A 71,609-nucleotide genomic window follows, 5' to 3' on the forward strand; every position below is an offset into this window, starting at 1 on the left:
TTTCCCAGTCTCTGGGCAAATGCCCAGGGGATTTTACCAATAGACGTCTGCTTCTGGGATCAAGGAACAGGAGGGAAGTGTCTCTTTCTCTCCCAGGATGGCAGCACACTCAGAACCCATCAACTCCTGCCTCTGCCCCTCCATTGTGCAGAGGCCCAGAGAGGGACAGAGCCCTGCCCAGGGGCACACAGGCAGCAAGTAGAGGATGGAGAGTCAAACCCACATTCCCTGTCTCCTGGATCAGGACTCATTCCAAGAGGAGATTCTAGAAGATGAGCCCCATCAGATGGATGTCACCTGCACCAACACCCGCCAAGGGTCTCCATCCCCATGACTCAAACATGCAAGCCAGAAGGCCCAGGCCGGTGCCACCCGGGGAACTTTCTTCCCTCCCAGGCTGTGCCCCAATCTCAGGCCCCTGGGCAGGCAGTCCCGGTGAGGACAAAAGGGGACAGCTATGTAGAAGGTACTTGGAGAGAAGACATCCTCTTGAAATTTGCTTCTCTGATGCATGCTGTCCCCGCTCCTGAAACTCAAGGAGATGGTTAAAAAGGAAAGTTCTTTGCTCCTGACCCACCTACAACACTTAGAGACGAGGGTCGGAGCAGGTATAAGGTGTCACGTTGGATGACATTAAAAAGCTCCATTTATTGAGCACTTACTATGCACCAGGCAGTGTTACCAAACCCAGTTCCTCTGCCTGACACTCCTTCATCCACTCCATAGAATAATTGCCCTGTGCCAGTTGCAGAGAACACTTGTGTGACCCAAACAGACAGGTCCGTCACTCATAGCCTCTTTGTAAATCTTCACAACTTCTTACCAGATAAGCGTTGTCATCCACGATGGAGGAAATGGGCTCAAAGAGTGAAGTGACTTTCCCAAAGTCACACAGCAAAGACATGGCAGGCAGTCAAAAAAAATCACAGAACAAGCAGGTCTTCCAAGGCAGGGAGAAACTGGAAGGGAGAGCGACCTGCCAAAGTCACGGCAGTTTCTTGGACGGCTGGCCTGTGCCCCTGCTGCCAAGGTGATGAGGCACAGAGCCTGGCAGGAGGATGCTCAGTTCACACCTGTCAGCCGGACACAAGGGTCTCCCTAGTGCCACCAGTGTAATCACAGAGTGTCCTCTTGGGAGCCAGGAGGAGGAAAGCTGAGGAAGTGCACTCGACAGACCCAAAACAGCATTCTAGCTGGCCCAGCCATGGACAAGCCGTGTAGCCTTGGGCAAGTCATTCCCTTCTCTGAGCCTCAGTTTCCTCATCTGTAAAATAGGGGTAATAATGCCTACTTCAAAGTAATGCTGTGAAGATGAAATGTTACCCCATGTAAAGTGCCTAGAACAATGAAGGGCCCTGCATGCTGTACTACCTGTTATGCTTACACTGGCCTCGCACTGAGATCTGTGCCTGGGAAGGGCTGCGCACAGCTGGAGCCATGAAGGTGGTGCTCACGGAGCCAGGACCGGAGCGACCCCCAAGCCTAGTGCTCCGCTCCATCAGGAGGCCCATCAGGAAGGCACCTCACCAGCCCCTCTCTGGCCCCCATTTTGAATTTCCAAGCTGCCCGCCACCAGAACCACACAGCCTGCTATTCTTGCCCCTGCTAGAGAGTCCTGACCCTCTCCTGTCACTCCCCCCAACACCCAGCACTATGTGCTCAGTGCCCAGAAATGACATAAAGACATGATAATGAGAATATAAATGATAAGAGAAAGGAGTGTGTGTGTGTGTGTGTGTGTGTGTGTGTGTGTGTGTGTGTGTGTGTGTGAATGCTGGTGCCAGGATCCAGGGGGATCACTTCCTAGGTGTTTTGGAGCCTCCAAGCTGGCTCCCAGCCTGGATCTGCAGTAGCTGCCGGGCGGGAAGGCACGCCGAGGCCAGGCTAAGGATCTGCTGCTGATGACAGAGGGGCTGGTCTGTGGGTGGAGGCCCGGCAGGGACCCAGCCTGGACTGTTGTTCCTTGAAGTCCTCTCAGGACATAGTGACCCCTCTCCATCTTGGGAAATATTTCAAGTTCCAAGCCAAACAAACCTCCTCAGACAGCAGCTTCTGGCACCCCCATTATTATTACAGGATAACCCTGTATTGGGGGCCTACTATGTGCCAGGCAACCTCTCTGTCCTTCAGAGAGAGCGCTCGGAAGTGAAGTGACTCGCCTAAGATCACACTGCTAGCAAGTGGCCAATGATCCGGCAAAATCAGGACACTTACTAGAAACTGAGCATCATATTAGAGACTGACTCATTCCCTCGTCTTAAATCTAGGAGGAAACAGAAGCTCAGAGAAGGCAAATCCCTTGCTGAGGTCACACTGCCAGCCGGTTAGCATCACAGCTGAGGTTTGAATCCATTGTTGGGGCTTCCCAGGCCATGCAGAAGACTGAACTTGAGGGCTCTGGTTTACTCTCATCACCCTCCTGCCCTCCCCACCCAATCTCTCTTACGTGACACTTGACATTATCCATCACTCTCTCCCCCTGGGAACGCCCTCCTCCGGTTTCCATGGCAGCACATTCTCCCCATCCTCCTCCTGCTTCTCTGGCAGCTTCTCACTCTCCATGGTGGCTCCTGAGCCGAAGATGCAGGGGGATCCCCAGTCTGGGTCCCCCATCTCTTCTCTTCATCACTACCCCTGAAAGCTCATCTCCTTTTCCGTCTAGGTCTCTAGCTCTGACCTTACACTGCAGCTCCACTTTTAAGTAATAGCGGCTACTTACCATGTGCTAAGAACTTATGTGCTGGGCCCTATACATACATTAATTCATTAAATCCTCACAACAATCCCATGAAGGAAGTCCATTCTATGGATGAGGAAACTGAAGCACAGAGAGGGAAAGCCAAGATCTGACTCCAGCCTTAATTAACCACTGCTTCTGTTACAAGAAGAGATATGAAATTGTAGGACATTTTGAAACCAGAGGCAAAAACTTTCCTCCCACCTCTTGAAAAGAGAGGAGTGGAAATTTTGGAGGAAATCAGACCTACTCCTCCGCTTTGAGAGCCCTGTGATGATCTAGAACTACACTGTCAACTTGGAGCTTTAAAATGCATCATGCACAATACACTTTGAAACGTGAAGATTTGGAGAGCTTCAGGAGGAACAAAAGTTCATGGAAAATTGCCCCTTTCCCTCAGATTTTTTCTTTTTTTAGATGTTGGGGGTAGGAGTTTTATTAATTAATTTTTTATTTTTATTTTTATTTTTTTGTGTGGTACGCGGGCCTCTCACTGCTGTGGCCTCTCCCGTTGCGGAGCACAGGCTCCGGATGCGCAGGCTCAGCAGTTGTGGCTCACGGGCCTAGTTGCTCCGCAGCATGTGGGATCCTCCCAGACCAGGGCTCGAACCCGTATCCCCTGCATTGGCAGGCAGATTCGCAACCACTGTGCCACCAGGGAAGCCCAGATTTTTCCATTTAAGTTTTAAGTCTTCAAAAACCTCATCCCAGGGCTTCCCTGGTGGCGCAGTGGTTGAGAGTCCGCCTGCCGATGCAGGGGACACGGGTTCGTGCCCCGGTCCGGGAAGATCCCACATGCCGCGGAGCGGCTAGGCCCGTGAGCCATGGCCGCTGAGCCTGCGCGTCAGGAGCCTGCGCTCCGCAATGGGAGAGGCCACAGCAGTGAGAGGCCCTGGTACCACAAAAAAAAAAAAAAAAAACACCTCATCCCAGGATGCCAGCTACTAAGGCTCTTCTACCTCAACAATGCCTAGAATTCACTGGAAACTTGGACCCTGGAGTTCCACTGACTTGAGTTCTGCCACCACCAATGAAAGGGCTCTGTGACTTAGGGGTAAGTGGCTTGACCTCTCTGAGCCTGACTTCTGTCTAAAATAAGGGCAATGCTGGGGCTTCCCTGGTGGCACAGTGGTTAAGAATCTGCCTGCCAATGCAGGGGACACGGGTTCAAGCCCTGGTCCGGAAGATCCCACATGCCGTGGAGCAACTAAGCCCGTGCGCCACAACTACCGAGCCTGCGCTGTAGAGCCCCTGAGCCACAACTACTGAGCCCAAGCACCGCATCCACTGAAGCCTGCACGGTCTAGAGCCCATGCTCCACAACAAGAGAAACCACTGCAATGAGAAGCCCGCACACTGAAACAAAGAGTAGCCCCCGCTTGCCACAACTAGAGAAAGCCCGCCCGCAGCAACGAAGACCCAACACAGCCAAAAATAATAAATAAAAATAAAATAAGGGCAATACACTTGCCCCACTGGGCGTCATGAGGATCAGAGGGATAATGTACATCAAGCTTGTGGCATGGGGCCTGGCACAAAGAAGCATTCGGCTAAGCCTCACACTCTGGCTACACACAAGTTCTTGGGTTTGCCAAGCACTTGAACACTGCCATGCTTTTGCACACACTGTTCTCTCTTCTCGGTGGTCAACTCCTAGTCATCCTTGAAGGCCCTCTGACCCTTTCCACCTCTTCCAGAATTGCTACAAATATAGGTTTCAGTAAAAAGCTAGAAAAGGCACTTTCCTGTGACACTCCCGCCCTCCCTGTCACAGAATGCATCACACTGAGATGCAAAGATCTGTTTATGCTTTTGTCTGAGCATGGGCTTGAACTTTCTGAGGGCAGGGCCGCATCTGACTCATTTCCGAGTCCCAGCACCGAGTGTACACATGAAGTAGTCAGTCCCTGATGACTCCAAGACAAATTTATATATGAGAAATGGTAAAACAAACAAACAAACAACAACAACAAAAAAAAAAAAAACAGGCAGATCTGTTACAGCCACAGGAAATGGCAGTGAGTGGATCCACAGAAGCCTCGAGACAGGCCTGTCCTAGGAGGGGTTGAAGGGGACACAGTCTTTACATGGAGAAGAAACAGCCCTGGCTCCGATATCACCTCCTTCAGGAGTCTTCCCCGGTTCCTAAATTGTCCCCTTTCTATGACATCTCCACAAGGCACTAGCAGGAGGGGTCCCAAGTGATAACAAGTGTCCAGGAGTGTGTCCCCTGCCTTGCTGACACCCCTCCATTCACACACAGAGATCTCTATAGTCCAAGGATCCATTTGGATGGTGAAGGTGGTCTAGGTGGGCCGGGACCCCAGGCCTTGGTAGTTTAGCAGCCTGGATCTGAGTGCTCGGCATGGTCCCACATCTTCCAGGGTCCTAGTAGAGCCATTTCCTGAGGGAAGGAAATTCCCAGGTCTGGGGCTTCCTGAGAAGGGGACTATGCTTTGCCCACTAAGGGCATCCCAACCCCTAATGTGTCCAAAGCCCACCTTGGTGCCTAAGTGCCAAAGCCCCTGAATGCTAGCTCAGCCCCTGCTGGAGTGACAGCCTCCCAGACAGCGGAAAGGCTTTTGTTCCAAGGAAATGACTGTCAAAGGGAGAAGAGGTATATCGTTTCTTTCTTTTTTTTTTTCTGTTGAGACAAAGACGTCAATTTCTTTCCATCTGTCCCAAAAAGGGAAGAAAATTAAATTTGTTTTTACAAAGATGTCAGCACACTGCTTCAGTAGGGATTCAGGGGTGTGTGACAGAGACAGTGCCGGGGAGAGAGGGGAGAGAGGTGGGGAGGTGGGGAGGTGGGGAGATGAAGCATGGGGGAGGCACAGGAAACAGGCCAGACCCTGATACTGGGGGGAAGCAAAGACCTGGAAGTGGCTGAATAAAATGCCAAACAAACAAAGACAAAAACTTCTATGCCTAGCTCTGGTGGACCTCACCCTTCGCAGCTTGAAGGGGGCAGCTCGAGCAGGTGGGGGAGCTGGGGACGCACACTGATGCTGGCACTGCAGTTATAAAAGTCTTCTCCCCAGTTCCTTCAAAGTCAGGTCCCGGGGAGGGGATGTGGTTCCAGTTCACTGGACGTGTTGGGTGCAGCCAGATGTTGGGAGGAGGGAGAGAGGATTTCCTGGAGGTTCTTATCAAGGCGCCAGAGACTGAGTGAAGGAAAATTCCACCCTGGTGCTTCAGATGCCCCCACCCAGTCCCAGGTGCCATCTACATTCACGGAGCTCTAACTAGTGTGGACCTCTATCCTCCAGCACTTGGGCCAGAGAAGCCAGGGCCGTGGGGATCCCCAAAGCATCTGCCCTCCAGCTCAAGGACCTAACCTCAAAGCAGAAGCCCCCTCACTCTGCCACCCCCACCAGCCCCTGGCACACAGGCTGACTGGCAACTCTGGTTTTGGATCCACAGGCTCTCCCTACTCCTTCCTGTTGGGACCCTACCCCATCTGAGGCGCTGTCCTGCTACCCTATCCTGGAGCCTCTGTCCTTGCTCCACTGTCACATCCCAAGCCTCACAGGGACACAGTGCTGGAGACACTACTTCGATGCGGGGCATCCCTGCCCATTCCAGGGAAAAGACTGTCAAGGAGAGAAAAGGTAGAGTGTTTCTCTCTATTTTATTTTCTCTTTGTTTATAAAGATGCCAAGCTGGACCTGGACCTCAGCAAGCCCCGCCTCTTTCTGGAACTCGGGGTTGGTACTCTACCGCAAACTGAGGCCCCATGCCCTGCACACAGGCCCTATCTCATGGCCCAATCTGGAGCTGTAGACGTAGCCTCGCTGTCCTGTCCTTCGACTCACCCCCAGAAGGGGCCCCTCACCACCACACAGAGGCCCAATCTTGAAGCTCAATTCCACCGTCCTCACCACTTCCTCTCCTTGGTCCTGGGCCCAGTCTCAGGCCAGACCCCAATTCCTGCAAGCCCAGCTGCAATTAGAACCCGCGGCTTTCTGGAGGTTAAGGCCCCGCCCCCCGCCCGGGGGCCCCCGTTTAGCCGCCCAATCCTAGAGCAACAGGTCCCACTCCCCCTAGGCAAGCTAGCTTCCCCAGCCCAACCCAAAGCCTTTGACCTTGAGCTCAGCCTAGAGGCACCGTCCCACCATCCTCCCCCTCCGCCCCCCCCCCCGCCTTCCCCAGACCAGAGGTCCACCCCACTGCAGGGACCCCATCTCCAGACCAGCGCCCCACTCCACATCGTGGCCCCCGCCCCCATTAGAACTCCGCCGCCGGGCCACTCCGGAGGGGCGTGCGGCGGGCCGGCCTGGCGGGGTCAGGCGGCGGCGCCACCGCCGGCACCGTCGGACAGGGTGCAGGCGGTGACCTGATCGCGGGCCGTGGCTTCGCGGGCGCGGCCGAAGCTGCCGGGTTCCGGGCGGCCGCAGGGCGTGCGGCAGAGCTGACGGAAGCAGCGCTTGAAGTTCTCGTCGAGGAAGGCGTAGAGCACGGGGTTGAGGCTGCTGTTGGCGTAACCGAGCGCGATGCACAGGTGCAGCGCGGCCACCACGAGCGGGTCGCGGCGGTCGATGTCCACCAGCGTCCAGACGATGACGAAGATGTGGATGGGGGCCCAGCACACCACGAAGGCGCCCACCACCACCAGCACCATGCGCGTGATGCGCCGCAGACTGCGGTCCTTCTCCTTGGAGCCAGAGAGCAGGCGCACGCTGCGCAGGCGCAGCAGCATGAGGCCGTAGCAGACGGTGATGACGAGGATGGGCACAACGAAGGCGAAGAGGAACACGCAGATCTTGGTCACCGTGTCCCAGTACCAGCTGGGGCTGGGGAACTGGAGCATGCACACCACTGCCCCGTCTGGGCCGGGGAAACAAGGAAAGACTGGGTGAGGGGCTCGTGGGCCTAAGGACCTTGTCTCCCTGCTCGCCCACCCTTCTCGGCTTAGTCAAGCCCCACTCCCTCCTCCTGGCCTTTACTCAAGGTGATTCTTCTACCCGGAATGTCCTCCATCACTTCTGCACCTGGTGAACTCCTACTCATCCTTCAAGACCTCAGCAGGATTGGCCCGAACCTAGGAGGTCTGCTTTCTGTATTCTCTCCCAGTCCCTTTATCAGCCTCTATGTACATGCGCAGCAGTGATATGATAATGATATAATTTAGCCCAAGCCCACTAAATGACGGTCATTATGATAACCGAAAATACCCCACACATTTCCAAAGTAGCTCCAATGGGGAAAATATTGCTAGGATTGACTTAGAGAGCATGAGTTAAGAGCAGGACTCAGGCCCTGCTGTGTGATGTGGCCTTGGGCAAGTTATTGAACCTCTACCAGAGCTCCCATAAAGTAGGACTAACAACAGTACCTAAACTCATAGGGTTGTTGTGAGGATTAAATGGGCCATGGCATGGAAAGCATTTAGCACAGTGGGGTTCAAGCACTTGGTGCACTCACAGGGCCGAGGAGCAGAAATGTGTGGGAGTCCGGGGGTCAGAGCTAGGGCCAAGGAGGCAGATGTCAGCTTGATGTCAAGAACTTTCTGACTGCCACACTCGTCCAAAGATAAGAGGGGCACCTAGGATGGAATGTGCTCCGTGTTCCGGGAGTGTGGGCTTGGGCTGGATGAGCACCTCAGGGGATGTTATGGGATTCAGATACAGGGCTGAGGCTGGCCCAGGGGACTTCCAGGACCTCTTGGGAACCCACCCAGTGGACTTGGAGCCTGAGAGTTGTAAGAAAAGGGCTGGGATCCACAGACAGAGTGGGTCCACAGGACATCAGGCTGGCAGGACCCCCACCAATGACTGAACCCAAGGACTTCATTGTACAGATGGCAGAAGCAGGCCCAGAGAGGAACAGCACTTGTCCAAGGTCACACAGCAAGTGGCTTACAGAACTGAGTGCCAATGACACACACTGGGGCAGTGTATGTGTATGTGTAGGAGAGTGTGTGTGTTGGGGGGTTGGGGATGAGGGGGCCCATCTGGCCTGGCCCCAGGAGGGCTGCAGTTAATGGCCTGTAAACTGAAGGCTGACAGTGAGGAATGGGGCCCAGCTGGTGAGTCAAGTCTAATCACACAGAGACTATATAAGTCACCAGGAGCTCTACCCTTGTGAGAGTGGAGGGTGGCCGAGAAACCTCCCACCAAGCCTGTTCCCTCTCCTACCACAACACAGACCTTCACCCCAGCAGCCAAAAGGAGCAACAGATATGGCAGGAACCTTGGGTTCTAGGCCAGATTCTACCAAATGTGTGGCTATGTGACCCTAAGTAAACCACCTGACCTCTCTGATTCTGTTTTCTTTCGGTCCTATGGAAGTAGGAGTCCCTGCCTTGTCTATCTCACAGGCTTAATCATTCTGAAAGCTGCTACTTATTGGGCCTTGACAATGAGCCAGGCCTTGTCCTAAGTCTTTTACACATATAACCTCCTTTAATCTTTTCAACACTCCATGATAGAGTATGGCTCAGATAGGTCAGTGATCAGTGTCTCTGGCGCCCTGCTAAACTACTTTTCCCACTTAAATCAAGTAGGGGTCATGTGACCAGCCATCACTAGGAAGTGATGCGCCCTGACATTTAAAAGTGGTTGTGCTTTCTCACCACTCCCATATTCATCTGCTGGCCAGATGCCAGCACACTGCATCCAAAACCATCATTTGGAGCCTGGATCCCTGAATGACTGTGTGGAATAGAGCCCCTCCTCCGCTTACTCACATTGGATTGTGATGTGAGTGAGAAACTTCTACTGTGTTAAGCCTTGGAGCTTTGGAGATGGTTACAGAAGCCATCCTGACTGATACAGGTGGTTACTGTACTAATTACCATTTTACTCTGAGAAAACGCACCTGTCATTCTGTGCAGGCCATTCTCTAGGCCTTGCTTTGGTCATCTGGGTCAACGGGGTGGAAGGGAATTTGGGATGGGATTGCAGATCTTGTGGTCCGCACTGCTCACTGGTCAGGGACACCCTCACCCCACCGGCTACCCATCCATCTCCCTAAAGGTCAGTCATCCACACATCTAGCCATCTGTAATCCCATTTATAAACTTCCTTTGGCCAGCTCCCCGTATGACCACCGACCAGTCATTCATCCTCACAACGCTCCACCATTCACATCCCCATTGGCTGACTATTCACAGTCCCACTGGCCAGCCATCCACACTTTCATTGATCAGCAATCCATACTTCCATTGGTGAGCCACTTACACCCACCCTGGTAAGTGGCCTGCAAACCCACGGAGGCCCGTGAGCTGCCTCCTGTGGTCAGTGACCTGTACCCAGGTTCCCTCACTCACTCACCCTGGGGGCGGGTCACGGCCATGACCATGATGGGTACACCAACACCCGAGGCCAGGACCCAGATGCAGATGTTGATCAGCTTGGCCTTGGCAGGTGTGCGTAAGTCCAGGGCCTTGACAGGGTGGCAGACGGCAATGTAGCGGTCGACACTCATCATGGTGAGAGTGAAGATGCTGGTGAACATATTGTAGTAGTCAATGGAGAGCACAACCTTGCAGAGCAGTTCCCCAAAGGGCCACGTCTCCATCAGGTACTTGGCACTCTGGAAGGGCAGTGTGCTGGTGGCCAGTGCATCTGCCAAGGCCAGGTTGAAGATGTAGATGTTGGTGGCCGTCTTCATCTTAGTGTACCTTAAAAGGAAGTGCATTTGTAATTTTTCCATTTCACAGATTTCAGTTTCACATGAAACTCAGGGAGGGGAAATGACTTGCCAAAGATCACACAAAAGGTCAGGGGCAGACGTGGGATTAGAACCCTGAACTATCTGATTCAGCATCACTCCTTTCCACTATAACAGATGCAAAAGGAGTTCTCTGGCAGGGGGTAACTTTGGCAGGAGGTATTGGAGGAAAAACCCTTATCTTCCCAGGGGTTCTAAGCAATATGGTTAAAGATAAAGCTGGGCTCCAGAGGAAAACGGGTCTAGGTCCTAATTCTGCCTCTACTATTTATTAGCTGAGTGACTCTAGACTAGTAACTGGAATTCTCTAAGCCTCAGTGTCCATAACTGTAAAATAAAGGGTGATACTTTTACCAACCTCATAGGGTTGTTATAAAGTTTAATGAGATGATATAGCATTTAGCACTGAGCTCAAAGCATGGTAAGTGCTCAGTATGTGATAGCTGTTATTATTCTTCATATATAAGAATGAAGCTGGGGGCTAGACCAGAGTGACCTGACCCTCTGGCCTCTGCCACTGACCTGGCCTTTTGGGAATATGACTAGCCAGCTCCGAGGAAGCCAGGGCAAACTGGCTGGGGCCTTAGACTGCCTGGGTATTCTCCATGGTAGACCAGGGCTCCCAGTCTATGGTCCCCTCCAGACCATCTTATCCCCAGGTAGCTGGACTCACCCAGCTGTGGGGCAGGGGAGCAGGTGACAGAGTCACACATCTGACCCAGGGCACGAGCCCAGGTGTCCAAGCCAGATGTCTGCAACAAGCTGGGCACCCAGAGTTCTGCAACGTCCCTCCATGCTCTATGCTGCCGCCCAGCTGCCTGCACTACAGCTGACCCCTTGTTGGGCCAACATTTATAGTCACAACGCCTCTGTACCAGAGCCTGGGCTGGGCACCGGATAGCCTGGAGGAGGCTAAATACACTGCAATAGACCATCCCCATGCAGTGTGATTGTCACAGAAACACACGCACACTGAGGCAGGGGTAAGGATGCCTTTCATGCCCCTGGAATGATCTGAGAAACCCAGGGAAGGGTTGCATGAGCAACTCCTCAAATTTCAGAGCAGCAAGAGCCCTGAGAGATTGAGGGGAAGTGATTTTACTACCGTGTGGTCCAAGGACTCCCAAAGGAATTACCAAAAGAGCCTGTGAGATGTGCAAATTCTTGGACCCCACCCCGGACCTTCTCAATATTTTTCTTTGGAGAGGGGGACCATGCACGGCATGTGGGATCTTTGCTCCCTGACCAGGGATCGAACCCATGCCCCCTGCATTGGAAGCACAGAGTCTTAACCACTGGATCACCAGGGAAGTCCCCTTCTCAATCTTAATCTCTGGAATTCAGGCCCGGGAATCTTCTCTTTAACAAGACACCACACACACACACACACACACACACACACACACACACACACCCCACACACACACACGATTCTCATGGAGTTTAGTTTGAGAAACAGTATGTAGCCTAAAGCCCACACGGGGGAGAGACAGGAAACTGACCCAAGGTCACAGAGCGACAGCGGCAGAACCAAGGTGAGAACTTGGACCTCCCGGCTCCCAGACAGTGCTCTCTCCACCCTCCACCAAGGGTGGAAACATGCTGTGTGCCTCTGCTCCTCCGGGCCAGAATCCCCCTGACACCATGCCGAGCCTGGGGCACCCAGGATGAGCACACCCAGTGTGTTTTGAATGACTGAACGAACTGATATCGGCTAAGGCTGTTCCTTCATGAAGTGACTGATTTTTTTGGTTAAAAAAAAAATTGACTCCTTCATGTCCTCCAGGGCCAGCATCTGTCCCACTCCCTCCCAAAATAATCATCTGCCCTGGGCTGGAGAAGCAAAAAGTTTTGCTCGGAGACAGCAGAATTGCAAGTCTCGGGAAGTCTGCCTTCAGCGGGTGCAGGAACAGCTGTGTGGGAGGCCGCCTCAATCCCGCAGCTGACTTGTCTAATTTCACTTCTTTTACGCAGAACAATCAGAGGCTGTTCTTTGCCTGCTATTTTGATTTGGGAAGGATCCTTCAACTCTCAGAGGGGGCTGGGACGCTGGGAAGTGGGTGATGAAGCTGCTGTAGCTGGTCCAGGCAGGGCTGAGGCACAGCCGACTCTGGCAGGCGGGGCCCCAGCAGAGGGAGAGGGAGGCCTCTCCTAACAGGCCTCCCCACCACTCCCACGTCTCACCGGCTGTCAAGCCCCATCCTCCTCACCTCCTCAGACAAATCCTGCCACTCTCTGGCTCTCAGCCCCGCAGGGGCTCCCCGAAGTTCCTCCACATTCCACACACTGGCCCTGACCACCTCTTGGGTCTCAGCTCCCAGAACCTTCCCCCTCCCCGCCTCTCTGCTGTTCCTTGCACCCATCAAGCCCCTCCCACCGCAGGGCCTCCAGACTGCTGCTCGCTCAGCCTGGAACCCTCATCCTCCAAATTATGCCTGGCTTGTTCCTTCACTTAATTCAGGACTTTATTCAAATATCTCCTCCTCAGAGAGGAGAGTCCTCTCAGAATCCCTGCCCTCTCTATCTTTATTTTATTTTATTTTTTAATTTTTTGCGGTACGCGGGCCTCTCACTGCCGTGGCCTCTCCCGCTGCGGAGCACAGGCTCCGGACGCGCAGGCTCAGCGGCCATGGCTCACGGGCCCAGCCGCTCGGCGGCACGTGGGATCCTCCCGGACCGGGGCACGAACCCGTGTCCCCTGCGTCGGCAGGCGGACTCTCAACCACTGCGCCACCAGGGAAGCCCCCTGCCCTCTCTTCCCTCTCTTTATGCTGCTTCATTCTTCTTCACAGCACGAACCACCACCTGACTTTATCTTCTTTTCTCTCCCTTTGCCTCTCTCGCCCACGTAAGCTCCCTGAAGGCAGGGCACTTTGCCCATCTCGTTCCCTGCTGTATCATCAGGCCTACTAATGGTACCTGGCAAATAGCAGGCTCTCAATAGCCATTTGTGGTGCAGATGTCTTAGTCCAAGCCTCCTCAGTTCTCGCGGGAACCATCACAGCAGGCTCCCTGCCCCACACTTCATCCTCCACATGAAAAGGTAGATTTTCGCAGGCAGATTTGACTCTACCGCTTACAGTCCTTCCATGGCTCCCCACTGCCATCTGGATAAAAACCAGACTCCTCACACTGGCAGTCCATCTGGGTAGCCTCCTTTCCCACTGTGCCTGCCCATCACATCCAGCCACATCTGTGGTTCCCTCAGATGCTCGTTCATTCTAGCAAGCCCTCCCTCCTAGGAGACGGCCACTGTGATGGTTTGGCAGGAATCCTTCCAAACCGCATATATGTGGTTTCTGCCAATGTAATACAATTACCCAGTGTTATAGTGCTATAATGAAAACGCTTGCCCCTCCGCCCTACCCCATCCTCACTTCTCTGTCCTGCTCACCAGAGGCAACCACTTTTAATGTTTTTAATTATTTTTCTAGTAGTTGTCTCCATAATTCTAAATAATATGCTTAAATGTCTATTTCTTGATGTATCTATTTTAGACAGTATCTGTTGAAGTTTGTATTCGGTTAAGCCAGGCTATGCAGCAGTAACAGACAATCCCAAAATCTCAGTGGCTTAACACACAAAAAAGCTTTATTTCTTACCATTGCAGAATCCATTCAGTGTCTCCAGCACAACCATATTCCATGAGGCAATTCCAGCCTGCTTCAATCTTGTGCCTCTGCTATCTTAACCCAAGGCCTCCTTGGTCACCACAGAGGGAGAAGCGACAGCCACAGGGTCATCTAAGCTTCATTCTAGCTGCAAGACAGTACTTTCACCTGAAGCTGACTGACCAGAGCTAGTTATATGGCCCCACCCAATTGCAAGGGGCTGAGAAGTAAGTAGTCTTTCATGTGCCCAGAAGGAGGGAGAAACAAATATTAGTGAACACTACTAAGATCCTCCACAACTCTCTAATATGGTAGATGAGGATTAACTCTCCTACACTACACAACTTCCTCTCTCCATCCTCCCAATATAGTTCTACCACAATTTAAAAATTTTTAGGGCTTCCCTGGTGGCGCAGTGGTTGAGAGTCCGCCTGCCGATGCAGGGGACACGGGTTCGTGCTGTGGTCTGGGAAAATACCACATGCTGTGGAGCAGCTGAGCCATGGCCGCTGAGGCTGCACGTCCGGAGCCTATGCTCCGCAACGGGAGAGGCCACAACAGTGAGAGGCCCGCGTACCGCCAAAAAAAAAAAAATTTTTAGCTAAATTGATATTCAAGGTTTACTTTTTTTCAGGGTTTATATATATTTTTTCTTTTAAGCTTTTTTAAAAAAATTTTTATTTTAGGCTGTGTTGGGTCTTCGTTGCTATGCGCAGGCTTTCTCTAGTTGCGGTGAGGGGGGGGCTGCTCTTCATTGCGGTGCACGGGCTTCTCATTGTGGTGGTTTCTCTTGTTGTGGAGCACGGGCTCTATGCGTGTGGGCTTCAGCAGTTGTGGCTCGCGGGCTCTAGAGCGCAGGCTCAGTAGTTGTGGCGCACATGCTTAGTTGCTCTGCGGCATGTGGGATCTTCCCCGACCAGGGCTGAACCCATGTCCCCTGCATTGACAGGCGGATTCTTAACCACTGAGCCACCAGGAAAGCCCCACAGGATTTACATTCTTATGACTTTGTAGATATTGTCCAGTGAGCCAAATGGTATACTATAGTTACATTTATTTTCTAGTACTGATTTTTGTTTTTCCTGGAGTTAATAATTGCCTCTGTTTTTCATTTGCTTAGTTCTGGGTACATATTGATAAATCTCTTCAAACACTCCAGCAGATCCATAAAATGCCTTGTCCATGCAGTCACATAATCTATCAGTTCCTTTTGTTTTTCTAGTGAATCCACTTCCTGGAGTTCCCTCCTCCCCTTTCAATCTGGGACTGGTTGCTTTCTAGACAAGCTGCACACCTGTTTCCTGGGTTACAAGTCTTTTTATCTTGGTTTATGCCCTTATTTTAGTGGAGCATATCCTCTAGTCACTTCCTAAGAAAGGGCACATAGGAAGTAAAAATTTTACACCCTTGCATGTCTGAAAATGTCTTTCTTCTATCCTCACTTCTGATTTCATTCATTCTACCTAAAAGAGTAGATTGGAAATCATTTTCCCTCAGAAAATTGAAGGCATGGCTCCCCCATCTTCTAGTTTCTAGTGTTGTCACTGAGGTATCTGAAACGATTCTGATTCCTGATGTTTTGTATGTAATCTGTCCTCCCCACCCCTGAAACTTTTAGGACCTTCTTTTTATTCCCAGTATTCTGACATTTGTGATGATGTGCCTTAGGATGGCTCTTTTTCATTTTTATGAGGTCCTCTCAGTCTGAGGTTTATGCCCTTCATACAATGTCCCCTCATCATTTCTTTGATCACTTCCTCCCTTCTGCTTTCTCTGGAATCCCTGGACAATCTGGTAGTCAGATATCGGGTCCCCTGGATTGATCATCTAATTTTCTTATCTTTTTTATTTTCCATCTTTTTGGTACATCTTCTGGGAAATTTCCTTTTCATTACCTCTCAAGCTTTCTACTGACTTTTTTTTTTTTTTTTAACATCTTTATTGGAGTATAATTGTTTTACAATAGTGTGTTAGTTTTTCCTTTACAACAAACTGAATCAGTTATACATATACATATGTTCCCATATCTCTTCCCTCTTGCATCACCCTCTCCCCCACCCTCCCTATCCCACCCCCCTAGGTGGTCACAAAGCACAGAGGTGATCTCCCTGTGCTATTCAGCAGCTTCCCACTAGCTATCTAATTTACATTTGATAGTGTGTATATGTCCCTGCCACTCTCTCACTTCGTCTCAGCCCACCCTTCCCCCTCCCCATATTCTACTGACTTTTTTAAACTTTGTTTTGTCTCTCATGTTTTATTTTCCCAGTGCACTTTCTTCTCTTATTGTTCCTTTTTACATAGCATCTTATTTCATGGATATAATATCTTCTCTACTCTCTCTGAGGATACTAATAATTTTTGGTTTGTATTTTCTTCTGCTCTCTGCATTGTCTATCTGCTTCAAATATTTTTCTTTATTTGTCTGCTTTGGCTTCCCTCTTTTATCCTGGAGACGTCCTTCAGATATCCGGTGATATGTGACTAAAGGTTGGTCTTTGAGTGAAGCACTAATTAACTAATTGATAGCTCTTGGGGTGGGGGGGCTGTCAACTGGTGTGCTTCATTCTACGGGGATTGAATGAAGATCTGGCTTTTATACTAGGAACATTTAAATATCAGTTTCTGTAGGTCTCTTCTTTGGGGCCTTCAGAGAGAATCCTCCCATTTCCTGCCTGGGGAGCACACTTCTGGCTGTCAGGATTCTGGTAGCAGAGCTGGAGAAGGGGTCTGGGAAACCTCCATTTTTTCCTTTGGTATCTCACTCTGACCCTTTCTGTGTCTACTGGTCCCAAGTTCAGTTCCTCCAGGTTAACTTCTCCAAGGAAAAAAACCTGACCTCCTGCAGAGCAGAGGGGTGGCCACCTGGCTGTGCAGGGTACAAGGGATGGGGGACTAAGGGTCTCACTGCTCTCTCTATAGGTAATCAATTCCCTGCCCCTGTTTTCAGCCCCACATCTCACCCCTTCTTAGCCTGTTCCTCCTCTTTGAATTGCTTTTCATCATCCAAATATGTGTTGCCATACCTTAAAGAACATAAACTGAGACACAAGAGGTGAAGTGATTTTTTCCCAAGGTCACATGGTCATTAAGTGGCAGAGCTGGTATTTAACTCAGGAAGTCTAGTGCCAACACCTGGTAATGACTTTGCTCTTCTGCCCTTCCATGCTTGTTACCTTCCTTCCTCCTCCACTTCCTTCCTCCCCCACATTCCAAAAAGTCAAGGAACGTGAGCTTATTATAAGCTGAGGTTTGTTCACTCATCCAACAGGTATTAATCGAGCAGCTGGTATGTGCCAGGCACTGAGTAATGGATATAGGAGTAAAGATGACAGTCTGACTTCTTGAAATTTATGGTCTCAGGGAGGGAGCAGACACTGAACAAATTGCTGCACTTTTTAGGCAGGGGAGTGATGTGGTTTGATTTATGTATGTTTCTCAAAAGATCATTCTGACTGCTGTGTGGAGGCTAGTTGTAGGGCAGAGCAAGAATGGGTGAGAGAATGAAGTTCCTAGGAAGATAAATTATTTGTTGCCCCACATCTCAAAATCCTACTGTTGGTCTCTAATTCCTTTTTTTTTTTTTTTCCTATTTCAAAAAGTTGTAGGGCTTCCCTGGTGGCGCAGTGGTTGAGAGCCCGCCTACCGATGCAGGGGACACGGGTTCGTGCCCCAGTCCGGGAAGATCGCACATGCCGCAGAGCGGCTGGGCCTGTGAGGCATGGCCACTGAGCCTGAGCGTCCGGAGCCTGTGCTCTGCAACGGGAGAGGCCACAACAGTGAGAGGCCCGCGTACCGCAAAAAAAAAAAAAAAAAAAAAAAAAGTTGTAGATATGACATTGGACCCTTATATTATACCATATTTTAAAATTAACTCAAAATGGATATGACCTAAATGTAAGAGCTAAAACAATAAAACTCTTAAAGAAAGCATAGAGGGAAAGTTTCATGACACTGGATTTGGCAGTGACTTCTGGGATATGATACCAAAAGCACAGGCAACAAAAGAAAAAATAGATAAACTGGACTACATCAAAAGTCAAAGCTCTTGGGGCTTCCCTGTGGTGCAGTGGTTAAGAATCCACCTGCCAAGGCAGGGGACATGGGTTCGACCCTTGGTCCAGGAAGATCCCACATGCCACGGAGCAACTAAGCCCGTGTGCCACAACTACTGAGCCTGCATGCCACAACTACTGAAGCCCTTGAGCCTAGAGCCCATGCTCTGCAACAAGAAAAGCCACCGAAATGAGAAGCCTGTGCACCTCAACGAAGAGTAGCTCCCACTCGCTGCAACCAGAGAAAAGCCACGCGCAGCAACAAAGACCCAACGCAGCCAAAAAATAAAATATAATAAAATAATAAAATAAATAAATTTATTAAAATAAAAAAGTCAAAGCTCTTACGCATCAAAGGACACTATCAACAGAGTGAAAAGGCCATCCACAGAATGGGAGAAAATATTTGCAAATCACATATCTGATAAGGGGTTAATATCTAGAATATATAAAGAACTCAACAACAAAAAAGAAAACAACTGGATTTGAAATATGGGTAAAGCACTTGAACAGACATTTCTCTAAAGATATTCAAATGACCAATAAGCACATAAAAAGATACTCAACATCAGGCTTCCCTGGCGGTGCAGTGGTTAAGAATCCACCTGCCAATGCAGGGGACACAGGTTCAAGCCCTGGTCCGGGCAGTTCCCACATGCCACGGAGCAACAAAGCCCGTGCGGCACAACTACTGAGCCTGCGCTCTAGAGCCCGCGAGCCACAACTACGGAAGCCCGTGTGCCTAGAGCCCATGCTCCGCAACAAGAGAAGCCACTAAAATGAGAAGCCCGCACACTGCAACGAAGAGTAGCTCCCGCTCGCCACAACTAGAGAAAGCCTGAGAGCAGCAACGAAGACCCACCGCAGCCAAAAATAAATAAAATAATTAATTTTTAAAAATCATATTAAAAAGCTATAAAAAAGATACTCAACATCATTAATCATTAGAGAAATGCAAATCAAAACCACATTGAGATACCACTTAGGATGGCTACTATTTTTAAAAAAACAGAAAATAACAATTGTTGACGAGGATGTGAAGAAATTAGAACCCTTGTGCACTGTTGGGGGAATGTAAAATGGTGCAGCCACTGTGAAAAATAGCATGGCAGTTCCTCAAAAAATTGAAAATACAATTGCTATATGATCGAGCAATTCCACTTCCAGGTATATATCCAAAAGAATTAAAAGTAGGGTCTTGAAGAGATATCTGTACACCCATGTTCAAAGTAGCATCATTCACAGTAACCAAAAGGTACCCATTGATGAATGAATGGATAAACAAAATATGGTCTCTACAGGCAGTGGAACATTATTCAGCCTTAAAAAGGAAGGAAATTCTGACACACGCTACAACATAGATGAGCCTTAAGGACATTACTGGGCCAAGTGAAATAAGCCACCCACAAAAAGACAAAAACCTCTATGATTCCACTCATATGAGGTACTTAGTCATAGCAGCAGAAAGTAGAATGGTGGTTGCCAGGGGCTGGGGGAAGAGGGAAATGGCGAGTTATTATTTAATGGGTCCAGAGCCTCAGTTTGAGAAGATGAGAAACAAGTTCTGGAGATGGATGGTTGTGATGGCTGCACAGCTATGTGAATGTACTTAATGTCAGCGAACCGTACACTTAAAAACGGTTAAAATGGTAAAGTTTATGTTATGTGTATTGTACCGCTATAAAAAAAAGAAGCTGTGGCTGTAATCAAGTGTTCTCACTGTGTGTGTTTCCTAAGCTAGAGAGTTTGGTGAGGGAGTCCTTTAGAGCCATTCGGATCTTAGCTCCTCAACATGCCTAGCTGTGTGATCTTGAATATATCACTTCACCTCTCTGAAGCTGTTTCCCTCATTGGTAATTTCAGTGTAATCATGCTTTTTAGGAGCCAACACGTGTGAAAGCGTCTAGCTTACTAGCCAGCACACAAACAAGAATTGGCAGCCCTTTGGGGTTTATTTCCCCTGGTATTTTTTGCAATTTTTCTCATAGAATTCAATCCTCTATGGATTGGACCTAACCCTGGGGGTGAACTCGACTGCCTCTGCAATGCCTTGGGAAGCTCTTTGGGTTTTTTTCTAGGTCAAACTCCCCTTTAAGCTCATCTTGAATTCCATAGTCGCTGGGGAATTTGCTCCCAACCATCCTTCTCAGACCCCAGAGGCTACCCTTATACGAAGCACCAAGTGGCCAATCATATTGGTTTCAGAGCCCTAAATCCAGTCCATCATCTGTCAGACAGGCCCCCCTGGCAGGGAAGAAAACAATCTCCTCTATCCATTCTCCTTCAGTTTGATGGCAGCTGGGCATGTTCTCTGACGGACGTACAACCCGGGCCACATTAAATCCACACACGCTCCGGGGTCTCTGGAGAACTGGGCTTCTCAACCGACAAGGAAGCTCCTAGTAAGAATTTCCTCCCCCAGGCAAAGCCAGGGCAGTGTGCTAACATCTTAATGCCTGGTGCCCAGAAGAAGGCTGAAACGGTCTCTCCTTTGTACAGGGCCTTGATGGGACTGGTCTACCAGCTTTGGGCGGGTCGTTTGTTCTCTTTAAGCAATATTCTCTGTCTTTCCTTTCATGTACCAGGCACTATGCCAAAAGCAGTGAATGCATGATTTCATTTCATCCTCACTGCAACCCTGAGTGTTAAGACCATGCATGGAATGTCCCCATTCTACAGAGGAGCTAAGTGAGATGGCTCACACAAAGACACGCGGCTAGGAAGTGACAGCATTCAAACTCAGACTTGGCGTCCAGAGCCCACGCTTATAACCACTCGCGTCTGTACGTCACCGTTCACTGTCTCCCCACCACCTGCCACCTGCGCTAGCTTATCACACGTTGGCCATGGGGAGGGGGCCAGTCTGGAGGCCGGGACCCAAGGGAGGGAACTGGTCCAGAGGTGGGCTGCCTCCAGAGCCTTCGCCTGTTTTCACACACTCCTCAACCCTGCGAGGGTTTGGAGAAAATCTGCTCACAGCCCAGGCAGGGTCGGGGAGAGACAGACTTATAAACAACAGAACAATGTCACAGGCACCGTGACAGGGCTCAGCGGGGCAAGGAGGAGAGGTCAATTCGGAACAAAACGTACACCTCTGGTCGCAAGGGGGTGGCCACCAGTACTGTGGTACAACAACTACGTGCCAGGTCTTTCTCAGGCATGATTTTATGTACTTCTTGCACCTGTGTTTTGTTTTTTTAATGGATAATAAACATTTGTTGGACATTGACTCTTTGCCAGGCACTGGGAAAGCATTTTACATCATTTAATCTTCCTAGCACCCCTACAGGGTAGACAGTATTGATCATTCCCAATTTATAGAGAGCAGTAAAGGAACTTGTCCACGGTTGCGGTCAGAGGCTGAGCGGAGATTCAAACCCCTTGCTCTTCCCCGAGACCCCGGTGCCTTCCGCTGGACTTCAGTTTCAGCTTCTCCCCTGAGGACCCAAATTGTGCGCCCCTCACGTATTCTCTTTGACAAGGAAAACATAAGGTCCTGAAGGCGTGGCATTGTCTTGGTCACCGCTATGTGCCTGGGACTTCCCGCAGCACCCAGCTCAGAGCAGGTGCTCAAAACACATCTGTTAGGGAATTCCCTGGTGGTCCAGTGGTTAGGACTCGGCACTTTCACTGCTGGGGCCCAGGTTCAATCCCTGGCCAGGGAACTAAGATCCTACAGGCGCAACCAAAAAACCACAAATAACAGAAAACAAACAAAAAAACCACATCTGTTGAATGAATGAACATCGACACTAGATTGGGACGTCCTGCCGGCAGGAGCCGTGTCCCCTTCATGCTGTGCAGAGGGGACATAGTGTCCACTGGAGGACTCCCTGTGGGACAGAGAGTCAGGAGCCATGATTCTTGGAAGTGACCAGCCACAGACCCAAGAGCTTTGGGACAAATTAGGACAGCTCTTCCTCCCGCCTCCCTCCTCTCTCCCTTCCTCCCCTCCTCCCTTCTATCCTTAACCTGGACCAACCCAGGTCCCCTAAAGGACACCTGGGCCTGACCCTGTCTGCCCTGAATGTGCGGTGACTCAGCTCTGCCAGTGCAAAGGGAAATGTTGTCAGATCATTTACCCAAAGCAGCTAATTTGTTTTTAACTAAACTGAGGGGTATTTTTTTTTCCTCTTAAGCACAAGAGCTCATGGGGGTCAAAGCCAGGGCAAGAGACCTAAAAACAATAACAGCAACAGCAACAAGCTAAGAGCACCAACCCTCTGTCTGACTGACCTTATGGCACCTTAGGAACCAAATCAAACAAAATGCTTGAGCCTAGATCAAAACTCATTTGGTCCCAAACAGCATGAACTGCTGGAGCATTCAGAGTTAATTTTTATTCCCCAGTGCTTTGTGAGATCTCAGAAATAACAGCTGCTCACTATAAAAAGTCCAAACAATACAGAGTCGCTTCATAAAGAAAACTTTAAAACCAACATCAATAGTACAGACTATCATTAACAGACAACAGGCAAACACACAGGCCCTGCTTTATATAAATGGGATCTGGTTCTAACATTATTAAATAACCTGTTTCTTTCTTCTCAAAAATATGCTGTGACCATCTTTTTATATCCACAGATACAAATTAATATAATTTTTGGTGACCGATTGTTATTCTAGTCTAGAGGTCAACAGGTTTTTTCTGTAAAGAGCCAGAGAGTAAATATTTTAGGCTTGGTAGGCCTAAATATTTGGTAGGCTTAGATGCATATTCTTCTGTTTCTTGCTTTTGTTCCTTTTTTTTTTTTTTTTTTTTACAAGCCTTTGAAAGTGTAAAAACCATCTTTATCCCAAGGACCATAAAAAAACAGGCTACAGGGCTTCCCTGGTGGTGCAGTGGTTGAGAGTCCGCCTGCCGATGCGGGGGACACGGGTTCGTGCCCCGGTCCGGGAAGATCCCACATGCCGCGGAGCGGCTGGGCCTGTGAGCCATGGCCTTTGAGCCTGCGCATCTGGAGCCTGTGCTCTGCAACAGGAGAGGCCGCAACGGTGAGAGGCCCACGTACTGCAAAAACAAAAACAGACTACAGGCTAGAGCTAGTCTCACTTATAGACACTAAAGCCCCTGAATACAGTTACTTAATAAATCCCCCTTTAAAAGACATGTAGGTTGTCTCTGCTTTTTTGTTATTATAAATAATAGTGTGATAAACATCTTTGTGCACACGGATATCTGATGGTTTCCTTGGGGAAAATTCCTAGAATCTCAGAAATAGAAGGAAACTTCACAGTGAGGGCATTCCCTCTGCGGCACTCCAGACAAATGGCTACGCAGCTTCTGCTTGAGTATATCCAGAGACGGGGAACTCATCATCTGTAGGCACAGTCCATCCTATTGTTGGGACCACTCACAGGATAACAAGTTCTTTGTTTTATTTGAGCTCAAAACTGCCTCCTTCTCACCTGGCACCATTTTTCCTGGTTCTACTCACAGAATCACAGAATCTAAACCTAACCCTTCTCCCTTCCACATCTTGGAAAATAAAGATATTAACAGTACACAGGGGCTTCCCTAGTGGCACAGTGGTTGAGAATCCGCCTGCCATTGCAGGGGACACGAGTTCAATCCCTGGTCCGGGAAGATCCCACATGCCACGATGCAGCTAAGCCCATGCGCCACAACTACCTAGCCTGTGCTCTAGAGCCCGTGAGCCACAACTACTGAGCCTACGTGCCGCAACTACTGACGCCCACGCTCCTAGAGCCCGCGTTCCACAACGAGAGAAGCCACTACAATGAGAAGCCTGTGCACCGCAAAAAGACCCAATGCAGCCATAAATAAATAAATAAAATAAAATTATTTTTAAAAAAAACAGTACACACTTCACCCAGCTATGATGAGACCTGAGTTAGTACAAGTGCTCAGTATGTGTTAGGGGTTCTGGCCGGTTGGTGAGCTGCCTTCTCATGCCATGTAGCCATTCCTTGGATCCCTCATCTCGGTTGGGCCTCATGCATTCAAGAGTGTGATTATCTGAGTAAAGATGATACCACGGGACTTCCCTGGTGGCGAAGTGGTTAAGAATCTGCCTGCCCATGCAGGGGACATGGGTTCGAGCTCTGGTCCAGGAAGATCCCACGTGCCGCAGAGCAACTAAGCCCAGGCACCACAACTATTGAGTCCACGTGCCACAAGTACTGAAGCCCGTGTACCACAACTGCTGAAGCCCACACACCTAGAGCCCATGCTCCGCAACGAGAGAAGTCACTGCAGCGAGAATCCACGCACCACAATGAAGAGCAGCCCCCGCCTGCCACAACTAGAGAAAGCCTGTGCACAGCAACAAAAACCCAACGCAGCCAAAAATTAAATAAATAAATTTATTTTTTTTTTTAAAAAGATGATACCACCCTCTAGGTTAAGGGAGAACCCAAGACGATGCAGGTAAATCACATCACAGGCATTCAGGCCAGGCCTTGTCCCATCTCTCCAGGCAAGTAAGGAAGGCCAAATCCATTTTCTGTGGGATCTATAACCTCAAAGTCATTAATGTAGACACATGTCACAACAGGAAGGGTGGCCTCTGTGGACAAGTTTTCAGGTTTCTGCCCCGTGGCTGGCTGTATTCACCATGCCCAGATGTGGCATGGCGGCGGGGGAGGGGTCTTTTTGTTTTTCTTTTTTTACTTGTTTTTCTTTTCTTTTTCTTTTTTCAGATGTGGTTTTTGTGTATTTATTACCTCCCTGACATCACTGCTGGTGGAACACCAGCTTAAGCCACAACCCCTGTCACTCATGGTCCCCAGACTGGCCTCCCTAGCTCACAGCTCTGTTCCTCTCCTACTTTTTTTTTATTTGCACCACACAGCAAGCAGGATCTTAGTTCTCTGACCAGGGATCAACCTGGCACCCCCTGCAGTGGAAGCACAGAGTCTTAACCACTGGACCACCAGGGAAGTCCCCCTCTCTTTCTACTTCTAAGCCATTCCAGAAATTCCCCGCTCCTTGCACCTCCAGCAGATACTGTCACCACCAAGGCTTTAATAACTGTAGTGGGTTGAATGGTGGCCCCTAAAAGACAAGTCCACGTCCCAACCCCCAGAACCTGTGAATGTGGTCTTATTTGGAAAAAGGATCTTTACATATGTAATTAAGTAAAGGATCTTGAGACCACCCTGGATCATATGGGTGGGCCCTAACTCTAATGACAAGTGTCTTTGTAAGAGACACACAGCACACAGGGAGAAGAGAAGGCCATGTGAAGATGGAAGCAGAGATTAGAGATAAGAGCAATGCAGTCACAAGCCAAGGACTGCTGGCGCCACCAGAAGCTGAAGAGGAAAGGAAGGATTCTCCCCAAGAGCCTTAAGAGGGAGTGCAGCCTTGAATACACTATTTGGACTTCTGGCCTCCAGAACTGTAAGAGGGTAAACTTCTGTTGTCTTAAACCATTAAGTTCGCGCTAATGTGTTGCAGCAGCTCTAGGAAACTGATACAGTAAAAGTGCAGCCAAGAAGAAGCATGGACTTTGGCACCAGACACACCTAGATTTAAGCCCCAGCTCTACCTCTCACTGTATGACCTTGGGTGAGTTCTAACTTCTCTGAGCCTCAGTATGCTCCTCTGTGAAGTGGGTATAAGCATCCTATTTCTTGAGGGTGTGGTGAGTGTAGAATGAGTTCATGCCTACGATGTCCCTAGCACACTGCCTGGCACACTCATATCATAGTGGCTTCTCTTCTTGTCCAGATGAGGATAATGGGCCCAGAATGACCCCTGATGAGCTGTCCTGCGGTCCCAGGCTCCTGATTCCTTTCCTGGCCCTTGGTAACCTACTACCATTGGGGTGGGACACAGAGTCCTGTGCTGGAACTTCAACACTAGAAGAGGCTCTGGTCTAACACTGAGTTCAAACCTCCTCTCCCACTTTACAGATAGGGAAACTGAGGCCTGGAGAGGGAAAGACAATTGTGCAATGTTACACAGGTTATCGGTTTCCCAGACTTCTGAGAGCCCAAGGTCTTTCTACTTCTCCAAGCTGCCCTCCCAGGAGCTGAGTCTCAGATGAGGGTTCAAGGTGGCTGAGGCCAAAAAGAAACAGGGGCTCCTATCCAAGGCTTCAGAATTCCTGACAAGGCCCTGGCCTACATTCTATGTCCCTGTGTCCAGTGATTAACCAATGCAGGGTGGGTCCATGGATGGAACTGTTCCCATTACTGTCATCATCTTTGCCACCATCTCCATCACAGCAGCTACACTGACTCAGTGCTTACACAGGCCTGATGTATTCTATTGTGTCCTACCGTGACATTTACATAGATTATCTCATTTAATCACTCCAACAACCTTATGAAATTGCTACTATTATCATCTTCATAGAGAGGAGGAAAGTGAGCCTTGGAGAGCATACTGGGTTGAACAGTTGCCCTCAAAATTCATGTCTACTTAGAACCTCAGAATGTGACTTTATTTGGAATTAGGGTCTTTGCGGATGTAATTCATTAAGATGTGGTCATACTAGATTAGGGTGGGCCCCAAACCCAATATGATGCAGAGACACACACAGAGGGACATGGCCATGTGAAAACAGAGGCAAAAATTGGAGTGATACAGCTGCAAGCTCAAGGGGTACCAAGGATTGCCAGCAACCACCAGAAGCTTGGCGAGGAAGGAGTCTTCCCCAGAGCCTTCAGAGGGAGCACGGCCCTGTTGATTTCAGACTTCTAGCCTCCTGAACTATAAAGAAGACATTTCTGTTGTTTTAAACCACCTAGTTTATGGTAATTTGTTATGACAGCCCTAGGAAACCGATACAGAGGGGTTAATCATCTTGCCAGCCATGGCCTAAAACACAGAAGCAACGTCTGTTAAAACTGCTCCGCTCCACAGCTCTCCCAACATAACAACTTTTTTCATCGGGAATACAGAATGTTGGCACTGAAAGGAAAGATGGCTGATGAGAGTATTTACTGAGCACTTACTATGCGCCAGCTGCCCTGCTAAGGGCCATATGGGTGTTCACTATCCCACTGAATCTACACAACCATCACAGGAGGTGAGCATTATTCTCCCCATTTTACAGGTGAGCAATGTTGAGGCTCAGAGGGATGACGTAACTTACCCAAAGTCCCGCAGCTGGGAGTGGCGGGGCCTAGGTTAGGCCAGAACCCAGAGTCCTGACTTCTACCCCATCTTCTCCCTGTGTGTCAAGTTCAACCCCTTTGTTTTACAAATGAGGAAACCAAGGCAGAGCTACAGCAGTGATCCCAAAGGCTCTGCCCACGCTGGGGGATAAACAGCTTAAATAAAACAACTGCCAGCCAACCAGGGTCCAGCTGGGGCTCCCTCTATTTGTAGACAAAGGGTGGTTGCTCTTCTGGCTGGCAAAATAAGCAGGGCAGCAAGCGCTGGGAGCTACAACCATTCCACGGGAGTGGCGAGAGGCCAGAAATGAATTAGCTATCTCAGTTTTGGCAAAGCCTGAGGAAGGAAAGTGGTTAATTATAACGAGGCCCAGCGAGTGTGTCGCAAGAGAAGATGAAGGACTGGAACATGGCTATACAGAGCTCCTGAGCCGCACATGAGTGGGGAGGCCGACCAGGGCGCGTTCAGCAATAAACAGGGCAGACACCTTGTTCGGTTCAGTTCAAGAACCACAACATGCTCGTGGGATGCAGGGAAGAGAAGCTCTTCTCCATCATCCTGGCTCTGCTTCCGGCATAAGGATGGCTGGACCAGGGCATGGGGCAGCCAGACACAACGGAAGCCCTGGGAAAGCAGATTTCCTTAAGTGTGGCATGTCGGCCCCTGGGTCTCTGGAAATAGGACACGTCCCTCCTACAAACATGTACTGACATGCTTCATGAGTGTCAGACCTTAGGCTGGGGCTCCAGCTACAAACAAAGGATGCTCGCTCCACCCCACACCCCCTCATTTGGGGAGAGAGAGAAATGAGCGATTAGCGGTTTGAGAAGTGTATGGTCTCTGATGGGGGACACATAGGACACTGTGGGAACACAGAGGAGGCATCAAAGAAGGCTCTCTGGAGGAAAGACTTACTAAGCCGAAAAGTAAGGGGTTTCTCTAGAGGAAACAGAGGCCTGAGGTTCCTACATGTCTTCTTTCCCTCTTGTAGTTGGGGGATTTCTATTATAGATCTCAAGAACCCCACAGAGGGAATTTCATTAACAAAGTGCCAACTAGATATTTAAGAAACACTCAGTGATGCCTCCTCAGAGTCAGGGATTGGGCTAGCAAACAGGATAGAAGATGAAAAGTATGCAGTTCCTGCCCTCCAGGAGCCACCAGTGTAAAATGGAAGTCAAACACAGGAACAAGCAATTACACTACAACCAGAAAACACCCATTTCAAGGCCATCAATGTTTGTGTGCGTCTCCCCTCTTCCTATATGACAGGCACTGGATGAAGGTACTTGATTTACATCATTGCACTTAAACCTCACAACAAATGACTGTAGTACGCACTATCACTGCATTTGGCAGACAAGGGGACTCTGAGGCTCAGAGAGGCAGATAAACTTGCCCAAGGTCACACAGCCTATAGGTTGTAGGACCAGGACTCAAGCCCAGGTCTGTCTGACCCTGTGATGGTAATTAATTTTATGTGTCAAAGTGGCTGGACTATAGTACCCAGTTATTTAATCAAACACTAATCGAGGTGTTGCTGTGAAGGGATGTTGTAGATGTCATTAACATCTGCAATCAGTTGATTTTAAGGAGATTATCCATGATAATGAGGGTCTGCCTTAAGAGCAAAACTGAGGTTTCCCAGAGGAAGAAGAAATTCCTCCTGTCGACCGCAGCATCAGCTCTTGCCTGAGAGTTGCCAGCCTGCCAGACCGCCCTACAAATTTCAGACTTGCCTAGCCAGACCCCACAATCGCATCAGCCAATTCCTCAAAATATATCTTACTGGTCTTTTTTCTTTTCTGGTAGGACCTTGACTGATACAGACCCGAAAGCCATGCTCTAGGCTAAGGATGGTGCCAGGAAGCCACACCATCTCCTCACCCGGAAAAGGACAATGACAACCGCCACCACGCTGGGTTGTTTCAGGGGTCCAGTGTGATGACAGGCAGCGTGATCAAATGGAGAGGGCAGGCCCTGCAGTCACTTACTAACCTTGGTGTCCTTGGGCAAAAGTCTTATATCCCTGAGCCTCAGCTTCTTCATCTGTAAAACAGGCAGATGGTTCCTACCTCACAGAAGTGTCATGAAGATTAAGTGAGATTTTGCATGGACGGTCTCCTGTATGGAGCATTGTAATAGGGCCAAAATGGATGCTTGGGATTTCCCTGGTGGTGCAGTGGTTAAGAATCTGCCTGCCAGCACAGGGGACACAGGTTCGAGCCCTGGTCCAGGAAGATCCCACATGTCACGGAGCAGCTAAGCCCGTGCGCCACAACTACTGAGCCTGTGCTCTAAAGCCCGCGAGCCACAACTACTGAGCCCACGTGCCACAACTACTGAAGCCCAACATATTGTATGACTTCATTTATATTAAATGTCCAGATTTGGCAAATCTATAGAGACAGAAAGTAGATTGGTGGTTACCCAGGCCTGGGGTAGGGCGTGGTAAGGGAGTGACTATTCGTGGTTATGGGGTTTCTTTCTTTCTTTCTTTTTTTTTTTTTTTTTTTTTGTGGTATGCGGGCCTCTCACTGTTGTGGCCTCTCCCATTGCGGAGCACAGGCTCTGGACGCGTAGGCTCAGCGGCCATGGCTCACGGGCCCAGCCGCTCCGCGGCATGTGGGATCTTCCCGGACCGGGGCACGAACCCACATCCCCTGCATCGGCAGGCAGACCCCCAACCACTGCACCACCAGGGAAGCCCTGGGGTTTCTTTCTGAGGTGATGAAAATGTACTAAAGTTGTTTGTGATGATGATTATACAACTCTGTTGCTATACTTTAAATGGGTGAATTGTATGGTATGTGAATTATATCTGAATAAAACTTTTATATTTAAAAAAGGTAAAAAAAAAAAAAAAAAAAACCTACTGAAGCCCATGTGCCTAGAGCCCGTGCTCTGCAATAAGAGAAGCCACCGCAATGAGAAGCCCTCACACCGCAATGAAGAGTAGCCCCCGCTCTCCGCAACTAGAGAAAGCCCGTACAGCAACAAAGGCCCAATGCAGCCAAAAATAAATACATAAATAAATAAATGTATTAAAAAAAAAGAAAAAAAATGCATGCCCATTTTTGCCACAGTTGTAATTGGTGAATTCTTAATTACTTTGAGTACTTACCATTGCCAAGTAAATGTTCCAATCCCATAATTCCATGTAAAAAATTTCCCTCAAGTTTTTCACTCTTAGTGACCTTATACGGATGCTACAGTTTGCCTACTCTGTACCCTCCCATCGCGCCCCACGCCTCACCCCTCAGGGCCACTCCTTGAGGACAATGGGCAAGGCAGGCCCCATGAAGCCGCTTCACACACATTCTCTCCTTTGACTCACACCCACCGGGAAAAGTGGGTATCAATACATTCCCATTTCATTCATAGAAGAAACCTATAGCCCAAAGAGAAGAGGTGCTTGTCCAGAAGCACAGGGTGGACAGAACCACGGTCTAAAGTCATGTGTTCCGAAAGGCCCAGGCTTCCCACCTCTGGGCTGGGCATTTCTTATACTTCCTTCTGCCTGACACACAATAGAGTTTCACTTTTGTTTTATTTATTAATAATTCAGTATTTTAATAACTATAAATCAATCCTGCTCCATGGCCTCTCCCAATCCCTGGTTGTATGACAAAGTCATTTTTCCACATTTGGGATCAGAGGGTATCATGAGTTCGACCTTCTTCACGAATGTTCCTTCTTGGACACTGCATGAGTGGGCTCCTGGAATCAAGGTGCCTTGGTTCAAGGCTGATTCTGCCATTTACCCACTGTGGCCCTCGGCAAGTGAATTATCACCTCTGAGCCTCAGTGGCCTCATCTGTCAAATGGAGAGAAACATGGTACCAAGCTCAAAGAATTGGGAGAATTAAATGAGATCATTTATGTGAGGTGCTCGGCACAGAGCTGCCCACCTTGTCAGCCCTCAAGAAAGGTCAGCAGTGCTATTTTTGGTGTTAAGTCCAACAAGTCAATATGCCATTCTTTGCTGTTGACCTCACTCGTACCTGGGATGACCAGGCCTGAGCCTGTGGAGGAAGCGTCTTGTGGTCACCTGCCCCTCCCAGCAGGACAGCCCTCTGACCACGTGTGGGCTCTGCTCCCTCTTCACTGGGAGGAATGGAAAATCACTAGATGTGGGGCATTTCCTAGCACTTCAGGAAGATGAGTTTTTGTAACCAAGGGAAACAAATTACCTCCATCTGTCCTGCAGGGGCATCTGGCCTGGCCAGCAGAAGCAGTTTCTTTCCCTTGGCTTAATCCTTGCCCCTGTTCCCAAGTCGTAGGCAACCAGACAAAAGGCATCATTATCACCAACAACTTCCTATTATGGGCCAGACTCTGTGCTAAGGCCATACATCATCTCCCTTAACTTTTGCCCTCACTGTTCCCCCTGCTAAAACACTTCCTCCTAGCTACTGGCCTCTGCTCAATTGTCTCCTCCTCCCCAACCTCCCCATCTACATCTGCAGCCCCACCACTCTGTCACCATGCCTGTTTTAGTTGACTTCGTTGCCTATAGCATTGGCCTTACATTTATTTCTTTATTGTCTATCTTTTCCCCACTAGAATGTCAGCTCCATGAGGACAGGGACTGTGTCTTGATCATTGTTGCATACCTAGCACCTAGAACTCTGCCTGATACTTAGGAGGAGTTGCTGAATGTATGTTTACCTTCAATGTAGGTGTTTTTCTATAATCCCTATTTCACAGATAAGAAAACAGGCTCTGTGAGGTGAGCCCAAGGGTGGAAAGCCAGCAAGAAGCAGACCTGGATTTGAATCCAATCTCTGAAGGATATGGCTGCTTCACTAGCTGCTGGCCTTGCCCCAGGGAACTTGGGTTCTTTGGGCCTCTTAGGTGTTGTCAGTGGCCCCCAAGGTGGACTGCCTTGTGTAGGAACTAACATCTCATGCTCCCAGTAACTCCTATTCCCAGCCACCCTTTGTCTCTCCCTTAGCTCAGGTAATCCCAAGTGTGGAAACAGATGCAAGAGAAGGCAAGGAGTTAGGAAAGGCAAGTTCCAGTCCTGCCTTGGCCACTGAATCAAAAGACACAGAACTTCTCCAGGCCTCAGTTTACTCATTTGTAAATCAGAGGGGCTGAACTTGATATACAATATGGCAGAGGACAGGGCAATGGTTAAAAGTGCAGGCTCTACTATTCACAATAGCCAGCCAACACACAGAAACAACCTAAACGTCCATCGACAGATGAATGGATAAAGAAGACGTGGTACATAAATACAATGGAACACTACTCAGCCATAAAAAAGAATGAAATAATGCCACTTGCAGCAACATGGGTGCAACTAGAGATTATCATACTAAGTGAAGTAAGTCAGAGAGAGAAAGACAAATACCATATGATATCACTTATACATAGAATCTAAAATATGACACAAATGAACCCATCTATGAAACAGACTCACATGACACTATACATAGAAAATCCTGAAGATACCACCAGAAAACTACTAGAGCTAATCAATGAATTTGGTAAAGTTGCAGGATATAAAATTAATGCACAGAAATCTCTTGCATTCCTATACACTAACAATGAAAGCTCAGAAAGAGAAATTAAGGAAACAATCCCATTCACCATTGCAACAAAAAGAATAAAATATCTAGGAATAAACCTACCTAAGGAGATAAAAGATCTGTACTCAGAAAACTATAAGACACTGATAAAAGAAATCAAAGATCACACAAACAGATGGAGAGATATACCATGTTCATGGATTGGAAGAATCAATTGTGAAAATGACTATACTACCCAAAGCAATCTACAGATTCAATGCATTCCCTACCAAATTACCATGGCATTTTTTACAAAACTAGAACAAAAAAATCTTAAAATTTGTATGGAGACACAAATGATTCCGAATAGCCAAAGCAATATTGAGGAAAAAAAAATGGAGCTGGAGGAATCAGACTCCCTGACCTCAGACTATAGTAAAAATCTACAGTAATCAAGACAGTATGGTACTGGCACAAAAACAGAAATATAGATCAATGGAATAGGATAGAAAGCCCAGAGGTAAACCCACACACCTATGGTCAACCAAACTATGACAAAGGAGGCAAGGATATACAATGGAGAAAAGAGTCTCTTCAATAAGTGGCGCTGAGAAAACTGGACAGCTACATGTAAAAGAATGAAATTAGAACACTCCCTAACACCATACACAAAAATAAACTCAAAATGGATTAAAGACCTAAATGTAAGACTGGACACTATAAAACTCTTAGAGGAAAACACAGGAAGAGCACTCTTCAACATAAACCACAGCAAGATCTTTTTTGATCCACCTCCTAGAGTAATGGAAATAAAAACAAAAATAAACAAATGGGACCTACTGAAACTTAAAAGCTTTTGCACAACAAAGGAAACCAGAAACAAGACGAAAAGACAACACTCAGAATGGGAGAAAATATCTGCAAACGAATCAAAGGACAAAGAGTTAATCTCCAAAATATATAAACAGCTCATGCAGCTCAATATTTAAAGAAACAAACAACCTAATCAAAAAATGGGCAGAAGACCTAAATAGACATTTCTCCAAAGAAGACATACAGATGGCCAAGAAGCACATGAAAAGCTGCTCAACATCACTAATTATTAGAGAAATGCGAATCAAAACTACAATGAGGTATCACCTCACACCAGTTAGAATGGGCATCATCAGAAAATCTACAAACAACAAATGCTGGAGAGGGTGTGGAGAAAAGGGAACCCTCTTGCATGGTTGGTGGGAATGTAAATTGATACAGCCACTATGGAGAACATTATGGAGGTGCCTTAAAAAACTAAAAATAGAATTACCATATGACCCAGCAATCCCACTACTGGGCATATACCCAGAGAAAACCATAATTCAAAAAGACACGTGCACCCCAAAGTTCAGTGCAGCATTATTTACAATAGTCAGGTCATGGAAGCAACCTAAATGCCCATCGACAGATGAATGGATAAAGAAGATGTGGTACATATATACAATGGAATATTACTCAGCCACAAAAAGGAACGAAATTGGGTCATTTGTAGAGACGTGGATGGATCTAGAGACTGTCATACAGAGTGAAGTAAGTCAGAAAGAGAAAAACAAATATCATATATTAATGCATACATGTGGAATCTAGAAAAATGGTACAGATGAACCAGTTTGCAAGGCAGAAATAGAGACACAGATGTAGAGAACAAACATATGGACACCAAGGGGGGAAAGAGGGGGTGGGGGTGGGGGGTGGGATGAATTGGGAGATTGGGATTGACATGTATACACTGATGTGTATAAAATAGAGAACTCATAAGAACATGCTGTATAGCACAGGGAACTCCACTTTGCTGTACAGTAGAAACTAACACAATATTGTAAAACAACTATACCACCCCCCCGCCAAAAAGAAAAGAAACAGACTCACAGACATAAAGAACAGACTTGTGTTGGGGCTTCCCTGGTGGCGCAGTGGTTGAGAGTCCGCCTGCCGATGCAGGGGACACGGGTTCGTGCCCTGGTCCGGGAGGATCCCACATGCCGCGGAGCGGCTGGGCCCGTGAGCCATGGCCGCTGAGCCTGCGCGTCCGGAGCCTGTGCCCCGCAGCGGGAGAGGCCACAGCAGTGAGAGGCCCGCGTACCGCAAAAACACAACAACAACAAAAAAAAGAACAGACTTGTGGTTGCCAAGGGGGAGGGGGGTGGGGGAGGGGGGTGGGGGAGGGATAGATTGGGAGTTTGGGATTAGCAGATGCAAACTATTATATAGAGAATGGATAAACAACAAGTTCCTACTGTATATAGTACAGGGAACTACATTCAATATCCTGAGATAAACCATAATGGAAAAGAATATTAAAAAGAATGTATATATATGTATAACTGAATCACTTTGCTGGACAGCAGAAATTAACACAACATTGTAAATCAACTATACTTCAATTTAAAAAAAAAAAAAATGCAGGCTCTGCGATCAGAATGACCTGACTTCAATCCGACTCCAAGACTTTGAGGATGTTATATCAAACATTCTCTGAGCCTCAAGTTTCCTCATCTAGAAAATGGGGGCAACTGCACTCACCTAATAGAGGTCTGTGAGGATTAAACAGGATAATATATATACATCTCTAAGCAGAGTGTCTGGCACAAAATAAATGTGCAATAAAGAGAATAATCATCCGTGATTCAAAATTCTACGCCCTGGTGAAAAGGTTACTTCGGCAGGGGAGGGGAGTGAGGCCATTTCTACCTCTCCCTGTGTCATGTTTATTGAATGGGACTCTTTGACCTCACAGGACTCTGAAGTTTGAGTTCCTTCCACTTAATCAAGAAAGACTTGGGAAGCTACAGAAGACAAAATTCTTGCTGCACACACCCACCCTGGCCAGAGACAAAGCTGCTGATTTCTGCAGCTGAACTGGGAGCTCTAAATCAATAGAACACAACACAGACACCCCACCCCACCCCACGTTGCCCAGATGGTAATGGGGCCTCTGCAGCCTGCAAGATGATAAATTGCTAATTTAAGCTGGGCTTTGTGCTCTACGCCACGATTATCCCTCTTCCTGTGCATGTTATGATGTCTGGGTAGCCAATTAGATTTCAAGGTCCCAGAATTCCGAGGTTAATGAAATCATGCCTTGCCCTTGCACAGCCCCCATCCTCTAAAGTTCAGGCATTATCCACCAGGAAGGGGAGAAGGGAAATCTGAGATCACAGAATCTGAGAAGCATTCTTCCTCCAGTCTCAGCTGTGGGGAAAGGAGCCTGAAATTATGTATGTCTATCTTTTTTCCACCCAAATCTCCAATGCCAAACCTCCACACAGTGGTTTGCCAGCGCCCTCTTGCATAGCTTCAGGGACAGGAAACTCCCTATATTACACAGCAGCCCATACCTTCCCGAAGAGCTCTGTTAGAAAAATTCTTCTAGAAGTAATATATGAGATGTGCACAAACATATGGGTTCAAGAATGTTCACAGACACATTATTTAGACTGGCATGATATGGGAAATGATGTAAGCCCCCCCATATAGAAGACATTCATACAATGCAGCCGTCAAAAATCATGTCTTCAAAGAACGTTTGATAACATGAGAATACATTCATAATGGTATGTGAAAAGGCAGCTTACAAAATATTATATATGATGTGATCATTATTTCAATATAGTATGATACAGATGTCATTAAAACACACACACACACACACACACACACACACACACAAACAAACAGAGCAAGAGACACAGAAAGAGATGGGAAGGAAATACACCAAAACGACAAAGCTTTTCTCTTTATGGTAGGATTATGGGTAATGTTTGTCTCTGCTTAATCGTCTCAGTATTTTCTGAAATAACTACAGTGTTACTTATGGTGATTTATGTTACTGTGTTTATTGTAAAAAAAATGTCTAGTATTGAGCTGAAAAAGTTTCCCTGTAGCATCTACCCAATAATTCTAGTTCCTCTGGGGCTCGATAAATGTTGATCAGATGAGTGAGAAGCAAGTTTATAGAATACTTACCAAGTTCCTGGCTCTGTGCTGAAGTCCTTCACATGAAGCCTCGTGAACTTCTCATAACCACCCTATAAGGGTCTATTGCTACTCCCATTTCACAGATGAGAAAACTGAGGCTCAGAGAGGTTAGGTATGTATCTCCCAAGCTCACTCTCTTAGTAAATGTGATCCCAGGTCAGTCTGGCTCTGATGTCCAGGCTCCCAAGTGCTGTCACCCCACACAGAGGTCTCGGAGGTTTGCAGACAGCAATCTGCCCTCCTCCCCAGCCCTGGTCCTCCCTCCTCTAACTCGACAGCCCCAGCTCTCACCTCCATTGCCCATGTGTCCCATGGATGGCAGTGGCAGAGTGGACATGGAAGGGTTTGGGAGTAAGAAAGACCTGGGTGTGCCTCCTTCTGGCTGTGAGAGGCTCCCTCGCCCTCATCTCTCATACTCTCACAGGCCTGTCATGCAGCTTGGAGGAGCCTCTGGCACGTGGCAGGAGCGCGGGAGTGACTCCTCTGGATTCTCCCCGGTGTGTCTGTGAGTCACACGTGTTCTCCAGGGAATGAACCCAAGATCTGGGAAGCTAGGCCCCAGGGCAGGGCCAGGAGGCTCGGGGACACCATCCAGGGCTGCTGCCTCCCTGCTCGCCTCACCTGAGCTCGTCCAACCCAGCCTCCTGCCTTCTGCAGGTCCCACAGGGCTCCAGCTTAGAAAAGAACAACCAAGGCCAGGGTTTCTGGGGCCTGTCCCAGGTCACCCAGCTCTCTTCCATCACCCTGAGCTGACCCCCTTCCAATCCACCCCAAGCCCAGCCGCGGCAAATTCGTCCTCTTGAACTCCATTCTGCACAGACTGCTCCAATGTCCTCTTCCCCATGGCCTGTGACCTAAAGCTCCTTAATTTCCCAGCATGGCTGCCTTACCACGGGCCCCAAGAACCTATCTAGTCTCACAACTCGAGCCACAGCACGGCCTCTGGCCCCTAACACAGCCACGCGGGGCCGGACTCCAGGCCCCTCCTCAGTCCTCCCTCCCCACCCCCCCTTAACCAGAATGACTCCCTCCAATTCCCTGGGGCTGATCCATGGAGCTCCTCTAATATTTGCACCCTCCCCCAGGAACTCTGGAAGGTCGGTGGGTGCATCACTGGCCCCAGGGCCTGCCCGCAGCTCAGCACATAGCAGGCGCTCGTGTCAACCACGGTGAGGAGGACACCTGTTTGCAAGGCCTTCCCTGCTTTGGTCCTTATGGCTTCTGCAGCCTCACAGCCAGCCCAGCCCCTGGCTCTCTCCATTCTGCCACGGTGAACTTCTCTGCCCTCTGCAGCTCTGCCATCCGATCATCTGCTGAAGCTTTCTTTGCTTTTGCTGTTCCCTCTGCCTGGAATGCTCCACCCCCCCTCTCTGCGGGGCCACCCACCGCTCCACCTTCACGACTCAGCACAGACACCACCTGCTCTGGCTGGGTCAGGTGCCCCCCTGGACTCCCTCAGCTCCAGGAAGCTGCAATGGTCCCTGGAGCTGTAACTAACTAGGGGGTCCTGGGAGTACATCAGAAGCCAGAGGCCATGCTGAGGCTTAAGCTGCGAGTCTGGTCAGTGGGAGCTGAGGCTGGACGGGCCTGCCACGGGTCAGCATCAGCAAAGGCTTGTTGAATGAGTAAACATGCAGACGACGCAGGAAACAGGAAAGGACCCAAGGTGGAAAGTGTAGACAATCAGGTTTCATAGCCACCAGCTCCGCCTGCCTGGAGCAGCTGCGGGGGTGCCTGTTAATCTCGGCATTTGACACATACTGAAGGCCTACTATGTGCCGGTGCTATGCTATGACCTTCACATTCATGATCTCACTTAATGCTCCCAATAACCTATCCCGATCACCCCAATTATGCAAATGCAGAAGTGGGGCTCAGGGGAGTTCAGCTGTTTGCCCAGAGCCACAACACTGGGACATGGTCGAGCAGGGATGGAGATCAGCGTGACTTGACCCCCAGCCATGACCTTCACCACTGCACTGTGTCACCTCACTGGGATCTCTCCTGGCCCAGGAGCCCTGCGTCCGCAGACCCCAATCAGGACAAGAGAGGGGAGGGAGACAAGAAGGCAAGGGCTTCACGCTGGGTGCCCAAGAGCAGGACGGGGACTCAGAGCTCTCATCCTGAGCACTTGTCCCAGCAACCCCTGGCACCTCGATAGTAGACAGAGGGGACACCCAGAACGCTTACTCACCTGTCATGGCCCCGCCCCACACTAGGCTGCCAGGCCCAACCTCCCCTCCCTGCTCTGTGCTGCAGTCACCTGGGATGGGAGGGAAAACACGATTCTCTACCAACGTCGTCTTGTCATCTTTAAGACAAAGGTGGCTCTGAGGCAGGTGCTACGATCCACATTTTATAAATGGAGAAACTGCGGTGCAGAGAGGCCATCCAACCTGCTAAAGATCTTAGCAGGTGGCAGAGCTGGCATTTGATTCAAGAGTCAGAAGAGACACCAGCCCAGGAAGAGCTCAAGGGGCAGAGAAACGCATAGGCTGAAACAGAGCCATGAAGAGGCAGGCCGGGCTGGTAAGAGGCAGGGAGGCCCGGTGGGGGTGATGGGGGTGGTGAGAGACACAGCAAGGTGCAAATCTGCCGAAACCAGGGTCAGGGAGAGGTGGAGGCCAGGGACAGGGCAGGCGGACGAGAGACCAGGTGGAGAAGCATTGACTCCAATCTCCTACCGGATTCAGGACAGGCAAACTGGGAAGCTCTGAGCCATGTAGAGGGAAGATGGGGTCACCCACCAGAGATGCGGGGGTCCTTAAGCCCTTCACACTCCACCCTGCCTAGAGAGCTGCCAATGGGAACTCTGAGATGCCAGTCCTGCTCAGGGTACGACTGCACCCAGAAGGAGGGGTTGTTGGGTGTCTGCTCTAAAGACCCACCAAGGCACCACCCTGGCTGAACTCACCCTGCAGGGGTAGGGAGTGTCTGCCTGGGAACCACACATCCCCAAAACTCCTGCTCACACTTCATGGAGGCCTCAGGAACCACAGGCTGTTTGCTCAGAGTGCAATTCCCAGAGGCCCCTCTCATGTATCCAGAAGGATGATTGGGCTTCTCAGGCGGGTCCATGGATCAAGGAGAGGGTCAGAGTTGGGGGGGAGGAGGGAACGGAGAGTGCTTTGTGCTCTGGGATTCTGAGATACCTGTGTTCTGTTTTTGCAGCCCCTCATCCATGTCAGGCTTCCCGTTACAGGCTCTTCCCTCACCTTTTTACTTAGTTAGCCCCTCCTCATCCTTCAGCTCCTCAGAGGCCTTCCCTGAACTTCCAGACCAGGTGAGACCCTCCCCCCATCGTGGGCTCCACAGCTCCCTCATACTCTTCCGCGGCCCTCACCACAGCTACAAACTTAAATCTGTTGGATGGATGGCTGATGAATGTCTATTTCTCCCAGACCTGAGCTCCATGAGGGCAGGGACAGTGGATTTTCTTCCCCACCATCATATCTCGGCATCTAGCCCAGGGCATCCATAGGATTTTTCTTGAATGAGTTAATTCTTTTCATTCCTTCACGTAGAGACCCTCCCTGTTCTCAAAGGGCTTAAAAGGCTCAGACACAACATGTTATTTAATCCTCGCCACAACCCCAGATGCATTGCTGTTACTTCCGCTTTACAGGTGAAGAAATGAGCTTCCGAAAGGTGAAGTCACTAGTCCAAATACACAGCAAGGAAGTGGCTTTGAACTCAGGATTTGCCCGTTGATGCATCTGACTTCAGAGCTCCAGCTCTGCCACTACACCTCCCTGCTTTTCTGCCTCAATGGTCCTCTGGATCTTCCTTTGCAAACCTTCCCCTGCTCCCCAGATAGGTTCAGCTCAGGACTGACAGGGAGAATTCATTCATTCAATCAATCAACTGACTCACTTATTGGTGGGGCTGGGCTCTGCATGGGGTGTCAGGGAACCACAGATACACCAGAGGCTTTTCTCCATCCTGGCTCCCCTCCCTGCACTGCTCTTGGGACTTTGCCAGCAGAAGCCAAGCTCCAGGCAGCTGCCCTGTCCCTAGCCTCCCTTTCAGTGGAGAAGGACTAAGTGCAGGAGCCCGGCATTCCCCTCCCCAAGGACGGCAGCCTAAAATACGTGTGCTGAATAATGTGTAGGCTCATCATTCTTTTGTCTCCATCGTTCTCTGAGAAACCAGGATTCTGCCCCCTCCTTCCCTGCAATTCTTTGTCCCCTATCCCAGGCAGCTCTGGAAAATGTTCTGGACAAGACCAGGGTTCTACTCTGGGTGTGGAGCCAGCTGTGGGACCTAAGGGGAACAGGCCACCTTGCCTCCCTCTGAACTGCAGATTCCTCACCTGTAGAATGGAGGTGACGATGGGGATGCTAATGGCTATCCCACAGGGTGTAGGTGAGGATTAAATCAGTCGGGCCCAGAGATACAGTAATCACATAGATGGTCGGCCCAGGAAATGTCTTAGCAACACAGGGACCTGAGGGGCCAGCTATGCTGCTTCCAAGATGCATTTGACAATGTGACTTTGGGAAGCTTGGTTGGAGTACCCAGCAGGCAGAGCCCAGGGCCTGCCCTGAGTGGACCCTCAGAAGTGAGAGGCCCTCCCCTGGCTCAGTGGTAGTGGGGGAGCTGTGCTCATCAGCCCACCAGCCAGAGGCCCCAGAAAAGAGACTGGAGATGGAACCGAACACACTGACACTCAGCTTTCCCCAGATAAGAGCACTTAGAGCCCCACTAGAGAGCACGTGTGCCAGGAACCTGGGACTCCCTGAATCAGAGCTACTCCCACGCCCACCTTAGGACAAGCACCCCCTCCCTCTCCTCTGTCGTAAGGAACTGGATTCTGAAGAACCTGGAAAGTTACTCATCCGCATCGTACACACAGCTTCCACTTATTGGGTCCAGGCACCACGCCGGCTGCCTTATATATGCTCTCTCAGTGACACCTCACAAAAACCCTGTGGAAGAAGCTTCTATTCTGCCCCCATTCTACAGATGAAGAAACTGAGGCTCAAAGAGACTAAGTGTTTTACCCAAGTCACAGAGCCAGTTCGTGGCTGGGATTAACACTCAGGTTGACCCAAGTCTACAGGCCACGCTACGTCCGAAGGTAAAGTGGGGAGCATCACCGACAAAAATGCAAAGCAAAGATCAATCCTGTCTGTGCTTGGGGGAATTTTCCCAGTGTGGCTGGTGATGAGTCACTGAAAGCACAGGACATTCTTGTGCCCTCCACTCTTCCTGGGGGAGCAAAGCTTCCCCTGGAGTCATCGACGCCAAAGCTCCCTCAACACCCACACACCCACGCAACGCTCCAGTATACTGCACCCTGCCCGGCAGAGACCCCATACTCTGGAATTCATACTCCCAACTGAGGAGATTGGGTCTCTATGCCTCAGACAGGGAAACTGAAGCAGATGGGGCAGATGGTGGGGCAGGGGGAATGGGCCCCCAATGTGACAGGCATCGGCGACTGCGCCAAGACCACAGTTCACATCTCCTACCTCAGAATCCACAGTCTGTCCTCTGCCTTCTGCCCGGCTTGGTGACACCAGAGCCCAGAGAAGTTTAGGGTTGTACTCTTGCTCAACCACCGTGGATGACCCATTTCCAACTAACAGTAAATACCAGGGCATCTTTTTTTTTTTTTTTTTTTGTGCTAGGCGGGCCTCTCACTGTTGTGGCCTCTCCTGTTGCGGAGCACAGGCTCCAGACGCGCAGGCCCAGCAGCCACGGCTCACGGGCCCGGCTGCTCCGCGGCATGTGGGATCTTCCCGGACCGGGGCACGAACCCGTGTCCCCTGCATCGGCAGGCGGATTCCCAACCACTGCACCACCAGGGAAGCCCTACCAGGGCATCTTTGTTGTTATAAGGATAGGAGTTTCCTTTCAATTCCTTTTGCCAGTGTCTGCACTGGCAGAGCTGGGTCAGGAAGGCTGCTTTTGGGCAAGCCGGTGATGTTTTAGACTCTCTTGAGAAGGTCCCCGCACTGAACATAGATACCAAGAAGCGAATTTCACTTCCTCAGATGAAAGTACAAACTCCACTCCAGCCCAAACAAATCACTTTTGTCTTTTCCAGAAAACAAAAGACTGTTAGAGGAGAGGAGGAGAAGGTGAGAGGGAGCATTTGTGAGGAGGATCTGTGGTCTCTCTGAATCACGTCCAGAGCCCAGGACTAGAGGGTCACTGGGGAAGGAAGCAGAGAGCGACTAGCTGGCCCACTGTACCCAGGAACCACGGCTACCCCTTAACAAACTCACACACAGGTGCACAAACACAAGTGTCCAAAGCCACTCTGGATGCTCTCCTCCTCCGAGGGCTTCAGGGGTCTGACAAGAAACAACAGGCACACTGTCACGTGCTCCTACAGAGAGAATCACAAATTGACAGTGTGAGACAAGCACACACACCAACACTGGGACCCCAGCAGAAGATCCCCAAGTGTGACTTGGTAAGTGCCCCCTCAGCATGATGCAGACGCACAAGCCCTCACCTGTGTAGTCAGCCCACACACTGCTGTCTCCCCAGAGGCCCATGGCACTTCCGGCATCTCTGCCCACCCCTACCAGGTTTGTGGAGGTCCAAACACACATCTGTACTGTCACAAACAAAATCACGCACTCACAAACTGTGACAGACCCACGACTGTCGCCAAACGGTCCCACATAGACTGATACAGAAATAGGGGATGCCAACAGATGATCAAATGTTATTAGTTAAACGCGGGCGCGCACACACGCACGCGCGCGCGCGCCAGTGTCCCCCTCGCGATGGAAGTGGTCTTTCCGCTGGGCCCGGGGCGCCCCCTTCAGGAAGTGCGAAGGCCCCGGGAGTGCGGGGTCTGAGGTCAGGGTCCCAGGTCCGTAGTCCCCGCCCCACCCCGGGGCATAGCCCCCAGCTCACTCACCGGACGATGCCGAACATGACGAGCACGTTGCCCAGCAGCCCCACGGCGCACACCGCCGAGTAGAGCGCGGTGATGGCGATAGCCAGGGCGAGGGACGAGGCGCTCCGTGCTGCCGGCGGCCCCGACGCATTGGCGCCCGCGCTGGGGAAGGCGTCCGAAGCGTTGGCGAGGAGCAAGGACCGCAGCTGGGCGTCGGGGGAGGGGATCGGTTCCATGGCGGCCAGGCGGCCGGCGCCACGTCCCTGCCCGCCGTGCGCCCTGGGCGCAGAAACCCGGTGCGAGCGGCGCGCCAAGGGACGAGGCCGCGGCCCCGACGCCGCCGGCTGCTTCGCCCTGACCGCCCGGCTACCTCCGCGCCCCCTCCGCCCGCCTCGCCACGCGCACCGGCCCGGCCCCCAGCTCCCGCCAGCTCTCCGAGCCCGGACCGCTCTGAGCCAGGAGCCGCTGCGGGCTCCTCGGACGCGCCCGCCGCGCGCACCACGTGGCCCGGAGGCGGCAGCCAGTCTACGTCCGCGATCGCGGGCGGGCGCTGCACCACCAACTTGGAGTGGAGCCAGGGGAGCTACCCACTCCCTCCCTAGGGATGCTCCGCCGGCTCGGGTGCGCCCCCACCCCAGCCGGGACTCACCTCTGCATCCTCTTCCGCTTTGGGATTGGAAGGACCTGTATATGGATCCCACCTCCCACGCCTGCACTAACAAACAAAGTGACCTTGAGCAAGTCACTTAACCTCTCTCAACTTCATTTTTCTCTTCTGAAAAATGAGGATAATCGCACCACCTCCTTCAGAGGGTTGTTGGGGAGATTAGTAAGATGATGCGGGTAAAGAACTTGGCTCAGTGCCGGGTACAAAGTAAATGCTCCGTAAATAACCATGACTCTCCATGGCTTTCTTTTACTCCATTCATTTGCTCCACAGATCTTTTTTTTGGGTGCCGAATATAAGAACCAGGTACTACTGGGGAGCCACTCGTGCATAAAAACAGATGCGGCCCCTGCCTCCTTACAGCCCAGTGGAAGAGAGAGACGTCAATTCCAGGACCACACTGATGAAGATACAGTTACACACGGAGGAAAAGTGAAAGAAAGCAAGGCATTCCTGTGGCAGGACCTACAAAACCCAGGGAGGGGTCAGGACAGCTTCCCTGAGGAAATGACACCTAAGGTAAGATGTGAGGTGTGAGGAGGGACTGACTTAGGGAAAAACCAGGGAAGAGCATGTCAGACAAAGAAACCACATGTGCAAAGACCCTGTGGTCAGAGGGATTAAACGGCCAGGAAGAGGAGAAGGCAGAAAGGGAGTGTGCGGAGAAGAGGATGAGGTGGTGGGCAGGGTCTCAAAGACCACCTTAAGGATCACTCTAGCTACTGTAGGTGCAGATGGAAGGGGGTTATTTCTGACACCTTCTCCCTAACCTGACCAGCCCAGACCCAGAGCTATCCTTCTTGGGACTCCTGTCCTTCCCAGAACACTCTCCCTACTGTTCCAGCACTGTGCTGAGCCCTTTATCCATGCAGCAACACTGTGGCATAGATTCTATTATTAGTGTCACCAGTTTACAGACAAGGAGACTAGATTAAATTATCCCATATGGTAATTATTTCTAAGTTTGTTTTCTCCTTCAGAAGACCAGACCTGATTGATCCCTGGACCCAGTGGAAGGCTGGGGTCATAGTGGGTGCTCAGGAAATACTTGTTGGATGAATAAAAGTCCCAAGGGGAATGGAATGGGACAGTATTGGGGCTCCTGGGCTCTGGGGTGACACTCTTGGCCCTGTGAGTGGCTGGGCAAGGACCCCTCATTCACATCACTCTCTGGCTTGAGTCATCTGTCTATGTGCAAGGCTCTTACCCTTTCCCAGAGAGAACGAAGACAGAATTCCCAAGTCCACCCTCTGTCCATTCTCTTTGTCCCTCCCAGCTGCTTCAAGCCCCTCTACAAGCTACAGCAGACTCCCCACCCCAAGGCTTTCCCACCCAATCATCTAAGGACTCGTCAGACAGGTGATTTTTGCTCTGTGGTCACATATGCTGCCAAAACTCTCTCCCTTGTCCCAAAGGGGCTGCAATCCACAGAGACTTTTCTGGTGCCAGGGGAGAGACATTGAGACAGGAAGACACAGGGCTATGTTACTGGAGCTCTGGCCCCTCCCAACCCCTCCAACAAGCCAAATTTTTTCCAACTTCAGGACATTTGCGTATTCTGTTTCTTCCACTTGGAAGGCTCAGCCATTTCTTCAGGCTAAGTGCTATTCATCCTTCAAGTTTCAGCTTAAATATCACTTCCTCCATGAAAGCTTCACCGACTGCCCCCCCCCCCACGCACACACATGCAATTAGACCAGGTGTCCTTGTTATTCTCATAGCGTCACGTACCTCTTCCTTACAGACTTTCCCCATATTTATTTGGGCAATCATTGGATTTGTGTGTGCATCACGTCTACAATAGGTCTCGTGCACTTCCGTACCTCCACCTTAGTGCTTGATGCGTGGTTGACCAGAAAGCTCAGTTCCAACTTTGGTGAGCTCCCATTCTGATGAGGAAGACACAACATTTATAACTTCATATAGGACCTAGGAATTCTTTTAAGCAACTAAAACCTTTTGCATAAACTCTGCAGTCACATCTTATTTGGAACTGAAGTACAGCTCTTCCTCAATTACAATGGGGTTACGTCCCAATAAACCTATTGTTAGTTGAAAATATCATGGTAAATCAAAAATGCATTTAATACACCCAACCTACCGAACATCATAGCTTAGCCTACCTTAAACATGCTCAGGACACTTACATTAGCCCACAGTCAGGTAAAACCATCTAACATAAAGCCTGTTTTATAATCAAGTGTTGACTATCTCATATAATTTATTGGATACTGTACTGAAAGTGAAAACCGGCATGGTTGTGTGGGTGCAGGATGCTGTCACTGTACCGGTTATTTGCTGTTGTGATTGCCTGGCTGACTGGGAGCTGCGGCTCGCTGCTGCTGCCCAGCATCTCAGGAGGGAACCATACGGCATATCACAAGCCTGGAAACGATCAAAATTCAAAGTATGGTTTCTACTGAATGTGTATCAGCTTTGCACTATTGTAAAGTCAAAAAATCATAAATCGAACCACCGTAAATCAGGGACCATCTATACTAGTTCCCTGCTGCAACCCCACCCTTGGTTTTTGGCTGTCACCAAGCAAGTCTGCCCTCACCACTTGGCGTTGCATTTGGGGCCCTCCCCTGTCTGGTCCTAACCAGGGTTTATTGCCACCCTCTTCTGACTCCACCCCTAACCCCACCCTAATCGCATACCCCAGCCATACTGAGCTGAAGAGAATTTTTTTTAATTGCATTCGATGATGTTTTTGAGTCCCTCCTGGGTAAGGAGATGCTATGGTGGAAAGCCATGGCTATGGTGGAGGCAAATGACAGAAAAAGAGTTTCCCTTAACTTCTCTGAGCCTTAGTTTTATCATCCATAACGTAGAGAAGGGCAGGATTTGGGTGAGGATCTGGTGAAACGACAGATGCTCTTCCAACTGAGAAAGGGCTGCATGAGCACGAGTTACGAAACCAGGAGCCTGAGTAAGACCATTGCTCTCTCTCTTTTTTTTTTTTTTTGCGGTACGTGGGCTTCTCACTGTTGTGGCCTCTCCCGTTGCAGAGCACAGGCTCCGGACGCGCAGGCTCAGCGGCCATGGCTCACGGGCCCAGCCGCTCCGCGGCATGTGGGATCTTCCCGGACCGGGGCATGAACCCGCGTCCCCTGCATCGGCAGGCGGCTCTCAACCACCGCGCCACCAGGGAAGCCCAAGTCTATTTATCTTTAAAAGACAGTCTCATGTCTGTGGTCACAACTCATAAATAATACTGTTGGCTACCATTTAGAGAGGACTTGCTGTGTGCCACGCACGGGGCCAAGTGTTCTGTGGGTTCTCTCATTTAATTCTCGGCAGCTCTAGAGGTGTGAGGTCTTTCTACTGTTACTCGGTTTTGCAAAGGTTAGGTTACGTGCCGACGCCAGAGCAGGGATGCCAAGCCAGGTCTGTGTGACCCGCCCAAAAGCCACTCCTGACAACCACACTACTGCCTCTCAGAGCAGAGCCTAGAAAGTCATCACCCCCAAAAGTGCCAGAACCCATGGCTGCTGTCTCTGTTCAGCAGCTTCCCCGTTGTGGAGGGCGATGAGTCACGTGAACTCAGGAGATTCTTGAGTGCATCCCTGCTCTTGGTGGAGCAGAGAAGATGCAGCCCTCCGTGCCTGGGCTGCCAAACGATTCCATTTTCCTTGACTTCAGATTAGAACAAAAACAAAAATGGATGGGGAATCCTGGGCCAACCCAGGGCATCAGAAGGCGTCAGTGGTAGAGAAACAGAAATTACTGAACGAGTCGGAGCAGAAAGGAACTCCCCGGGGAAGCTATTAACAATTTAGTACGTGGGACTGTGGCTCCCACCTGCCAAAGAGACAACTGCCTGATGGAAATAGTGTGGCTGCCTCCAAGTGAGCGAGCAGCTGCCCTGGGTTGCCTTTAGTCTGGCTCCATCTGCAAGCCCCAGGAGGAGGAAGGACCTTAGCGAGAACCATAAAATAATAACCACTTGCATTTGCAAAGTACTTTTGACTCTTCCGGAGCGCTTCGAAATTGATGACTTCATATTATCTTGACACCATCTGGATAATGGGAAGGTCAGGTTTCATTATCTTCATTTTATAGCTAGGAAGACAGATAGCTAGAGAGTCTGGGTGAGATGATTTCATAGCAAGCCAGCGAAGGAAATAGGGTTGCGACCTTCCGTCTAGTTGCCCAAATCAGAAACCTGAGGGCCACTCTTGACCCCTCTCTCTTCCCCGCTCCAAACCCCCACCTCTAGGTAATCACCAAATCCTCTGCATTCTTCCTAATAACCCATGAATCCTGCCATTGTTCTTTGTTTTTACTACTGTCTGCCTAGTCTATGCATCATCATTTCTTGCTGAAATTGAAATAGACTCTGAAATTGAGCCCCTGCTTCCAGGCTCGCTGCCTGCAAGCAGAAACGTGGCTATAGGAGTCTCCACACGTGCACCTCTCTCTTCCTTGCTAGCCTCTTGTACCACCTTCCCCTTCACACGCTATGTTCCAGCCAAAATAAACTCCTTATGGTTCTCCAAATAAACTGCTTCTCTCACATCTGGGTTCATCTAAGTAGTTAAGAGTGGGGCTTTGGCATCAGACTGGTTGGATTGAAAATCCCAGCTCAACAACTCACTAGTTGCATGTCCTTGGGCAAGTTCCTTAACTTCTTCTGTAAGTTTCATGCAGTGGGAACAGCAAAAGCACCTGCTTCATGGAACCTGGCATGTAGGCAGTGCTCAATATGTTAGCTATTACTGTGATGATGGCACCTCTGCCTGGAATACTCTACTGCAGGCTCCCAAGCCCCTTTGTCACCTAACCCACTCCTACACCCCCGCCCCGTCTCAACTGAGATGTTGCTTTCTTCCCTCCTCCCTCAGATTAATTTCTATTACATATCGTCTGCTCTCTTGGGGCTCATCTTCCTCCCAGAAGCATAGTCAGGTCCTGAGTTCCTAGAAAACTATTCCACCCAGATGTTGCCGGGAGGCCTGGGTCTGTCAGGAAGAGGAGGGAATGGAGCTGGAGAGAGAGGGTGACCAAGGCAGGAGACAGTTTGATTCTTTGAGAAGGGAAGGACAGAGGAGGTTGTAGGTTCCTTGAGTGAAGATTTTAATGGTTAGTAAGAGCCTGGAAGTTTTCTTTTTCTTTTGCTTTTTGGCAGCACTTCAGCTTCGGGGGGATCTTAGTTCCCCAACCAGGGATTGAACTCAGGCCCCTGGCAGTGGAAGTGCAGAGTCCTAACCACTGGACCACCAGGGAATTCCCATGGGCCTGGAAATTTTGCAATAAGTTCAGGGTCAAGAGAGCAGAGATAGAGTCTCTTGCTTTCGAAGGGACCCCTGGGGCTTGGACAAAAGCACCTCAGAAGGAACCTGAATGGACCAAATGCCAAAGGCTTTGCCCCATGTTTCCTAGATCAGGCAAACCTCAGGCAGAAGGACTATATGACCCCCTGCCTGCCCTCCAGTGACTGACACTGGATTGTCCCACAACCCTAGTGGATGGGGGCAGAGGTAGAGTTCATTTTATTTATTTATTTATTTATTGTGGGTTTTTTTTTTTTTTTGGCATCTGAGTGTCATGGAGGAAATGCATATGCCTGTTAGAAGAACCATCATGAGGCCCAGACCAGGCATCAACAAAAGACAGATGAAAATTACCCTCTTCAGAAGAAGAAAGGTGACCTGGAGAAATTAAAGCTGCAAAATCTCCCTCCTCCTCCTTGTGCCTGGGATTAACCCCCGTCCAGACACTGTCAACAGTCTGCCCACAAGCCATGTCCTCCCTTTATTTCCTGCAACTGTAACCTGATCAGGAGGTAGGGATATTCCCTTGATCTGGGGTAAGGGAGCCCTTTCCCTGCCTCAGGGGATGAATTGGCCTAAATGAATCTTGGTAATCTGTGGTAGATTGCAAAACATCACAATTCTTCATTACTCTCTGCATCTCTGCAGCTCTCCCCATCAAGCAACGGAATCTATTTCACCACCCCTGTACCTGACCCAGCTTGTGACTTGCTTTGCCCATAAGAATACGATGGAAATGACAGTGTGCCAGTCCAGAGTCCAGGCCACAGGAGGCCTCGCCCTCTTCCACCCAATCTCTTGGAACCCTATCACTGCCATGGAAACAAGCTTGGGCTAACCTGCTGGATGAGAGACCTAGTCACTCCATCACCCCAGTTGGCAACCAGCCAACACCAGACATGTGAGTAAGTAAGGCCATCCTAGACCAGGCAACTCCCAGCTGACCCAACAGCTGACCACAGGCACAGGAGGAAGCCCAGCCAAGACCAGCCAGGCCTGGCTCAGATCAACGGAACTATTCAGTGATCCACAGACTCATAGCAATAATGAATGCTTATTGTTTCCAGTCCCTAGGTTTTGGTGTGATCTGTTAAGCAGGAGCCATCATGATACATAACTTCCTACATCAGTGATTGGTCTGGAGATGGATATGTAACCAATGAGATATATAGAGAAGTCTGCTTGACATCATTTTTTCCAGAATAAAAAGTAAAGCCGCATCAGAAGAAACCTGTTTGCCCAAACCCCTTGGGATGCTGGTATGATGCCTGGAGCTATAGCAGCCATCCTGCAATTACAAATCAATAAGCCAGTAGGTGAGGTTGTCAGTAGAAAGACAGAATAAGCCTGGGTATTTGGTGATGTTGTTGAACTCTAAGTATCCTGGCTCTGGACTTCAAGACCTTTTGTTTAAGCCACTCCTAGTCATGGTTTTTTGGTAATTTGTAGCTTAAAGCATTCCTAAAGGAGGTACCAGTGTGTGGGTAACATCCAAGAAGAATGACACAAGAATAAGTAGACATGGTTTATTGGCATGACTATAATTTTGTTTGGAGACTGGGAGGTGGAACTCTCTAAGAGTATGGGTTTGAAAACTGGGTTGGTCACATGGTAGTTATGTGATTTTGGATAAGTTTCTCAACTTCAACAAGCCTCACTTTCTTCATCTATTAAGAGGAAATGATAATACATATTTTATAGGATTATAAAGGAGATAAATGAGGTAATACAAATACAGAACTTGTTGCAGTGCCTGACACATTCAATAAGCTCTTTTTATAAAATTTATTTTATTTTATTTATTTATTTTTGGCTGCATTGGGTCTTCATTGCTGTGCATGGGCTTTCTCTAGTTTTGGTGAGCTGGGTCCACTCTTCGTTGCAGTGCACGGGCTTCTCATTGCAGTGGCTTCTCTTGTTGTGGAGCGCGGGCTCTAGGCACGGAGGCTTCAGTAGTTGTGGCTTGTGGACTCTAGAGCACAGGCTCAGTAGTTGTGGCACGTGGGCTTAGTTGCTCCACGGCATGTGGGATCTTCCCAGACCAGGGATCGAACCCGTGTGCCCTGCGATGGCAGGCGGACTCTTAACCACTGTGCCACCAGGGATGTCCTCAATAAGCTCTTGTCTTAGCTAGTACTATTCTTACAATAATCATGCCTAATATTAATGACAAGAACCCATGTTTATATCAAACTTCCTTTCTCAATCTTGTGAGGCAAAGTGATCCCAGATTTAGATGGATCCATCCCTGGCATTTAGCCAGTGTTGGGTACATGTGCTGAAGCGTGTGCTGGAGCCTGCCTGGAGTTCATTCCCAAGTGTCAAATTGCAGGATGTGTTTGGTTAGAGTGGGGGGGTGATGAGGGGAGGAATTAGAAGGGACTTGAGGGACTTCCCTGGCAGGTCCAGTGGTTAAGACTGCACACTCCCAATGCCGGGGGCATGGGTTCGATCCCTGGTCTGGGAACTAAGATCCCGCATGCTGCGCAGTGTGGCGAAAAAAAAAAAAAAAAAAAGACTTTGCCTTCCAATGCAGGGGGTGCCATCCCTGGTCGGGGAGCTGAGATCCCGCATGCCTCTCGGCCAAAAAACCAAAACATAAACAGAAGCAATATTGTAACAAATTCAATAAAGACTTTAAAAATGGTCCACATCAAAAAACAATCTTTAGGGCTTCCCTGGTGGCGCAGTGGTTGAGAGTCCGCCTGCCGATGCAGGGGACACGGGTTCGTGCCCCGGTCCGGGAGGATCCCACGTGCCGCGGAGCGGCTGGGCCCGTGAGCCATGGCCGCTGAGCCTGTGCGTCCGGAGCCTGTGCTCCGCAGCGGGAGAGGCCACAACAGTGAGAGGCCCGCGTACCGCAAAAAAAAAAAAAAAAAAAAAAAAAAAAAACAATCTTTAAAGGAAAAGGGGGGCGGGGCTTGCAAGATGAGTGAGCGGCCTCAGGGAAGGTACAGTGGCTGGCAGGAGAGGACGGGACAGGCTCAGAGCTCCCCAGCTCAGTGCCAACTGCATCTGCGGGAATAGAGGCCTCGGTGCTACAGGCAGAAGGCGAGGGGCCTCGGAGGCCTGGGGCCCCAGCGGCCTAGCCCATCAAGCGCTGCACAGTGGGGAGAAGGGCCCTCCGCGGACTTACCCTCGAGGACAGTGCACACACCCTCCCCGCCTGCCTCCACAGGATGGTGGAAGTCAACGCGCTCCATCTGTCTCCTGTTTCCTTCTATCAGGCTATCATTTTCCTTCTACGAAAAGGAGTTCTTCCCTGTCCTTGCTCTACTTTTTCTTCTCCACTCATTCCCTTCAGCTCCCCATCCCACCACTCACCTCCTCCTGCCCCGAATTTGGATCCCTAATGCCACCCACTCCCATCTCTCCTCCTTGTCTAACCTCAGTAATTACTCTCCAGTAGCACTGACGCTGCACTTCTCTCACCTGCACACTCCACACTTGACGGTATTAGAAATTGCTTTCGGTTGACCTCATCAGATGGGTATTCCCCACCGGCAAGCCCCTGGCCTCCTTCTTCCCCTTTCCACCCATCCCTGGCCTCCCCACAAAGCCTGGGCAGGACCCTGAACCAGAGGAGGACACTGGGGGACTCGACTGAGTGCCGACAGTCTCAGCCCTTGTGGACAGATCCTGCCTTCGGGGGCATCTCTCCCCCTCCTGCAAAGGGCCCTGGGGCTCAGGGTGCTGGCCTCCTGGCTGGGTCCCAGGGCCATTTTGGCGGTGAGGCAGGGTGGTGTGGTGAACAAACACAACGTTAGGAGCCCTGGGACTAGCATTCTGTCACCAGATGTACAGAACTGTAGGACTGGGGGAAAAAAAAACTTAGGCATCGTCTCCTCCAACCCTCCCTTCGTTCTTAGGCATCGTCTCATCCAACCCTCCCTTCGTTTACAGAAAAAGATGCTGAGTCCAGAGTGGTGAAGGGACTTACACGCAGCAAATTAGTAGCAAAGTCAAGACCAGAACCTATGTCTCCTGAATCATGTAACAATGTGCTTTCTCCCACACCGGGCAGGGTGACCTTGGGCAACTGCATCTATTCACATGCCAGGCACTTTGGAAGCACTTTTATGCATATGATATGATTTAACCCTTCACCTAACTCTTTCAGGGAAGAAGTGTCACGATCCTCAGTTTACAGACGAGGAATCCAAGGCTCAGAGCAGTTCAGGAACTTGCCCAATGTCATGCAGGGGCTGGCTTGCAACCCAGGTCTCTCTGACTCCAGAGACCCTCCTGGCCACGGCACAAAACCTCTTTGTGAAACACTAAGCACCCTGGGCCTCAGTTTCCTCACTTGTTAAATGGAGGAGTTGAACTTCATGACCCTAAGACCCACCTGCGAGGCATCAAAAAGAACTCCAAGGAGAGGCAGGCTGTTTGCTAGTTGCCCACATTCGTGGGAGAATTTGTCTGTTTTCCCCCATTTGCTTCAAAACAGCTAGCCCCCAGGTTTACACGGAGAGGAGCCCAGGGAAGGTGCCATGGCAACCACAGTGGCTCCAGGGAGCCGAATTCGCCTGACTTGGCCAGACTGGCAAACTGAGTGACCTGAGGCCTGCCCTACTGGAGAGGGTCAAGGCAGAGCCACGACTAGCCCAAAGGACTAGAATCAGACCACAGGTTGTCCAGGGGAGGGGTCGGCAGCCTGCACTCTGCCCCAGAGATCCCAGCAGGGCAGAGAGAGCATGGATTTGTAGCCTGAAATTAAGGTTCTATGGCCAGATCAGTGACATATAAATTTGGGGATCTTGGGCAAATCACTTATTCTCTCTAAGCCTCAAGGTTTTTTTTTTCCCACCTAGCACACAGAGTATGCACAAAGTAAATAGCAGCTACTATTATTAATACTAATATCCAAATTTTGAAGAGTTGGATGCCCATCAGCTAATGAACTTGAAAATGCTTTATAGAGAATTTCCTGGTGGTCCAGTGGTAAGACTCTGCACCCTCACTGCAGAGGGGCCCAGGTTCACATAACTAAGATCCCGCATGACACACGGCTCGGCCAAAAAAAAAAAAAAAAAAAAAAAAGCTTTATATACGGCAGCACTGCACAAGTGCAAGATATTATTATTACCCAGTAAGAATATTCACACTCCCCTGGCTGTGTAGGACCCTTTATTGCATATAATAACTGAACCAAGCACTTTCCATATAAAAGCCACATTAGACACTACGTTTGGGGAGAAGTACAAAGACGTCTCAAAGTACCTGAATCTTTCTTTACAGGCTAGAAGGTGACATTATAAGGGAGGAGTGGGCTTCCCTGGTGGCGCAGTGGTTGAGAGTCCGCCTGCCGATGCAGGGGACACGGGTTCGTGCCCCGGTCTGGGAAGATCCCACGTGCCGCGGAGCGGCTGGGCCCGTGAGCCATGGCCGCTGAGCCTGAGCGTCCGGAGCCTGTGCTCCACAACGGGAGAGGCCACAACAGTGAGGCCCGCATACCACAAAAAAAAAAAAAAAAAAAAAAAAAAAAAAAAATAAGGGAGGAGTAAGTGTTGTGAACAAGGGTCAGATGGAGGTGTTGGGAGCTGAGAGACAGAGACCATAGATTGAGTTGGGAAAGGCTTTCCTGGGGATGTAGCCAAGTAGGCAGGCCACATGCTCACTGTATCCCGGACTGCAGACACCTCTGTTAAGCATACACCTCCTGAGTTATAGTTGTTTACAGCCATTGTCTCTCTGGTTGCAAGTAACAGAATCCCACTGCAGCTAACTTAAGCTGACAAAGGAGATTTATTGTATGGGAACGGGGTGTCAGAGAATACATAGTCAGGGATGTAGACTGGCTCTGGAAAGACCCTGGGACCAAGAATAGAATCCCAGGAACTCAATCTCTGTTTCTCACCTCACCCCATTCTTCTCTATCTACAGACCAGCTTCTTCTGCGGCTCCAGCCAAAGTGATGGGTCTGACCACCCGCAGCTCCTAAATTCTCAGGTTTAACACGCAGCCTGGCACCCAGCAAAGAGGGCAACCAGCCATCCCGGGACTCTCTTAGTTTTTCCATGGCAACCTCTCATTCCTGGGAAAATCGGGAGGATTAGTCACCCTGACGATAGCTGCTCAAGACATAGTTCATAAAGGTTCTAGTGCCAGCTACAAGCAAGGGTAGTGTCTGAACCCCTATTCAGTGGTCCTGAGGGAAGGAAACCTGATTGGTCCTGCTTAAGTCAGGTGACCTCCCCCCCAACCAATCAGCCATGGCCGCAGAGTACAAATATGGCTGCCAGGGGTGAGGTCATTGGTTGCTGGTCCAGATAGATCTCCCGGAGGGTATCAGCTGTCATTTCTGTCTTCCCTCCAAATAAGGAACTCTTTAGGGAAAAGGACCATGCCCTATTTATCTTTGTATTCCCAGAGCCTAGCACATGTCTGACAGAAGCTACATAATAGGCGCAAGATTTTTCTTTACACTTAACTGTTTCTTCTACCTAGAATGTTCTTCCCCCACTCCCCACGTGGCTGGGGTCTCACCTCAAACACCAACCCTGAGCTCCAATCTAAATTACATTCCTCCCCCACATCACTATCTTTCACGTCAGCCTCTTGCAAACAGTTATTACTTCCTGGTTTTCTTCCCGGCGCTTATCACCGCCTGAAATTATCTTCTTCAATTTGCTGGCTGGGGTTGTGTCTGTTTTCCCAATACTAGCATGTGCACTCCAGAAGGGCAGACACCTTATCTCTCCGTTCATCACTGTGTCCCTGGTGCTAAGTCCCACTACATGCCCTGTTGTAGGTGCTTAAGAAATTTTTGTTGAATAAAATAGATGGATAAAATGTAGAGGAGGGGGAGGTACATTCCAGGTGTGATAAGAGCACCAGGGGCAACACAGCAGAGAGAATTAACTGCAGGGTCTGTACCTTGAACAGGAAGTAGCTTAGTTTGGCTGGAGAGTAGGGAGCACAAAGGGAAGCACGCCAGGATTTGATGAGTAGGTTAGTGGGTTAGGGTCAGATCTTCACACCAGAGTGTTCAGCTCTTAGCTTATTCATGCCTGCAGGAGAAGATTTTCGGTGAGGCTCTCCTTTTTGTAAAAGGATAAGTTCTTGGTTGCTTCAGGTCCCATAGGTAGTGACAATTTCTATCAAAAGAGACATTTTGTAATAATGTCAGACATGAGCAAAGACCTTTGTGGAACGTAAAATGCTTGCAGGAGAATGTCTTCTGTGCTCTGACAAGAGCCCTAGGAGCCACACAAGGCTGGCTCTGGTCACCATTCCAAGACGCCTTGCGGTAGGGTGGAAAGAACAGCTGCCTGCATTGAGTTCTGAAGACCTGGGCCTTTTTTTTGCCAGCTGTGTGACCCTGGCAAGACTCTCACCCTCCTGAAGTTCATTCATTCATTCATTCATTCATTCACTCTGCCACTCATTCAACAAATAGTTATCATGTGTCTATCGTGATGGTTAATTTTATGTGTCAGCTAGGCTGGGCACAGTTAAAAGATATTTGGTCAAACTTTATTCCAGATGTTTCTCTGAGGGTGTTTTTGGATGAGATTAACATTTAAGTTGGTAGACTTTGGGTAAAGTAGATTGCCCTCCATAATGTGAGTGGGTCTCATCCAATCAGCTGAAGGACTGAATTGAACAAAAGACTAATCTCCCCTAAGCAAAAGAGGAATTCTCCAGCTTGACAGACTTCAGACTTGAACTGCTCTTCCCTGGGTCTCCAGCCTGCCAACCCAACCCAAGAGTTTTGACTTGCCAGCCCTCATAATCACCTGAGCTAATTCCTTAAAATAACTATTTTTCTCTACATATACACATCCTATTGACTCCGTTTCTCTGAAGAAACAGCCTATTCTCTGCTTAGTTCTGAAGATAGAGCAGTGAGCGAAACGGACAGCCTGTGGCCTCACTGAGTTTACATTCTGGAGGGAAGATGAAACTAATAAGAAACAAAAGGGACTTCCCTGGTGGCACAGTGGTTAAGACTCCACACTCCCAATGCAGGGGGCCTGGGCTCAATCCCTGGTCAGGGAACTAGATCCCACATGCATGCCACAACTAAGAGTTCACATGCCACAACTAAGGAGCCCTGCCTGCCGCAACTAGGACCCGGTACAACCAAATATAAATAAATAAATAAATATTTTTAAAAGAAACACAATATTAAGCACATTAATTACAGTTGTTTACAAGTGTGTACAACCCCAGGGCATAGCTCTCCCTGCCCTGAAGTCCAGGCCAGGTGAAGAGCTGGGCAGAGCAGCTTTTAGGCAAGAGCCAAGACTCATTTCGGTTTCCTCTTTTGTAAAATGGAGGAAAAACTATCAGCTCCGTTGTCATAGAAGATGTATAGAATGAGCTCATTTTTGTTTTTTTTTTTAAAAAAGAGATGTGTCTAGCAGGATGGAAAGAATTGTCATCTTAACAGATGGCAGCAGGTTCCTTGGGGAGAGAATTGTCTCTCTTTAAGATCACACTTTGATAAACCACTTGAGGGGGAAAGTGTGCACCCAAGGGCTTTAACTCTCAGACCAGCCTGTGAGAGAGATGCATTAAGAACAACAGGAGGGAGGGACTTCCCTGGTGGCGCAGTGGTTAAGAATCCACGCCAGCGCAGGGGACATGGGTTCAAGCCCTGGTCAAGGAATATCCCACATGTCGCAGAGAAGCTAAGCCCATGCGCCGCAACTCCTGAGCCTGCGCTCTAGGGCCCGCGTGCTACAACTACTGAGCCCGCGCGCCTAGAGCCCATGCACCACAACAAGAGAAGCCACCGCAGTGAGAAGCCCGTGCACCGCAATGAAGAATAGCCCCCACTCGCCACAGCTAGAGAAAGCCCACGCGCAGCAACGAAGACCCAACGCAGCCAAAAATAAATAAACAAATTTATTTTAAAAAAACAAGGGCTTCCCTGGTGGCACAGTGGTTGAGAGTCCGCCTGCCAATGCAGGGGACACGGGTTCGTGCCCCGGTCCGGGAAGATCCCACATGCCGCGGAGCGGCTGGGCCCGTGAGCCATGGCTGCTGAGCCTACGCGTCCGGAGCCTGTGCTCCGCAACGGGAGAGCCCACAACAGTGAGAGGCCCGTGTACTGCAAAAATAAATAAATAAATAAATAATAAAAAATACAAGAACAACATGAACTGGGGTGGAAGGAACAAGGAAAGGAAGGAGGGTGGGATGGGAGCCCTGACAGAGGACCCAAGGACTTTTCTTAACAGCTTGTCAACATTCAATTTTACTGTATTTTTAAAAATATTTATTTATTTATTTATGTGGCTGTGCTGGGTCTTAGCTGCAGCATGCAGGATCTTCGTTACCACGTGTGGGATCTTCATTGTGGCATGTGGGATCTATGCGGAATCTTTGGTTTCAGCATGCAGGATCTTAAGTTGCAACATGTGAACTTTTAGTTGCGGCATGCATGTGGGATCTAGTTCCCTGACCAGGGATTGAACCCAGGCCCCCTGCATTGGGAGCACAGAGTCCTAGCCACTGGACACCAGGGAAGTTCCCAATATTCAATTTTAAATGGTTGTATTCCCCATTATCTTCCCTTCTGTCTTAGGAATGTTTGCTATATGTATATACTTGCCTTCTTATGAAGGGAGTGTTTCTGGAAATGGTGGAAAGGAGCTAAATTCCAGGTCTCAGTCACCATCTGGTCCTGTTGCCCCAGGAGTTACACACGAGAACAGCCAAAAGGATACAGAGAAGAGACTAAGAATTCCGGTGGAGGGCTTCCCTGGTGGCGCAGTGGTTAAGGATCCACCTGCCAATGCAGGGGACAGGGGTTCAAGCCCTGGTCCGGGAAGATCCCACATGAGGGGGAGCAACTCCCGCAAGCCACAACTACTGAGCCCACGTGTCACAACTACTGAAGCCCGCTCGCGTAGAGCCCATGCTCCGCAACAAGAGAAGCCACCACAATGAGAAGCCCACGCACCGCAATGAAGAATAGCCCCCGCTCGCCGCAACTAGAGAAAGCCCGGGCGCAGCAACGAAGACTCAACGCAGCCAAAAATAAATAACTACATTTAAAAAAAAAAAAAAAAGAATTTCGGTGGAGTTGGCAAGGTAGGAGCCAGATGTGACTGGGCTCATGTAGGCTCCCTGGGGTAACTCAGTTCTGAGGAGGGAATTGGAATTTCCAATGGGCATGGGAGGAAGGGTTCAAGCCCACCTTATCTTCATCTTAAGACCCCAGCTGACTTCTGGGTCACCTGGATATGAAAGCATAAGAAAACAGAGTGTGAAAAGCTTGCCACCAAAATGCTAACAGGGGCTATATCTGGACGATGGAATGATGCCAAGATCTTGTTTACTTTATGGATAAATGATGATAGATAGATAGATAATCTTTATGCAGCTGTCTACATCTTTTATAATCAGAAAAAATCCAACAAAGCTATCTTCCTTTTCTTAGAAATCAGTACAACTCCTGCTGAAGTGGCTGAGACACCAGCAGGGGACGTGGCGAGGGCCCGGGAGGACATAGGCTGGGTGCCCTTCCTCCACTGCACTCGGAAACAAGACTCATCTTGCTCTTCAAGTGTCTGCGAAAACGAACACAGAGCTCCCAAGGAGCCTCGCAAGTTGCCCATCAATCCCTTCTCTCTTTCCACAGGGAAAGTGAGAGGGACCCGATTGTGCTGCTCTCCCCAGAGGGCCAGCTCCTGGCCCTTTGCCTGCATCCCGGAAAAGGCCTCCTCTCTCTGCAGCCTCCAGTGCCCTCCTGAAGCCCCCAGCCCTTTATGCCCACTGGCCCTGCTGTCAGGGAGAGCAGCAGCCAGAGGAAGCCAGGCCTCTCCCACCTGTCTCCTGGAGACCCCCCCCGGACCCCACCCTGGTTCCTCTCCACAGCCCAGACTCCTCCTTACCTGCTTCCACTAGCCCCCTCATCAGATTATGGTCCAGGTAGAATCTGCAGAGGGGCTGGGGGTTTGAAAGGGAAACACAGGTTAGAAGAACCTAGAGTTAAAGGCCAAGGTACATTTAGTGAATGGTCCAAGTGAGAGAAATTGTTATCAAGATGGTAACAGTTATCACCTGAGAGTCCCATTTTTCCAATCTGCCTGGCTCCCCTTCACTTTTTTAAAAAATATATATTTTATTTATTTATTTCTGGCTGTGTTGGGTCTTTGTTGCTGTGCGCGGGCTTTCTCTAGTTGCAGCGAGCAGGGGCTACTCTTCATTGTGGTGCATGAGCTTCTCATTGCGGTGGCTTCTCTTGCTGCAGAGCAGGGGCTGTAGGCACATGGGCTCAGTAGTTGTGGCTCGCAGGCTCTAGAGCGCAGGCTCAGTACTTGTGGTGCACGGGCTTAGCTGCTCCGGGGTGTGTGGGATCTTCCCGGAGCAAGGCTCGAACCCATGTCTCCTGCATTGGCAGGTGGATTCTTTTTTTTTTTTTTTTTTTTTTTTGTGGTACGCGGGCCTCTCACCGTTGTGGCCTCTCCCATTGCGGAGCATAGGCTCCAGACAGACAGGCTCAGTGGCCATGGCTCACGGGCCCAGCCGCTCCGCGGCATGTGGGATCCTCCCGGACCTGGGCACGAACCCGTGTCCCCTTCATCAGCAGGCAGATTCCCAACCACTGCGCCACCAGGGAAGCCCTGGCAGGTGGATTCTTAACCACTGTGCCACCAGGGAAGCCTTCCCCTTCCTTTTAATATCACATCCAAATTGTTCCATCTCTCCTTCTGAACAAGTACAGGAACTCCAGTCTTCTTGCCAATATTTCTGTAGAGGAGGTACTTAATAATAATAACAATACCAACAACAATAAAAATAATGTCCTGTGTTTGTTGGGTCCTTATTAGGTCAAACCATATGAATTTACCTCTCTTAACCATATTTGAACACAAAACGGCAATTTCATATGGTTGAATTGAAGTCTACGTGACATGCATTATACATACGGCACAGCAGTCCCAGCTTGTCCTTGGGAGGTACGTTCCAATACCCCCAGTGGATGCTTGAAACTGAGGATAGTACTAAATCAGAGATATACTGTGTTTTTTCCTATATATACATACTTATGATAAAGTTTAATTTATGAATTAGGCATAGTGGGACTTCCCTGGTGGTCCAGTGGTTAAGAGTCCGCCTTCCAGTGCAAGGGACGCAGGTTCAATCCCTTCAGGGAACTAAGATCCCACACGCTGCAGGCAACTAAGCCCGCACGCCACAACTACTGAGCTCGCACACCTCAACTAGAGCTCACGTGCTACAAACTACGGAGCCCATACGCCCTGGTGCCTGTGCACCACAACTAGAGAGAGAAAACCCGCACGCCACAACGAGAGAGAAGCCCAAGCACTGCAACTAGAGGGAAGCCAACACGCCGCAAAGAGACTGCATGCCATAAGGAAAAAAAGATCCTGCATGCCTCAACAAAGATCCTGTGTGCCGCAACTAAGACCCAACGCAGCCAAAAAAAAATAAGGAAAATAAGTTAAATAAATAAATATTTTTTTAAAAAATCAACAACATTAACTCGTATGTGGAACCTAGAAAAATGGTACAGATGAACAGGTTTGCAGGGCAGAAATTGAGACACAGATGTAGAGAACAAACGTATGGACACCAAGGGGGGAAAGCCGCGAGGGGGTGGAGGTGGTGGTGTGCTGAATTGGGAGACTGAGATTGACATGTATACACTGATGTGTATAGAATTGATGACTAATAAGAACCTGCTGTATAAAAAAAATAAATAAAATAAAATTCAAAAAAACAAACCAACAAAAACAGTTAACAATAATAGAACAATTATAATGATATTTTGTTATAAAAGTTAGGTGAATGTGGTCTATCTCTCTCAAAATATCTTATTGTACAAATTTAATGCTTTTTTTCATCTTAACTGAACACTCATCGTGCATTGTGACCACAGCTTTTTTAATTTTTTTGGCTGTGTTGGGTTTTCGTTTCTATGCGAGGGCTTTCCTCTACCTGCGGCAAGCGGGGGCCACTCTTCATCGCGGTGCCCGGGCCTCCCACTATTGCGGCCTCTCCCGTTGCGGAGCACAGGCTCCGGACGCGCAGGCTCAGCGGCCATGGCTCACGGGCCCAGCCGCTCCGCGGCACGTGGGATCTTCCCGGACCGGGGCACGAACCCGTGTCCCCTGCATCGTCAGGCGGACTCTCAACCACTGCGCCACCAGGGAAGCCTTCTTCGGCATATATGAATTGCCAGCGTCACTACTCTTGAGCTTTGGGGCCATTATTAAGTAAAATAAGGGTTACTTAACACAAGCATCGGGACACCTGGACAGTCAATCTGATAACCGAGGCAGCTACTGAGTGAGTAAAGGGCAGGATGCGCTGGACAAAAGGATGATTCACGGGTAGGACGGAGCTGGACCGCACGAGATTTCATCATGCAACTCAGAACAGTGCACAATTTACGACTTATGAATTGTTTATTTCTGGAATTTTCCATTTAATATTTTCAGACCATGATTGACCGTGGGTAACTGAAACCTCAGAAAATGAAACCACGGTTGGCGGGGGGGGGGCGGGGGGGGGGGGACGACACTGCTGTATCTCATTTAATCCCCATGACAGCCCTGTGAGGTAGGGACTGTTATTCTCATTTAACAAAGAGTAAAATGGAGGCTCAAGGAGGTTAGTTAAATTGCTCAAGGTCACACAGCTTGTAAGGTGCACCCAGGAATCAAAACCGGGCTCTCTGAAACCAAACCACAGTCTTGTTTCCGTGTAAGCAGCACAGCTGCTCTGGTTGCATCCTGATCATTCCAGGCTGCCTTGTAATCACTTTTGCAGGCTGCTGCCACCCTCCCGATCGCCTCCACGCAGAGAGAGCTCCTGTTCTTCCCTTCATCCCGCAAGGCAACACCAGCCCCAGGCTAGTTGTGGCGCTAACAAGCCTTGCTGATGGTTTGTGTAAGTCATGAGGGAACAGCAATTCAATCAATGAAAACTGGAAACTGATGTCCTACCAGAAAACTCAAATGAGGGGCATCTTCAGGCTTCTCAGCCATGCCCCTCTGGTCCCTCAGCCTCCCCTCCAGTCCCTGCCACGTTAGTGGGGCCTTCCCTGCTCAGATTAAGCCCTTCTGTCCCTGCCCTTTCTTTACTGGGTCCAAACTGTGCCCCACACCCATTTCTTGGGTCCTCCAGAGAAAGAACCAGAATATCATCTATAACCAAACAAAATCAAACAACAGCAACAACAAAACAACCAGCCAGAAGACTCACCCTTTATCTCCTGGTGCAAAGTATTTAGCCCTTTTGGTCTCAGCTTCTCTCTCCCCATTCACCCTGAGACTTGCTTGGCACCATGCGAGGCAAAGTAGGAATATTGTCCCAGAAAAGGCAGTCTCCAGCAGACCATGCTTTCTCTTCCAGTGATCTTGGAGAACAAAGGAAAAGATCTTCAGATGCAATGGTTTTGTGTAGCATCTTGTCTGTCATGTTTTGTAAATACTGGAGCTTTGATCGATTTGACTTAGAGATGGAATGTAACTTTGCTTACAAAAATTGCTGTTAAACTGCTTAAGGTGTCCTAATTTTCTGTGAGCACACTAAAAGCGAAAAGTAAATGTGAGTAAAACGTTAAATAAATGAATAAATAAATAAGGCGGTCTTCCACCAAGAAGAAATGAAATCTGGCAGCTTTTTTTTTTTCTCGTTGAATACACATAACATAAAATTTACCATTTCAGGCAGCTTTTTAAAAATAGCAATTTTTCCCATCCCTGCTATGTTATGAATAAAATGGGCAAAGCCTGAGGAGAATGTGACAGAGGGTGGGAAGGGGGCGTCGTTTCGCCAGGCAAGTGGCCCCAAGTGCCCAGCCACAAGTGGCAGGCACTTTTCCCTGGTGCCCCCTGAGTTACTGCTCCGCCTGCCTGGTGGCCTCTCTGCTGGGAGTAACAGGGGATGAGACTGTGAAGGTGGATTGAGGCCCTGCTGTCGGGCCTGAAATGCTACTTAGTTAATGATGTGTTACATTTCTAATCCACGGCGAGCCACTGAAGGTCTTTGAGCATGATCAGAATGAATCTTTACTAAGATTCATTCAGGGTGAAGTTGAAGAATAGCAGGGGAAGATTCCTAGGGTAGGGGGACTTCCCTGGGGGTCCAGTGGTTAAGACTGCACGTTCCCAATGCAGGGGGCCCAGGTTTGATCCCTGGTCAGGGAACTAGATCCCGCATGCTGCAACTAAAGGAGCATGCATGCCGCAATGGAGATCCTGCGTGCCACAACTAAGACCTGGCACAGCCAAATAAATATTAGGAAAAAAAAAAAAAAAAAAAGATTCCCAGGGTGGGGAGATGAGTTAAGAGATAGCAAGGGGTAGCTGGGTCCAGGTTCTAATGATACAGGATAAGGAGGCCCCTCCAAGGACTACGCCCTCGGTGGAAGAGGAGATGAGGAAAAATCTCTCCTCTGGCACAGGAAGACAAGGAAATGTGTATGTCTTGGCCTGCGTTAGAGTAGGAAGGTGGGTATTTCCCTGGGAATGTATAATCCAAGCTCAGGTTGGTTCGTTTGGTTTTTGGTTTTTGGTTTTTTTGGACGCACCACGTGACTGGTGGGATCTTAGTTCCTCAACGAGGGATTGAACCTGGGCCCTCGGCAGTGAAAGCGCGGAGTCCTAACCACTAGACTGCCAGGGAATCCCCCAAACTCACGTTTATAGTTTGACTTTACACTACTCACATGATCTTGGAATCACAAGCTGAAGAATTAACATAAAATGTGTCCTGGGCCCCTTAAGGATACTCTGGAGGGACACTCCTTCATGCTAGGCCTGTGCAGCATGGGGGCAGTGCTAGACTTCCCCTGGAGGATGAAGGGGTCTCTAGAGGGACTTCCAGGAACAGAAGGATGGCTCCAGCCTTCTGTCAGGGCTCCTGCTAAGTTAATGGTCTCACACTGGGCACTGTCTTTAGGGATCAGACTGAAGGCTGCAGGGTCTGCGCTCAGCAATCTCCCCAGCTTGAGAGGCAGAGAAGGCCTCAACCCCAGGGCCCAGGAGCCCCTCATAAAGAGTCCTGGACTTGTTCTGCAGGAGATGCCAAGGACGAGGAAATAGGCCTCTGTAGGGTCTCACCGGAAGACACACGAAATGAGGAGTTTGAAATCACCCACGGAATATGCAATGCAAACTGAATACATGCCACCACGAGGCTATGAAATAACCCAATGACAGGGCTCAGTCGCGGACGGCATCTCAGTAGAGACGTGTCTAGTCAGGGTCCTGAACAGGGCAGAGGAGATGGAGTTTCACTATTGGCTCTGCCTATTCCCGGCCACGTCTTGGCTAGTCCCTTCCCTTCCCCAAGCCATCTAAGGTCTCATCAGATGCTAAGATTCTCTGTCAAGCTGGGGGAACAGAAAGGAAGAGCAAAATCCAGAAGGACTCAGCTCTGAGGCAGGGGAAGTTAGGAGGGGCGGGGAGCCCAGCGGAGCCGAGGGCAGCGGTGGGCTGGGACAGGTGGTAGGTAGAGAGCTTGGACTTGGGGCCTGTGTTCTCACCCGCCTGAAAGCCCACAACCTCACGCTCACTCAGTCCCTAACACTGGCCTGACCACACTCCTGAAACTGCCTTCTCCGTGGTTCCCAATGACCCAGGTACCAAAGCCCTCTCTGGGTCCTCATCCTCTGTCTCTTGGGAGGAGGTGACAGTGTTACTTACTATGTCAGCTGGCCTAGGTCCAGACTTCCTGCTTCACACAGTCCTCCTGTGGCTACTGGGTTATTCTTCCTAAAGTGGAAATAGAAACTCTTGTTCCTTTGCTCAGAAACCTCCAAGGATCCTTACTGTCCGCTGGTTCAAGTACCAGCTCATCTCCCAGACATGCAAGGCTCTCCACGGCACAGCTTCCACCTCCCTTCCCAGCTTAAACTCACTGCTCCCTTCCAACAAACTGTGTCCTCCAAGCACACCTTCACCGTTCTTTCCTAGTACCCTGCCTTTGCACATCCAGTGATTCCCTCCTGGAAACTCCCTTCTCTGCTGGTCAAATTACTTACCATGTCCACGCTAGCCCTTCCTTGAAAATCTGTCTCAATCATTCCCAAATGTAACTGTGATAGCTAAGCTGCTGAAACAAAGACACCCTCAAATACACAGGCTTGAATGAGCCTCCATTGATTCCCGCCTGTTTTCTGACCGTAGTTCTCCAGTTTTCCTTCGATTCTGTGAGCTATTTGATAACCTTCCAATACACTGGTCCTCTGCTTAAGCTGCCCAGAATTGGTCTCTGTTGCTTGCAATCAATAACCGTGACTGATACCCTACCTCCCTCCTAGATTGCTGTCATCAAGTGAGATGCTGTGCACACAGGTGCTTTGCGAACAGGGAAGCCCAGCAGAGATGTGATTTATCATTTCCCTCTGTGTTCCCCTATCTGTTCCCTCCCATCGTCCAGCCGCCTCTGATAGAAGAGAACCAGCAAAACAACTCTCAATCACATTAGCCAAAGGGAATGAAGGGCCAGAAGAGCTAGCAATGAGGCCAAAAATAGATAGAACACTCATGTTACACTTGATAATTACCTTCCTGACTATGACTTTTGCAATATGTAATCCCAAACTTTTTTTTGGATGTAAACAGAGATTATATAATCTCCAAAACCACTTACTGACGATTCCAGACTCCATTTAAGTGCTTTGTTTAGATGCTCTGTTATTGAGCCACCGAGAGAGAAAGTGGCCGTTTCCTCCCCTTGCAGTTCCTTCTCCAGGCCACGCAGCCTGCCTCGTCCACTTAGCTGGAAGAAATCGCTCCCTTCTCTAAACTCCTCTGGTGCAAAAATATAATTTACATACAGTTTACTGTATGTAAGATTTCCACAAATCTTGGGATTTCCCTGGTGGTCCAGTGGTTAAGACTCCACGCTCTCTGTGCAGGAGGCCCGGGTTCGATCCCTGGTCAGGGAACTAGATCCCGCATGCCGCAGCGATGAGCCCGCGTGACTCAGCTAAGACCCGGGGCAGCCAAATAAATAAATAAAATAAATAATTTTTTTTTTAAAAAAAGAGACTTCCACAAATCTTAAGTGTACTGTTGGATGAATGTTTACGTATTTTGCATACGCCCAGGCATCCACTACCCAGATCAAGACAGAACATTTCCTGAAAGCTCCCTCATGCCTTTCCCAGACAGCAGCCCAGTGGGAACCACGCTTCCTGCTCTCCATCACCAGCCCTAGAACTTCACAAAAATCGAATCATGTGGTATGGACTCTTTTGCTCCTAGCTTCTTTCATTCAACAAGTTTTGGAGTCTCGATTTTTTAAAAATAATCTTTATCACTTTGCACATGAAAGCTTTCCATTTTAAAAGATTTTTCTGACATGGACCATTTTTAAAGTCTTTATTGAATTTGTTACAATAATGCTTCTGTTTTGTTTTGGTTTTTTGGCCACGAGGCACGTGGGATCTTAGCTCCCTGACCAGGGATGGAACCCGCACCCTCTGCATTGAAAGGCGAAGTCTTTTTTTTTTTTTTTTTTTAGTATGTATGTATGTATTTTATTTTTGGCTGCGTTGGGTCTTCGTTGCTGCATGCGGGCTTTCTCTAGTTGTAGAGAGCAGAGGCTACACTTCGTTGCAGTGCACGGGCTTCTCATTGCAGTGGCTTCTCTTGTTGGGGAGCACAGGCTCCAGAGCGCAGGCTCAGTAGTTGTGGCTCACGGGCTCTGCATGTGGGATCTTCCCGGACCAGGGATCGAACCCGTGTCCCTTGCATTGGCAGGTGGATTTTTAACCACTGTGCCACCAGGGAAGTCCCTGGAAGGCGAAGTCTTAACCACTGAACCACTAGGGAAGTCCCATGAAATCTTTCTTATTTATGTTTTCTGTCCTATTCTACACTTGGGGTGGGGGGTCCATTTCAAACGCTCCACAAATTAGATGCTCGATAAATAGTTCCCAAATGACCTCACCAATGAGGATCAGAACGGTGGACCCACTTTCTCTGTCCCCTTGACCGTTTCCGTCATGATGCTGTGCACATCTATTGAGCACCTGTGACATACCAGGCTGAGCCCTTCATACACATGAGCTTCACATAAGCGCTTACAACAATCCTGGATGCAGGTACGACTTGTCCCCATTTTCCGCGTAAGCACACTGAGACTCAGAGATGTCACGTGACTTCCCCAAGTTGAGCTTACTAAGAAGTGACAAAGCCAGGACTCAGACTCTGGTCTATCTGACCCAGAACCCAGACTGCTAACCACTAACTTGCACTGCCTCGCGGTTAGGAAGGAAGCTGACATTAATGGCCTGGAGGTCCTCTGTGACAGCTCATGAACTCCTCCCATCAGCCCAGAAGTGCACATATGATTATGCCCATCCTTCCCGCAGGTGGGAAAGCTGAGGGGCAGAAACGTTGAATGACGTGTTCACACAACTAGCAAGTGCCCAAGACCGGAATCTAGAATCCCAATGGAAAGACCTTGTTCTTTGTCTGACACCCCTGACCACCTTTCTGTAGGACAAGCTGACTGCATGAAACGCTATAGCAGCAAATCTCTGTGCAGCCTGGGTGTTTGCTTTCTTGAACCAGGGTGATGTCGGGGTCAACGGCCTCTTTTAAAGTATAGCATTGGAGCCTGGTAGACCGGATTGTGCAAGGCCGCAACTAGGGTGGCCCGGTCTGTGAGCATTTAGGATGTCATCCTCGGGCTTCCCTGGTGGCGCAGTGGTTGGGTGCCCCGGTCCGGGAAGATCCCACATGTCGCGGAGCAGCTGGGCCCGTGAGCCATGGCCGCTGAGCCTGCACGTCCGGAGCCTGTGCTTTGCAACGGGAGAGGCCACAGTGGTGAGAGGCCCGCGTACCGCAAAAAAAATAAAAAATAAAAATAAGATGTCATTCTCAAATACTCTAAAAGAGCAGATCCAGGGCATTCCCTGGTGGTCCAGTGGTTAGGGCTCCGCACTCTCACTGCCAGGGGCTCAGGTGTGATGCCTGGTCGGGGAACTAAGATTACACAAGCTGTGCAGCCAATAAATAAGTAAATAAATAAATAATAAAAGAGCAGATCCAAATGAAATGGCCGCGGCCTTTTCTTCCTATGATCATGACATGAGCCAGGCATAGTGCCAGGCACCGGTGAACACAGCAGACCTGGTTTTTATTCTCATGGAGCCTCTGGTCTAGCAGGAGAAACAGGCATGCATAAAGAAGGCAAGGTCAGAACCCTGGGGTCTATTAACAGGGGTCCTAACTGAGCCTGGAAGCCCCAGGAGAGCTTGAGAGAGGAAATGACGTTGAAGTTTGAGCTGAGTGATGAACCAGGGTGAGTAGTTGAGGGGAGCAGAGCATGTGAGCGTGAGACGAGATGGGGCAGAGAGAGCAGTGTGTGAAAAGAGCCTGAAGCAGGACGAGGGGGCTCGGGAGGGTCACGAGGGCAGGGACACTCACCGTGTTCACACCCAGTCTCCTAGCACCACTCCTGGCACCAGTGAGGCGCTCTGTAAATACCTGGTTGCCTGAATGAATGATTGAACGAATGCTTACATGAAATGCCTACTGGCTGAAGTAGAGTGGAGGAAAGTCCAGCCTGAGATGGAGCCTGAGAGGTGGGCATCAGCCAGAGCATGCAGGGTCCTGAAGGTCATGGTTAAAGGGCAAGGATTTTATATGAAGGAAACGGAGAAAAAACAACAACGGTAAGGACAGCAAAGAAATGCGAGGGTTTGAAGAAGTTGAGTCGTGGCATGATCTTATTTGCATTTTTTAAATGTCACTTTGGCTACTGAGGAGCGAATGGCCTGCAGAGGGGGCCGCTGGAGGTGACGGTAGTGATGTGAATGGAAGGCAGTGGAAAGATTCAGGAGAGAGTGAGGGGGCGGAATGATCGGGACTTGAGTCAAGGATGACTCACACACACACAGGCTTCTGGCTGACTCGACAGGCTGGGTGATGCGGCCATGCACCGTGATAGAGGAATAGGTGGGGAAGATGCGGAGTTTTTATACACGCTGAGATTAAGATGCCCAAGAAACAGCCAAACGAAAAAGGCAAGTGGGCTGTTGGATGCGTGGGCTAGAGCTCAGAGGAGAACTACAACGACAACTCCGAGGACGGTTGACATCTAGATGGTGATTGAAACCACGGGGAAGAATGAGATCACCCAGGGAGAGGATAAAGCAAGAGGGGGCTAGGGCCTAGAACTCAACCTTAAATGGCTAGAGAGAGGAATGGGAGAAGCCGGCAGAAGAAAACAAGAAGAGGAGAGGGCTTCCCTGGTGGCGCAGTGGTTAAGAATCTGCCTGCCAATGCAGGGGACACGGGTTCGAGCCCTGGTCTGGGAAGATCCCACATGCTGCGGAGCAACTAAGCCCGTGAGCCACAACTACTGAGCCTGCGCGTCTGGAGTCTGTGCTCCACAAAGGGAGAGGCCGTGACAGTGAGAGGCCCGCGCACCGCGATGAAGAGTGGTCCCCGCTCGCCGCAACTGGAGAAAGCCCTGGCACAGAAACGAAGACCCAACACAGCCAAAAGTAAATAAATAAATTTAAAAAAAAAAAAAAGAAGAGGAGAGAGGCGCGTGGTAAACTGGAGAGGATGGGGCCGCACAAGTAGGAAGGAGACCGTTTCGAGAGAGAAGTCCTCTGAACTAAGAATGTGGATTGAAATTCAGTGGGTTTATCAATATGGATGTGATGGATGACATCAGCTGCTATAAAAACATAAGCGATGATTACTGTTTTCTCATCCCTAAGGAAGGAGACTATGTTCCAGGGACAAGACTTGGGAATCCTCTAATAAGGAAGGCTCTGGACACCAGGGACCTCACAGGTTAATTGCAATCCCTTCCCCTTTCAGGTCAGGCTTTTCTTGTCTTTGAGGGAAAGAAAAGCTGTCTGTGAAGAGCTTCAGACACAGGAGGAAAGAATCTTAGCAAACACAGTCTTAAAGCATCAGCAAGGACATGTGATTTAGCAAAGAAATCACCACAGTCCCATGATTCATTCATTCAACAACATATTTATTGAGCCTCTACTACTTACCTGACACATAAATCTCAATCCATTGACTATTTCTTGAGCTGCTGTGCATTGCATTAATTCCATAAGTCTTTTGTCCTTTCACCAAAAATGTAAACTCTCAGAGCAGAATGTTTTCTTTACCCCTTTATCTCCCACCGAACTG

General features: G+C 49.4%; 1 protein-coding gene and 2 non-coding genes across 3 annotated transcripts; 2 read left to right on the plus strand and 1 right to left on the minus strand.

Annotated features, from left to right (window-relative positions):
* Window positions 1-3,663: 3,663 nt before the first annotated feature.
* Window positions 3,664-43,875, minus strand: OPRD1 (opioid receptor delta 1). Its single transcript, XM_059036544.2, has 3 exons — window positions 43,579-43,875; window positions 10,012-10,361; window positions 3,664-7,564 (listed from the first exon to the last, which is right to left on the minus strand). Exons 1-3 carry the CDS (start codon window positions 43,791-43,793, stop codon window positions 7,023-7,025), a joined length of 1,107 nt encoding a protein of 368 aa, XP_058892527.1. The 5' UTR covers window positions 43,794-43,875; the 3' UTR covers window positions 3,664-7,022.
* TRNAE-UUC (transfer RNA glutamic acid (anticodon UUC)) lies at window positions 21,671-21,742 on the plus strand. Its single transcript has one exon. It is a non-coding gene; the product is annotated as a tRNA-Glu (tRNA).
* A 23,436-nt stretch (window positions 43,876-67,311) lies between the features above and the next one.
* Window positions 67,312-67,384, plus strand: TRNAR-UCU (transfer RNA arginine (anticodon UCU)). The gene has a single exon. It is a non-coding gene; the product is annotated as a tRNA-Arg (tRNA).
* Window positions 67,385-71,609: the final 4,225 nt, after the last annotated feature.

The sequence above is a fragment of the Kogia breviceps genome, chromosome 1 (genome assembly GCF_026419965.1).
Source record: "Kogia breviceps isolate mKogBre1 chromosome 1, mKogBre1 haplotype 1, whole genome shotgun sequence".
NCBI classification, from domain to species: Eukaryota; Metazoa; Chordata; class Mammalia; order Artiodactyla; family Physeteridae; genus Kogia; species Kogia breviceps.

Excerpts from the sequence above, each read along its gene's own strand:
- OPRD1 (XM_059036544.2), bottom strand. The coding sequence starts at position 43,793 with ATGGAACCGATCCCCTCCCCCGACGCCCAGCTGCGGTCCTTGCTCCTC. Across the intron at positions 10,362-43,578 it reads GTCATGTTCGGCATCGTCCG|GTACACTAAGATGAAGACGG; the intron begins GTGAGTGAGCTG and ends CTTCCTTTTAAG. Across the intron at positions 7,565-10,011 it reads GGCCGTGACCCGCCCCCAGG|ACGGGGCAGTGGTGTGCATG; the intron begins GTGAGTGAGTGA and ends TCCCCGGCCCAG.